Raw genomic sequence first — 72,089 nt, forward strand, 5'->3', positions numbered from 1 at the left:
TGTAAATTCTACGGTTCTGGGAAGGATACTCACTCTGTTGTGTTATCAGACCAGAACCACTGAGTCACTGCAACGTTTCCAGTCCATGTAATCCTCTGCTGTAATCCAACCCAGAACTGACTTTGCATGGGACACTGAAACACATCATAAAATAATATTAATAATACTAGTGACCCTTATAGATTTCTAAGTGGTAGTAGTTAATGTATGCCCATTCCTGATCCGGCTAGTTGAGGCTGAACAATCTTTGACCCATGGGACTCATAAGACACCGTTATAGATCACCACCCAAAAAATACAATATTTTAGATGGTCCTGCATTATCTGAATGATGGCACTGGGACTGATGGAACTGATTAGGAATGAGCCCGATGTTCGAGTTGAACATAAGTTTGAGTCGAATATCAGGTGTTCGCCTGTTCGCAGAACAGCAAACAATATGTGTTTGCGGCATATTCGAAAGCCACAGACGCCATTAAAGTCTATGGGAACATCCGAACAGGCAAAAAATTTGGAAGAAACAATAAAAATTAAATATTCCTTTAAATATCGTGCCTGGGGGGGGGTGTCTATATGTAGTGGTGACATTTTGAACAAAGTGTCATTCATGTGTAAATTCGGTAATGGGGTTCTGAGGGTTAATTATGTAGGGTTAAAGTGGTTGTAAACCCTCCCCCACAACTTTGTCCCATGTAAATCAGCATAAAAACCCCCTAATGAACACTACTTGTAGATATCTCCTTACTTGCATAGTATTGTTGTAATCCTTTTTGTTCTTTAGAATGAAGCCACTGAGCATGCCCAGATCTCCCCTGATTTACGGAACACTCTCTATGTGCTTATCTACCTGTTACCAGGACTTCCTACGGCACAACACTGATATCCCAGGAGACTTCAGACTCATTCAGAGCTTCCTCCTACACACCATGTGACCATGTGACATGACATGCAGTTTAAACCTGGCCATTACTGCAGTCTTATCAGCTGAAGCTGATAAGACTGACAAAGGGAAATATTCGACAGCGGCACAAGTAAATACTATGAAATAAAACAAGTCAGCTATGAACAGGGAAGCAGGGTTGCCATAGAAACGTTGGATTGAGAAGGAGGCTTGGTTAACAGTACAAGAAGTGCTCAAAGTAAGGGCGGAAATACACTCCACTGTGGACTCAGAAAACAATACTTAAGATGGCGCTGCCTAACCCCTGCAAACAAGTTTTTTTAAGTTTCTTTAAACCGGGCCCCACTGAGGAGTCTGGGGAGGGGTAGTTAAGATGTTGAGGTCACGTGTTACGGGTGGTTCTGATTCTGGACCAGGGTAGCCCCGCGAGGGGTCCCGGTCACGGGAGCGTTCGTTGCTCCGCAACATGCTTCGGTTGGCTAACACCAATAGACCCACCTGGTCTGGGGTAGGGATTCGTCTGTTTCCGAGTCTCGGCAACCGGCTGGTCCCAGGCGCAGTAACTGAGGGTGGATTCAAGGTGCCCGGTGCCCCGAGTTCACAGTGCAGTCAAAGCGCTGATTGCCATAATCTCTGGCTAGAGATTTGTTCAGCTTTGAAGCACCCAGCTGTGAGTGGCTACTCTCTGGGTGGTACTAGAGACTTTGTTATATCTGCAGTTCAAGGTCCCTGAGTTTCTTCACCCTTGCCCTCTGTGTTCCCATAGGAGACTGTTTTTTGGATGTTACCCTGCAAATAAAAACCTTTCAAAAATACTTTATTGGTGTCAGCGTCCAAAGTTGTTGGGTACCAACCCTGGGAACCCCTAGACGTGGAAGAACCAGCCAAGTGGAGGTAACCGGTAAGCTCAAAAAGTTAAGGCCGCCCTGCCAAGGGTTATGGCCACTACATATAGTATGCCTGTAAAGTAGAGCATGTTCCCATGTTTAGAACAATACCACAGCAAAATGACATTTCTAAAGGAAAAAATGTGATTTAAAACTGATTGTGGCTGTAATGAATTGTTGGGTCTCAGCAAAATAGATGAAAATCATTGAAAAAAATGGCATGGGTTCCCCCCAGTCCATTACATGCCCTTTGGGTCTGGTATGATTATTAAGGGGAAAAAAATTGTGTGGAGGTCCCCCCAAAATCCATACTAGGCCCTTCAGTTCTGGTATGGATTTTAAGGGGAACCCCGAGCCAAAATAAAATGGCATAGGGGTCCCCCCAAAATCCATACCAGACCCTTATCTGAGCATGCAACCTTGCAGGCTGCAGGAAAAGGGGGGGCGAGAGAGTGCCCCCCTTCCTGAACCGTACCAGCATGGGGATGATGCTTTTGGGTCGCCCCCAAAGCACCTTGTCCCCATGTTGAAAAAAAATGACAATAGACAATCGTCCATTCATCTTTCGATCACAGCGCCTGACAACCCGACACTGTGATTGAAAGAGGAATGGACGTCACGGGACTGTTTTTTTAATAAAACATTTTTTGACACTTTTATGGTGCATGTGTAGGTGTACAATGTACCAAGGTGTTTTGGGCGAACCCCAAAGCATCCCCTTAGGTTGAGGGCATGTTGTCTGGTACGGTTCAGGCTCTCTTGCCCCCCCCTTTTCCTGCGGTCTGCCAGGTTGCGTGCTTGGATAAGGGTCTGGTATGGTTTTTAGGGGGGACCCTACACCATTTTTTTTTTACATTTTGGCTCAAGGGTCACCTAAAATCCATACCAGACCTGGTTTTTGGGGGATCCCTACGCCATTTTTTCTTTTACATTTTGATGCAGAGTTCCCCTTAATAACCATACCAGACACAAGGTGCCTGGTAATGGACTGGGGGGAACCCATGCCATTTTTTCAATGAGTTTAATCTATATTGCTGAGACCCGAGAATACATTACAGCCACGAGTAGTTTTACATGACATTTTTTCCTTTAGAAATGTCATTTTGCTGTGGTATTGTTCTAAACATGGGAAAATGTGCCACTTTACAGGTATACTATAGACACCCCCTCAGGCACGATATTTAATGGAATATTTCATGTTTATTTTTTCACTTTAAGCATCATTAACCACTTCAGGATTTACCCCCTTCCTGACCAGAGCACTTTTTGCGATTCGTCACTGTGTCGATTTAACTGACAATTGCTTGGTCATGCGACGTGGCTCCCAAAGAAAATTGGAATCCTTTTTTTCCCCACAAATAGAGCTTTATTTTGGTGGTAATTGATCACCTCTGCGTTTTTTTTTTTTTGCGCTATTAACAAAAAAAAGCGACAATTTTGAAAAAAATCGTTATTTTCTACTTTTTGCTATAATAAATAAATATATATATATATAAATATAATATATATTAAAAAAAAATGTTCTCAGTTTAGGCCAATACATATTCTTCTACATATTTTTGGTTAAAAAAAACGCAATAATTGTTTATTGATTGGTTTGTGCAAAAGTTATAGTGTCTACAAAATAGGGAATAGTTTTATGGCATTTTTATTATTATTTTTTTTTTACTAGTAATGGCGGCGATCAGCAAATTTTATCGTGACTGCGACATTATGGCGGACACATCGGACATTTTTGACACATTTCTGGGACCATTGGCATTAATACAGCGATCGATGTTTGCATTGATTACTGTAAAAATGTCACTGGCAGTGAATGAGTTAACCACTAGGGGGCGGGGAGGGGTTAAGTGCATCCTAGGGGAGTGTTTCTAACTGTCTGTCCTGGTACTTTAGCAAGTTAATCCTACCCAACATTCACTTTATTATTGTTAAGATTTGCCATAGTACTCAACTATTTCATGTTAGCTTGTTAAATGTATGGCAGATACTAGTTATATCACTATGTTCCTTTGCTCTGTTTGTGTTTATTTCTATAAAAATTCAATAAAAATTATTGAAATCAAATTCACGAAATCATAATCAAATTATGATTGAGCAAATTTGATTCACGAAACACGCCAATCTCTGATGTGTCCATATCAATGTCATCTCAAAGGATTTATATTTGCAATAAAGCTACATTTTTATTCCTCTATACTTTGGAGTGCGGTCAACATTCTCTTGTTTCTTTGGCTATCTATCCAGACCATGGACAGGAAGGATTTCGCTCACCTGGGGCGGCATCGCTCTGTCTTTTTTTGTTAGATATTGACCCCTTATATTTGAAGTGGGTCAACTAGCTCTTTTCCCCCAAGAAGACCAATCCATACCGGTCTTCTTTCATTTTCATTAGTATATTTAAATACCCGTAGGAAAAGATAGAAATTCCAGCATTGCATAAAATCCTTTCTTTAAAGCTGTCCAACAACAATAAGAAATAAACTCACATTCTGCTGTGCTAAATCCACTTACTGCAGGAGCGGCTCCCCTTCCATGCAGGATGTCGTCTGTAGTGCTACCTAAGTTCAGTGTGGAAACAGTGGTCTCCCTGCAGAGGACCAAGATACTCTATAGCAGTGTTTCTCAACTCCAGTCCTCAAGGCGCTCCAATGGGTCATGTTTTCAGGCTTTCCATTATTTTGCACAGGTGATTTGATCAGTCTCATTGCCCTAGTACAGTGATGGTGAACCTTGGCACCCCAGATGTTTTGGAACTACATTTCCCATGATGCTCAACAACACTGCAGAGTGCACAAGCATCATGGGAAATGTAGTTCCAAAACATCTGGGCTGCCAAGGTTCACCATCACTGCCCTAGTAATTACCACATCTGAGGGAAATCCTGAAAACATGACCTGTTGGGGCGCCTTGAGGATTGGAGTTGAAAAACTCTGCTCTATAGCTCTGTTATGCCACGTACACACGACCAGACTTTTCGAGGGACTAGGTTCGACGGAGTTCTGACAGAGTTCTGACAGAGTTCTGACAGAGTTCTGACGGACTTTCCGAATGAACGGACTTGGACACACACAATCACACCAAAGTCCGACGGATTCGAACGTGATGACGTACGACCTGACTAGAATAAGGAAGTTCATAGCCAGTAGCCAATAGCTGCCCTCACGTCGGTTTTAGTCCGTCAGACTAGCATACACTCGAGCGGATTTCTCGGTAGGAACTGGGTCCGGCGGAGTTCCGGCGGAAAAATTTGAAACATGTTCCATTTCTAAAGTCTGTCGGATTTTTGCAAATCAAAAGTCCGCTGCAGCCCACACACGATCGAATGGTCTGCCGGAATTGTTCCGTCGGACCTTTGATGTCGAAAAGTTTGGTCGTGTGTACGCGGCATTACTCTCTAATCAACAGGGAGCATGACTGGCTAGAGAGCTTCAGATATGACTCACCTGTAGGATCTCTGCAGAGACCACTTCTTCTGCATGGAGAGCAAGGGTCCTCTCTATATCATGCTGGTGGGGAACCAGATTTTCTACTCAGATTGTAGCTACTTTTGGAGAAAAGTGAAGAAACATTGGGGATTATCCACTGAGAAAAAATTACCTTCAGTATGGAATCTTTACTCCTCACCGTGGCCAGCACAGCTTCGTTCTCCACACAGAATCGCTCGCTGTCCTCTCTCGTCTTCTTATCAGTGGAGAAGAAATAACATTTCTGATTCACCAAAGTCCATTCCGGGAGACATCTCCTGGTGTAATCTGGGGTAGAAGAAAGGCAGAATATAACAAGGAAAGAAGGACGTATGATTACAAAAGAGGATTGTGGAAGAGGAAGGGAGGACGGAAGGAAAGGACCTAGGCACATAAGCTCTGTACATTATCCTAAAAGTCCATCAAAGGAGACACAAATTGAAAATGTATATATCTATATATACCCAGCCCATATACACTAGTGCAGTGATGGCGAACCTTGGCACCCCAGATTTTTTGGAACTACATTTCCCATGATGCTCCACTACACTGCAGAGTGCCAGAGCATCATGGGAAATGTAGTTCCAAAACATCTGGGGTGCCAAGGTTCACCATCACTGCACTAGTGTATAAGATTACCCTAAGCAGAGACGGCTCTCTAATTAGGCAAATTAGGCGATCGCCTTAGGCCTCGCAACTCATAGGGGCCCCTCGATCACCTAATTTGCCTGACCCGTGAGTGTAAGCCTGCGTCATTATGTGTATACATGCATAAAAATATATAAAACCCAATATAAATGGTACATGAATTACATTGAATGATTGATGTCTTTAAAAGTAAAGGGTAAAGTAAAAATCTATAATTCCAAAACAGGTATAGAGGCACTCCTGGGTCTTTCAGCAGAGATAATTTGAAGCATCAGGATTTCAATATCAATGAAATCTCAGTCTGTTAGAGCTCAGTCCATCTTTCTCAAGACCAATATATATATAAATATACTGTATACTATTGCTCCTTTTATAATTTGTTATTCCTTATGTGCTTTTATGAATGAAACCATTTGAAGCCAGGTCTTATTTAGAGATGAGTGTCCCTCTCCATTGGTGCTGTACCTTCTCTGTCCATCTGAGCAAGCCTATTAAGGGTGAAACGCGTATAAGGGGTGTGGTTTTTTTTGTTTTTCTTTTGACTATGTAATAAGTGACTATATAATAAAGCACTAATGCCGCGTCACAAGAGCGGATATTGAAAAAACCATCCAAGATTTTTCCGACGGAATTTCTCTCCAGCTTGGCATTGCATACACACGGGTCACACAAAAGTCCGTAGGAATATCGCGTGTCGGAATTGCTACAGACGATCGGAACTTCCAATCAAAACTTTTTTCCGACCGACAAAAATTGAGAACCTGCTCCCAATCTTTTGCTGGCTGGAATTCCACCAGCAAAAGTCTGATGGAGTCTGATCGGGAAAATGAAGTTCAATGTTTCCGAGCATGCGTAGGAATATCGCGTGTTGGAATTGGTACAGACGATCGGCATTTCCAATCAAAACTTTTTTCCGACCGACAAAAATTGAGAACCTGCTCTCCATCTTTTGCTGGCTGGAATTCCACCAGCAAAAGTCTGATGGAGTCTGATGGAGAAAATGAAGTTCAATGTTTCTGAGCATGCGTAGGAATATCGCGTGTCGGAATTGGTACAGACGATCGGAATTTCCAATCAAAACTTTTTTCCGACCGAAAAAATTGAGAACCTGCTCTCAATCTTTTGCTGGCTGGAATTCCACCAGCAAAAGTCAGATGGAGCGTACACAAACGGTCGCATTTTCCGACCAAAAGCTTTCATTGGACTTTTACATGGCGGAATTTCCGATCGTGTGTACGGGGCATAAGAGGAATTTACAGTGGGATGTGACTCTCATCTCTTAACTTTTCAATTTTGGAGCAGAGACAAGCTGTAAGGAGCCAGCACCCCACGTGGTACGTGAACATCAGGGGGTTGGAGGTTTTGGGGCAGTGTCTTGGATCTGGGTATGCTCTTAGTATATTTAGAATGTTATTTTAGCAGGTTTTGGACCTGACACCAGGATGGCTCTTCTCAGGCAGGTCACCCGCTGTTTGGCATCTTTCAGCATCTGAGTCAGGTTCTTCTGAGTCTCCAGACTTCTGTTCAGATCCAGTTTCAGCTCATTACCTGGATTTCTGGTTCCATCTGAAATACAGGGAGAGGCAAGGTGGGGATTAAATACTGTACATCTCTCCCTATATCCGCTCTACATAAACACTCATAAATTAAATTACAGCTATTAGATCTGAAGAAAGATGGACTTACTCTGTATCACGTGCCATAACCAGAAAACAAGCACAACAAAATGAGTCAGGAGGAGGAAGTCGAATGTGTATGGAGAGTTCCAGAAAGGGCGACCTGGAAAGACAGAAAATATCCACACTCAGTGATTAGATGCAAACCAACCAACTACGTCTGTAGCCCATAAAAGGGTCCAACTATGGACAAATGAAATCCATTCAGAATGAATGAATCAGGATATGTGTAATGCCGCGTGCACACGACCGGGCTTTCCAGCAGACTAGGTCCGAAGGAATTAGACCGTCGGGCAATCTGATCGTGTGTGGGCTAGTCCGATCATTTTTTGAAAAAAAAAAAATCAGAAGGACCTAGAAATAGAACATGTTTCAAATCTATCCGATGAACTAAAATCGGGAAAACCGTTGGTCTGTATGCTGGTCCGAAGGACCAAATAGGACATAAGGGAAGCTATTGGCTACTGGCTACAGAACTTCCTTGTTTAGTCCCGTTTACGCCATCACGTTCAAAACGAATGGACTTAACGGACTTTGTGTGGCCAAATCCTTTCATTTGGAAAGTCTGTGGGAACTCCGCCAAAAGTCCGTCGGGAAGACTGTCGGACTTAGTCTGCCAGAAAGTCCGGTCACTGTCACATATCAGTGCCATTTGTGATCACTAAAAATGTCACAAAGGTTATATTCAGCTGAGGAGGCATACGATATTCTTGTAGCCGACGAGAGCAACGGGGAGCTCTCCTCTTCGGATTCCTCCTCATATTCAGATTCTGAGTCTGACGTGGACTACGAGCCTGTCCTAAGCAGTGGTACAATGACAGCCTCAGAGGAGGAAGATGAGAGTCCACCTGTCAGACGAAGGAGTACTGGTGAAGAGGCAGTGCCATCCAACAGCACCGCAGAGCCATCCACCAGAAACGCAGTGCCATCAACCAGCACCGCAGTACCTCGGCAAAGGCCACGTACCAGTGGGGTGTCAACTCAACCCCAAAGGGTTAGGTCCCATGACAACCTTCCCTATTCCATTCAGAACCCCTTGTGGCTTCCTCCTAATTCAGGAGAAGCTAACGTTCCCCCTTTCACTGCCCACTCAGGGGTCCAGGAGGACACAGAAAATTTTTCCCCGATAGACTTTTTCCATTTAATTTTTACTGAGGACATGCTTGCATCGATTGTGGCCCAGTGCAACCTGTATGCCCAACAATTTATAGCAAGTAATCCAACGTCCTCTTATACCCATCCCTATGAGCCCTAACAGTGGAGGAGTTTAAACATTTTTTGGGCCTCACATTCTGTATACCAGGTGAAGCTACACATTGTTTGTTGTGAAACGCGTTGACGTCACATCCGCTCGGACACCACGCTGCCGTGAAGCGGCGATCGTTCCCGATTGAGCTATGAGCCTGCGCTAAGGATACAGGTATCAGCCGGTCTACAGCCGATAGTAACCGCAACAGCGAAACCAACGTGTGCACGTTCGAAGCCCCGGTAAACTTTGGAAGTTGCTGTATCAGGTATGGACTGTACTCTGACAGGACGGGATAACTTGAACTGAGTCCCTGCTTTGCAAGTGTATACAACATCAGTTGTCAATTTTGGAGACCAATGAATCCATTGATGTGTATATTGCTTATCATAAGAGTGCCTGCGGGAGGATCGGCAAGGAGCCCAATTTTGGCGCACTGCCAGATATTTACTGAGAAAAGATACTCTGACCAGGCTCTCTTTGCTGTTTGTCTGGTAATCTGACATTCTTCTGATTACATATGTTTCCAAGGGATCTTTGCATTGCTTACATTGTTTGGAACTTCTGCCCTTGATGGATGTTTGTCCCTATATGAAGTATTGATGGCAGCTGATCCAAAGTGACTCTAATCGATTGAGGAATTATTTAATCCCGATATGATCACATATCTGAGGCCAATCCTCCAGTTACCACTTAGTTACTATTACCTACATGCAGGGCAGGACTTAGGGTGGTGGTGGCCCCTGGGCTTGAGTCACTTTCGGGCCCTATCTTCTATACATTACCGTATTTATCGGCGTATAACACGCACCCCAAGTTTAGGAGGGAATTTTAACGAAAAAAACTTTTAAAAGTGAAGTTTAAGGATAAAACATACATTTAAATGCCCATCAATGCAGCCCTGTCCATCATTGCAGCCTTGTCAGTGTCATTTGCAGCCTTGTCAATGCAGTCTTGAAGTTTAAAAATGGTGCAGCCGAGATACAGAGTCCTGTGTATCTCGGCGGCTCTCTGGTCCTCTCGGCGGCTCTTAGGTCCTCTTGGCGGCTCTTAGGTCCTCTTGGCGGCTAAGGGCCCTCTCACAGCCCAGAGCGGAGCCGAGAGTAGCCAAGTGTGCTCAGCTCAAAGTCACACCCAGTCACTGTGTTATGTCCTTCATAGGGCGGGACTGGGCGTGACTGTGAGCGGAGTGAAGCCGAGTACGCTTGGCTATGTATCTCAGCGGGGCCCCCTATTGGGCGGGGCCCATGGGCTTGAGCCCAGTCAAGCCCAATGGTAAGTCCAGCCCTGCCTACATGGCTTTTCCTTTTTATCAGGCTCAAGCCCTTTGGTGAAATATGTGTGGAACCTATATTGCTAATTAGCGTGTGCTGATACACGTTGATTTGCATCAGCCTGGATCGACACCAATTTCGTCGGCGTCCGGACGTGTATGTGTGGGTTCTTTTGTTTTATGTTTTATGTAAGCACTGTTTATGTGTTTTCTCCTCACTTTTGCCTGCTTTGATTGAACGATTTGTTTCAATCAATAGCAGTTTTTTGATGTGAGTTAGTTATATAGTGGTCTTTGACCAGGCCTTAGGGCGTGTTTTAGAGTAATAGATTTTTGTACTGTGTATACTATATTATATTGAATATTTATTAAACTCCAATAAATAGTATAGATTAACCTTGTTGGTGCACTGTCCCTCAGCGAGCCTCCTTTTCTTTGGGATTACCTCTCTATGGGGAACCCCGTTTTTCTTTTTTAGGTATTTGTATAGAGGTTAGAGGGCATCCCTCCATGATCAATTCACAGTATTTACTCACAAGCATAATTAGTAGACCATTTTTTTTGTTATTTTTATGGTGCACATTCTGTATGGGACTAACCAGAAAAAATTAATTACGTGCATATTGGTCATCCCACCCCCATCTACCACATGCCCATCTTTTCCTCAATAATGCCCAGGACCAGATATCTCATGATTATGAGGTTCCTACACTATAATGACAATACCCAGTGCCCTCCCCGAAATTACCCAAATTTTGATAAACCTTACAAAATTCGGCCGCTAATAAATTATTTTTCTGAGATCTTCCCCCAGTTGTTTACCCCAGACCAACACATATGTGTGGATGAGTCCCTGATCAAATTTTCTGGCAGGCTGGTCATAAAACAATTTATTCCCACCAAAAGGGCCCGCTATGGGGTGAAGATGTATAAATTGTGCGACCGAGCCACAGGGTATACATATTCCTTCATGGTATACGAAGGGAAGGACACCCAGCTACATCCCCCTAATTGCCCCGAATACATTGGATCGAGTGGGAAAGTCCTTTGGGAACTCATAAACCCACTCCTGGAGAAAGGCTACCATCTCTATGTGGACAACTTTTATACAAGTTTACCCCTGTTCCGCAACCTTCACAGAAAGAACACTCCAGCATGCGGCACCGTAAGGACGAACCGGAAGGGCTTTCCTCAAAGCCTCGTCACTAAAAAGGTAAGAAAAGGCGAAGCGGCGAGTTTACGGAATGAGGAAATTCTGACTGTGAAATGGAGGGACAGAAGGGATGTGTACATGCTTTTTTCGATCCACAACAATACATTCGTTGAGATCACCAGGAGGAATGGCCCTATACAAAAGCCAACATGTATCCATGAATACAACATGTTCATGGGGGGTGTCGACTTTAAGGACCAGATGCTCGAACCCTACCTTGCCACAAGAAGAACATACCAGTGGTATAAAAAAGTTTCAATTTATTTCTTTAATTTGGCCATATACAACACCTATGTAATCTATCGAAAATCCCCTGAAAGACCCAAACCCTTCCTTGGCTACCAGGAGGAAATCACCACTGCCTTTATATACCTGAATGACCCACCAGAAAACATTCAATCCGATGTGATTAGCAGACTCTCTGAACGCCACTTTCCTGATAAAATCCCTCCCATACCAACAGACCAAAAACGTCAGAAAAAATGCTGGGTGTGCACCAAACGAGGATTGAGAAGAGACCCCACTTATCATTGTGCCCAATGCCCTTCTTAACCAGGCCTCTGCATAGGTGACTGTTTCCGCCGTTACTATACTTCAGTGAATTATTAGTGAAGTATGGTAACCATAACGCTCACTTCCTGCCATTTACCTTCACACCCCTTATGCCTATACTTGCTCTGTAACTGACCCTGGCTTGTTATTCGACCACGCTTCTGACTACTGATTCTGTTTATACCTCTGCCTGATCTGGAACTGACCCTGGACTGTTATTCGACCACGCTTCTGCCTACCGATTCTGTACATACCTTTGCCTGATCTAGAACTGACTCTGGACTGTTTGACCATGCCTCTTGCCTGCCTCTTGGACTGATCTTGTACCCTCCCAGTGGACTAGTGGGATTCATAATAGGGGTCTCACATATGTGAGGGGCTCCAGATATTGTTTTTCTGGATGAAGAAAACAATTTCATTTGTTTTCTCATTCCTAGATTAGGGTCTGGAGACTCAGAGGCTTCAAAGAGATTTGGGTGGGAGAAGCCTCTACCCCTGTCCCCATTCTGTCCTGAACGAGGCCCTACTTCTGCCTGCTGCCTGTAGGACCTATGCCATCATGCCTCTGCCTGTCACATGAACTGACCACACCACATGGATGGACCATGTTCCTGCCTACTACCAGGACCAATATTTTGGCACTGCTGACAATCTCTGCCTGCACTGACCTTGGACTGTATATGGACAGTATCCCTGCCTGCTTCCTGGAAAATTGTGTTCGCTTTTGCTGACCAAGTCCCTGCCTGCTGCCTGGACCAGTGCTATCATCCTGTGGACAACTGCGCTGCTAAAACCACAGGTAATCTTTTGTTTACTCTTTGCTCAGCAGAATGTATTTTGGGGTGTAATTCTTGGTATGTGCATGCTATGTGTCCCTGGAACACCTGATGGTGTTCCTTGCATGTTGGGCCTCTGTATGTGGCCAGGCTGTGTAAAAGTCTCACACATTTGGTATTGCCATACTTGGGAGGAGTAGCAGAACGTGTTTTGAGGTGTAATTTTTTGCTATGTACATGCTATTTGTTGGAAATATCTTATAAATGGACAACTTTGCGTAAAAAAAATGCGTTTTCATTATTTTTCCACATTTTCCCAAAACTTCTGGAAAAAAATGAACTGTTCAAAAGACTCATTATGCCTAATAGATTATACGTTGGGGTGTTAGCTTTCCAAAATGGGGTCACTTTGCACTTTCCATTGTCCTGGTGCTCCAGGGCCTTCAAAAGTGTAATAGGTGGATGAGAAATGAGATGTGTAATTTATGCTCCTAGAACGCCTGAAGGTACTACTTCAATGTTCGGTCTCTCTATGTGGCCAGGCTGTGTAAAAGTCTCACACATGTGGTATTACCATACTCAGGAGGAGTAGAAGAATGTGTATTGGTGTGTAATTTTTGCTATATACATGCTATGTTTTAGAAATATCTTATAAATCGACAACTTTGTGTAAAAAAAATGCGTTTTAATTTTTTCTCCATATTTTCCAAAAACTTCTGCAAAAAAATGAACCGTTCAAAAGACTCATTATGCCTCATAGATTATACATTGGGGTGTTTGCTTTCCAAAATGGGGTCATGTTATGGGCAATTCCATTGTCCTGATGCTCCAAAGCCTTCAAAAGTGTAATAGGTGGTTGTGAAATGAGATGCGTCATTTTTGCTCGTAGAACGCCTGAAGGTACTACATCAATGTTGGTCCTCTATATGTGGCCATGCTGTGTAAAAGTCTCACACATCTGGTACTCGGGAAGAGTAGCAGAAGAGTAGCAGAACGTATTTTGGGGTGTAATTTGTTGTATGCGTTTCTATTTCAATATTGGACCTCTGTATGTGGCCAGGCTGTGTACAAGTCTCACACATGTGGTATTGTAATACTCAGGAGTAATATCAGAATGTATTTTGGGGCATCATTTGTGGTATACACATGCCATGTGAGAGAAATAACCTATTACAATGAAAATTTTGTGAAAAAAAAATAAATGATCTTCATTTTGCAAAGAATTGTTGGAAAAAATGACAAAATCAAAAACCTCACCATGCATCTTACTAAATACCTTGGAAGGTCTATTTTAAAAAAAGGGATAATTTGGGGGGTATTTGTACTTTCCTGGCTTGTTCGGGTCGCAAGAAATGAGAATACATCAGGTATGCTAAAATTTTTATGATTTGCACCACAGCTTGTAGACTCTCTAACTTTCACAAAGACCAAATAATATCCACTAATTTGGGTTATTTTTACCAAAGATATGTAGCAGTATAAATTATGGCCAAAATTTATGAAAAAAAAAATATAATTTGCAAAATTTTATCACAGAAACTAAGAAACATACGTTTTTTTTTCCCCAAATTTTCAGTCTTTTTTCATTTAGAGCGCAAACAATAAAAAACCCAGAGGTGATCAAATACCACCAAAAGAAAGCTCTATTTGTATGAAAAAAAGGACAAAAAAATCATTTGGGTACAGTGTTACATGACTGAGTAATTGTCATTCAAAGTGTGAGAGCACCGAAACCTGAAAATTGGTCTGGGCAGGAGGGGGGTTTAAGTGCCCAGTAGGCAAGGGGTTAATCACTAGTGTTTATTTTTTTATTTTTTGTGCTATACATAAAAAAAACGTAAATTTTGTGAAAAACATGCCTTTGTTTCTGTCATAAAATTTTGATAATTAGTATTTTTTCTTCATAAATTTTGGCCAAAATTTATACTGCTACATATCTTTGGTAAAAATAACCCCCATAGTATATATTATTTGGTCTTTGTGAAAGTTATAGAGTCTACAAACTATGGTGCCAATCACTGAAAATTGATCACATCTGATCAGGCCTTCAGTACATCAGGTGTATCTCATTTCTTGAGACACTAACAAGTCAGAAAAGTACAAATACCCCCCAAATTACCCCTTTTTAGAAAGTAGACATTCCAAGGTATTAAGTAAGTAGCATGGTGAGTTTTTTTAAGTTGTAATTTTTTCCCACAATTCTTTGCAAAAACGAAGATTTTTTTTTTATTATTTTGTTTTACAAAATTGTCATATTATCAGGTTATTTCTCATACACAGCATATGCATACAACAAATTACACCCCAAAATACATTCTGCTACTCTTCTGCTACTCTTCCCGAGTACCAGATGTGTGAGACTTTTACACAGCATGGCCACATATAGAGGACCAACATTGATGTAGTACCTTCAGGCGTTCTACGAGCAAAAATGACGCATCTCATTTCACAACCACCTATTACACTTTTGAAGGCTTTGGAGCATCAGGACAATGGAATTGCCCCTAACATGACCTCATTCTGGAAAACAAACACCCCAACATATAATCTATGAGGCATAATGAGTCTTTTGAACGGTTCATTTTTTTTCCAAAAGTTTTTGGAAAATATGGAGAAAAAATTAAAATGCATTTTTTTACACAAAGTTGTCGATTTATAAGATATTTCTAAAACATATCATGTATATAGCAAAAATTACACACCAAAACACATTCTACTACTCCTGAGTATGGCGATACCACATGTGTGAGACTTTTACACAGCCTGGCCACATAGAGAGACCGAACATTGAAGTACTACCTTCAGGCGTTCTAGGAGCATAAATTACACATCTCATTTCATTCCTACCCATCACACTTCTGAAGGTCCCGGAGCACCAGGACAATGGAATTACCCCCAAAATGACCCCATTTTGGAAAGCAAACACCCCAACGTATATTCTATGAGGCATGGGCTGCAAATAGGTACTCGGGTACTCTGATGGGCTGCAGACTGGTATTCGGGTACTCTGAAGGGCGGTGACGAGTACTCAGATACTCATATGGACTGTGACAAGTACTCAGGTACTCAGATGGACTGACAGATACTCAGGTACTCATATGGACTGTGACAGATACTCAGGTACTCATATGGACTGTGACAGATACTCAGGTACTCATATAGACTGTGACAGATACTCAGGTACTCTGATGGACTGTGACAGGTACTCGGGTACTCATATGGACTGTGACAGGTACTCAGGTACTCTGATGGACTGTGACAGGTACTCGGGTACTCATATGGACTGTGACAGGTACTCGGGTACTCATATGGACTGTGACAGATACTCAGGTACTCATATGGTCTGTGACAGATACTCAGGTACTCATATGGACTGTGACAGGTACTCAGGTACTCATATGGACTGTGACAGGTACTCGGGTACTTATATGGACTGTGACAGGTACTCGGGTACTCTGATGGACTGTGACAGGTACTCGGGTACTCATATGGACTGTGACAGGTCCTCAGGTACTCTGGTGGACTGTGACAGGTACTTTGATGGACTGTGAGTGATAGGTACTATGATGGGTGGTGACAGGTTCTCTTTATTGGGGGGGGGCAATCAGTGTGATTGGTGTGTACTGCAAGCGGTAATGAGATGTTACCGCAATCTCCTTCTCACACACGATCAGTGTGTGAGGAGGAGAACCCGGTAACATCCCGTTACCGTGGTTTGTTGACATTTAGTGATCGGCTATGAAAGGATCACAGCCAATCACGTGGGTAAACAGCCAGATAAGGGCTGTTTACCAGCATTGGTGAGGAGCAGTGTTCCCGGGAACACGCTGCCACCGATGTGCATGTGCAGCGAGCTCGCGAATGCGCGCATGTGCCGTGCACAGTGGGGGTGGAACCATCTGTGATCTGCCGTGATTTAATCACGTGGTAAACAGCCATACCCAATGGCTGTTCACCCCCCTCAGTGGTGAGCGGTGTCTCTGTGACTCACCGCCACCAAAGGAACAGGGATGAGCGCGCACGATCGCACGCATTCCATGTTTAAAGGGCAGGACATCATATGACGCCCTCCCGCAACGAGAGCCGTGCCGCCTGGTCGTCATTTGACAGCCGGCGGTCGGGAACCAGTTAATAGCATGGCAATGTGATGTACTCAATCTGCCAATAAAATGGCAGACGTGTACAATGCATTCATCTTACTACTGCAAAAGTGACAGAAAAAATATTCAAAAAAATCTACCATTCAAATTACTGGTAAATGGCATTTCCCTGTCCACTTGTTTTTAGTAACATTGTTTATTATTATTATTATTATTCAGGATTTATATAGCACCAACAGTTTGCACAGCGCTTTAAATTATGAGGGCAGACAGTACACTTACAATACAAATCAATACAGGAGAGATCAGAGGGCCCTGCTCGTTAGAGCTTACAATCTAGAAGTTTATAAACATTGATCAGACAGGAGATAGAGAGATACAAAGTAACATTGTTTATAAACATTGATCAGACGGGCGATGGAGAGATACAATGTAGCATTGTTTATAAACATTGATCAGACAGGAGATAGAGAGATACAAAGTAACAATGTTTATAAACATTGATCAGACAGGAGATAGAGAGATACAATGTAGCATTGCTTATAAACATTGATCAGACAGGAGATATGGAGATAAAAAATGTGAATGAGGGGAAGCTCTGCTGTTTTTTAATGTCCAATCATGTGCACATAAAAATGCTTTTTTTTTTTTATCTTCCTTGCATATGATTGAGTATTCTTTGCATTTACTAAGCTCTGGAGCAATTGCACTTGCAAAGTGCACGGTCTATTTGCCTTTAGAAAATCAATGGCATTGTTTAAAAACATTGTCTAGATAGAAGATAGAGAGATACAAAGTAACATTATTTATAAACATTGATCAGACAGGCGATAGAGAGATACAAAGTATTTTTTTTTATAAACATTGATCAGACAGGAGATAGAAAGATACAAAGTAACATTGTTCATAAACATTACCAGACGGGAGATAAAGAAATACAAAGTAACATTGTTTACAAACATCAGTCAGATAGGAAATAGAGAGATACAAAGTATTTTTTTTTATAAACATCGGTCAGACTTGAGATGGAAAGATATAAAGTAACATTGTTTATAAACATTGAATAGACAGGAGATAGAAAGATACAAAGTAACATTGTTTGTAAACATTGAATAGACAGGAGATAGAAAAATACAAAGTAACATTGTTTGTAAACAAGATCCTATGTAAACAAGGCATTTCCCTGTCCTGCCTAGCAACATGACAGGGATCTCCTGCTCCCCGTCATCGGTAGCAGTGATCACTGTCATGTTGTAGTGAGCCCACCCCCCCCCCCCACCCCACAGTTGAACACATCCAGGGAACACACTTAACCCCTTGATCGCCCCCTAGTGTTTAACCCTTTCACTGCCAGTTTCATTTACACAGTAATCAGTCCATTTTTTATAGCACCGATCGCTGTATAAGTGTCAATGGTCCCAAAATAGCGTCAAAAGTGTCCTATCTGTCCGCCATAATGTCACAGTCCCGCTAAAAATCGCCGCCATTTTTAGTAAAAAGAAAAAATAATAAAAAATGCCATAAATCTATCCCCTATTTTGTAGACGCTAAAACTTTTTGCGTAAACCAATCGATATACGCTTATTGCGATTTATTTATTTTTTTACCAAAAATATGTATAAGACTACGTATCGGCCTAAACAGAGGAAGAAATTTGTTTTTTTTATATATTTTTGGGGGGATATTTATTATAGCAAAAAATAAAAATAATAGCTTTTTTTTTTTCAAAATTGTTGCTCTTTTGTCTATAGTGCAAAAAAAAAGAAAAAAAAAAGCAGAGGTGATCAAATGCCACTAAAAGAAAGCTCTATTTGTGGGGGAAAAAAAGGATGTCAATTTTGTTTGGGCGCCACGTCGCACGACGGCGCAATTGTCAGTTAAAGTGATGCAGCGCCGAATCACAAAAAAAGTGCTCTGGTAAGGAAGTGGGGGGGGGGGGGGGGGGTTTAAATCCTTCCGGGGCTGAAGTGGTTAACCACTTGGAATGTTTTACCCCCTCGATGCCCGGGGCATTTTTTGCTATTCAGCACTGAGCTACTTTAACTGGTAATTGTACGGTCATGCTACACTGTATCCAAATTAAATGTATATCTTTTTTTTTAATACCTAGAGCTTTCTTATGGTGGTATGTGATCATCACTTATATATATATATATATATATATATATATATATATATATATATATATATATATAAATTTAAAAAAATATTTTGAAAAAGTTTTCCTGTTATAAATTTTGCAAATAAATAATGTTTCTTCATAAATTTAAATATATTCTGCTAAATTTTCTTTAAAAATAACCCAAATACCTAGAGCTTTCTTATGGTGGTATGTAATCATCACTTTTATATATATATATATATATATATATATATATATATATATATATATATATATATATATATATATATCACATTTTTATATATATATATATATATTATGAAGAATATGAAGAAACATTATTTATTTGCAAAATTTATAACAGGAAAACTTTTTTCAAAAATTTAAAGTTTTTTAAATTTATATATATATATATATATATATATATATATATATATATATATATATATAAATTTTAAAATAATTAAATTTTGAAAAAAGTTTTCCTGTTATAAATTTTGCAAATAAATAATGTTTCTTCATAAATTTAAATATATTCTGCAAAATTTTCTTTAAAAATAACCCAAATCAGTGCATATTATTTAGTCCATGTGAAAGTTAGAAAACTCTCAGCCCAGAAAGTGGGCGTTTTTGGGGTGACAGATTAGGCTCCCATGGGTTTCAATATAGTTTGGGTTCAGCATCCGAAGTCCTTTGAAGTTCGCTGAGTCCTGTTGGAACCAATTGAGCGATTGATGTTATGAACAATGACAGAACGACTACACCGGACTCCAGGTACCTCTGTGATATGAGGGGACTCATCACACTGATATGAGCCAACACAGAACGGAAGAGGACGCTCCTGATAGTGTACTATGTGCTACAATGTGGGAGTAAAACCCATAAATGTAATAAAATATGTTAATAACCTAAAGCAGATCTTATAACATGATGGGCCAGTACAGTGTACAGCAAGGACAGAGCCGCGTCCATCAGAGCTTACAATCTAGAGGCTCCGTGTAATGATCTGGAATATTTTAGAGATATAGTTACAAATTCATAAAACTATTTGGCAGAGTTCCCTGTATAAGCACAGAGTCTTCCCTGAAATATTGATCACAGTCATTATAACACAGCTGCTGATGTCCTGTCTATAATCATCCAATCAGATTGAAGATCCAAGATTATCAATATCGTCTTTCTGATGAGATAATAACGCAGAATGAGGTTTGTTGCCTGAAATGTAGAAATAATAAAACATTCTTATCATACACACATACCTGGACAGCGGTGGGACTTGGGTCGTCTCTCTCTGGTCCCTTCTGTCTCGGTTGAGGTTACATTGGAGTAGACGGTCTGCTCAGCCATGGTGTCAGTATGTCGGTGTATCAGCTTGGACTGTATATCTGTAGTCAGTGTTGTCTCTGGTATACAGAGAGGTCTCTCTTCTGTAAAGGTCTCTCTTCTGTAGCAGGTTGGCTACAAGTCAATTTTGAGACAAACCAAAGACAGATCTGTCTAGTTTTGTAAGCCGGATGAACTTTTACCACTAACCACTGTATGTAGTTGGAGGACATCAGAAGACCCATGAGATCAGCTCACTGCAAGATTTAGGGCAGGTCGGGGTGTGTTCAGCACCGGAAACTTACAGGGTCAGGTTCTGAGGTGTTCAGTCTATACTATGGGTAAGGCTAGAGTTGGTGTTAGGGTTGGGAGCTACAGTTAGGATTCAGGGGGTGAAGTGGTGGGTATGACTTATCATTAAAGGAAATGTTTCCAATATAGGTCAGAGTCTGTCTAATAAATACTGGGGTAGAGGCTTATGCCCCGTACACACGATAGGATTTTCCGATAACAAAAATCCATGGGATTTTTTTCCGACGGATGTTGGCTCAAACTTGTCTTGCATACACACGGCCACTCAAAGTTGGTCGGAAATTCCGAGCACCGAGAACACGTACGACGAGCTTGATCCCTTGAAGTTCAATAGCCAGTGGCGGCTCTTCTGCTTGATCCCGAGCATGCGTGGCACTTTGTGCGTCGGCATTGTGTACACACGATAGGAATGTTGTTGTAGGAAAGTTTGAGAAGCAGATCTCAAATTTTGCGTGACGGAACTTCCTATGGAAAATGTGTGATGGAGCCTACACACACGGTCGGAATTTCCAACAACAAGGTCCCATCACAGATTTTCCATCTGAAACTCTTATCGTGTGTACGGGGCATTAGAGTGTATCTAAAGTCAACATTTCAGGTTAGTGACTTAACCCTTGGAGGCCTCATGCTCCTGTACACGCTGGCGGTGTTTTTTTTTTTTCCTGCCTCCAGTCTCCTCTTCATCTAAACTCCTTTAAACCCCTATGTGAGCATGGGCATATAGGCTAACATGCAGGGGCATTTGGGGGCAGAAGGAAAAAAATGCCAGATGTCCCCAAGAGCACCTTTAGAAATGTCCAGTGTGCATGAGGCCTGGCTGCCAAGGATGAATTCCACATGTCATAGCAGTTAAAGGGTCAAAACAAGGTCCCAGGGGCCATTGCGCTCGGAACGTATTTGAAAATCAATCTGCAGGCTTTGACGCAGAAATGATCGGGGTGATCTGGGTACATCCACTCAATTAGTTCCTTAGTCACCAAAGTGTGCTTGCCAGGCTCTTTTTATTTATTTTTGGAGCTCAGGAAGGACCACTGAAAATTGCATTAGGGTGGGGAATGGGAGAAGATCACTGAACATTTATTCCCCCGTTTCCCTCTGCAGTCACTGAACCTGAAATGATTAGCTTTTGTTGTTAAATCTGGGTTTATAGGGGCTAGTTTAAGGATCAGCTTTGTTCATGATAGGTTTAGACACAGTATAAAAGAGGGAGAGATGAGGGCGCTCTGGTGAGGCTGGGTATGCGCTCCTTAGTAGCAGTGGAGAGATGGCAATGAAGGCAGCACTATGCAGAGAAGAAGCAGCTCTGGAGGGTCATAAAGGAAAGAGAAAGGCGCCTCTAAGTGCAGTGGTTAAAAGATTTATTACAGGCACAATGGGGTTAAAAACACTTGCAGCTGGAACGGCCCTGGTAACATCAGATGAAGGTGGTGGGCGGTAACGCGTTTCGGAGCATGCACAGCTTATTGGTCTGACGAAGGAGCCATGGATGCTCCGAAACCTGTTACCGCCCACACCTTCACTTGATGTTACAGCGGCCATTCCAGGTTGGTTCCAGAACCCGGGCCGCCTCATCGCATATTCACCTCCTCGCCAATCCACGTCATCAGGGACACTGTCAGCTGCAGGACTTCTCTCTGTCTCCCCCAGACAGGCAAGGATTACAGCAATCCGCAGGAAGACAAATCATTATATGCCTATGACCTCTTACTATCATGTAAGTGTTTTTAATCCCATTGTACCTGTAATAAATGTTTTAACCACTACACTTAGAGGAGCCTTTCTCTTTCCTTTTAGACACAGTATAGGAGAGACCTCGGGGTCCAATAGAAAGAAAAACTTTGTCACAGTCAGGGACCAGTCTCAGAGATCAGTAGCTATAGCAGTAGAGAGGCTCCCACCAACCAGCTGGATAAGTACACAAGCAGGTCATCCTAGCGGATGATACAGGCTCACCCATGGTGCGGGTGTAAGCACTAACTGGTGTTCACCGGAGCCCCTGATGGTGGAGATGGGTATTGCTGTGTGTTAGTACCAGATCGCAGTCCTCAGTATTGCCCCACCAGAAGTTAGCAAGCCGGGATCTAGTAGCGTATATAGCAGGTAGGGACAAAGCGGAAGCATAGAGAGCAAACAAGCCAGAAGTCAGTAGTAAGGATGAGCCGACCCCCCCCCCTGGTTCGGTTCGCACCAGAACCTGCGAACAGACCTAAATTTCGTGTGAACTTTAGAACCCTATTAAAGTCTATGGGACTCGAACCTTCAAAATGCTGATTTTAAAGGCTAATATGCAAGTCATTGTCCTAAAATGTGTTTGGGGACCCGGGTCCTTTCCCAGGGGACATGTATCAATGCAAAAAAAAGTTTTAAAAACTGCAGTTTTTTCAGGAGCAGTGATTTTAATAATGCTTAAAGTGAAACAATAAAAGTGTAATATTCCTTTAAATTTCGTACCTGGGGGAGTCTATAGTATGCCTGTAAAGGGGCGCATGTTTCCCGTGCTTAGAACTGCCCCTGCACAAAGTGTCATTTCTGCAGGAAAAAAGAGTCATTTAAAAGCACTTGCAGCTATAATGAATTGTTTTCTCCCCGTAATACAGAGAACAGTCATTGAAAGTCATTGTTCAAAAAAAAAGCATGGGGTTCCCCCAAATTCAATTACCAGGCCCTTCAGGTCTGGTATGGATAGAAAGGGGAACCCGCATCAAATTTAAAAAAGAAATGATGTGGGGTTCCCCCAAATATCCATACCAGACCCTTCAGGTCTGGTATGGATTTTAAGGGGAACTCTGTGCCAAATAAAAAAAAATGGCATGGAGTTCCCCCCAAAAATCTATACCAGACCCTTTATCCAAGCATGCAACCTGGCAAGGCGCAGGAAAAGAGGTGGGACGAGAGAGCCCCCCCCCCAGAACCGTACCAGGCCACATGCCATCAACATTGAGAGGATGCTTTGGGGGTCTGTGACTGCTCAAAGCACCAAGTCCCCATGTTGATGGGGACAAGAGCCTCATCCCCACAACCCTGGCCGGGGTCTTTAACAAGGGGACCCCCAGATCCTGCCCCCCCAGTTTGAAATGGTAAGGAGGTACAAAAGTACCCCTACCATTTTACAAAGAAAGTGTAAAAAAAGTTAAAAAACACACACACTGTTAGGAAAAGTCCTTTATTAAAAATATATATATTTTTTTAAATTCCAGTGGTGGTAATCCACTCTTGCTATCCTTGCATATAAGCCTTTAAAATTGGCACTTTAGATTTCTCCCATAGACTTGTACAGGGTGTTCCGCATATCATGGTATTACCTAAACCCAATAAGTACCACATGGACTGTGCCAGCTACAGGCCTATTTCTCTTTTAAACATAGACATGAAATTGATGGCCAAAATTTTAGCAAACAGACTTAGACCACATCTAGAGAGTGTCATTGGCCCTGGACAAGTCTGCTTTATGCCAGGCAAAGGAGCCAGGGACAATATCATTAAGGCTCTCCTCCTTATATCATTAAGGCTCTCCTCCTTACACATGCCACCCGGTCTCAGAATGTCGAGGGCCTTCTCCTGTCCACAGATGCTTGGGACTTTATGCTGGCAACCTGCAAACATAGGATTAAATCCCCACATGATGGCCTGGATTGGTGCACTCTACCAGAATCCCTCAGCCAAAATCAGGGTCAAAGGCACTCTCTCAGGCAAAATTTACATTTTGAATGGCACAAGGCAGGGATGCCCACTATCACCCCTACTCTTCATATTGACCTTAGAACCCTTTATTAGGACGATTAAGGATGACAACTCAATAAAAGGCATTCCCCTCCATGACAAAATGTATAAAACTGTGGCATACGTAGATGACCTCCTTTTCTTTATTACAGACACGGCACAGAACCCTACCCAATCTCCTAAAAGACTTCACTCAATACGGCTATATCTCCAATCTCAAGATAAATCTAACCAAGTCAGAAGCGATGAATATCAACCTATCCCCCAAAACACTGGCCAGAACACGAGAAAATTGTCCTTTCAAATGGGAAGAGACAGCTTTGAAATACCTGGGTATTTGGCTGACCCCAAAAATCTCACTAATCTTTGATGCAAACTTTCCACCCCTTCTCCAGGAAATAGAGAGAGAGATTTAAAACTTTGGAACACTGGTTATTTTTCCTGGTTTGATAGGGCGGCCGTCATTAAAATGGTCATCCTCCCAAGGCTTCTATACCTACTACGAGCGATACCGACATCTATCCCCCAAAAATTATTTAAAAAAATTACAATCAATCCTACTACAATTCCTCTGGTCACATAAAAAAAAAAACCTAGAATCAAGTTCTCACCCTTAATGAGACCCAAAGAAGCCAGGGGAATAGGACCCCCTGATTTTAAAATATATTACCAGGCGGCACATTTAATAAGACTAGTAGACTGGCACTGCCACAGGGATTCCAAAGACTGGGTTACCTTAGAAAAGGACCTGAACCCCTCCACAATACCTATCTCACTGTGGAACCCGGCCCTTAGACACAAACAACTATTACTTCTCCACCCCATCATGAAGACGATTTTAGAGTCTGTAAAGAAGTGTCAAAATTCTCTAAAGCCACTTTCTTACTTAGCCCCATGACCCCCCTGGTTGAAAACCCAGACTTTGCCCAGGGAGTCGGCAATCACTCACTATACCACCCTACAACCAACAAACCTCTACTTACAGGTGAGTGCTTCCACGTGGGGACCCTTAAAGAATATTGACCTCTTAAAATGGACAATGGACTCCACACTCTTCCGCTTTGGACTTATTTCCAACTCCATAGCTACCTAAACAGTACTAGGAAACAGGGTGAATACACAAGACAGATGACGGAGCTAGAACAAACCTGTACCCTTGGCAGACCTATGACTAAAACCACATCCTTGGCCTACACCTGGCTACAAAATAACAAGACACAAACAGTGGACAGATTCCAAAAGCTCTGGTCCGTATCACTTGAGACAAACATAACCAAAAAACAGTGGGGAAGGGCTTGCATACTAGCACATAAGTGCTCAATCAGCACCAAAACACAAGAAACGTTGACCAACTGGTATATCAGCCCGGCGAAAATACATGTCTGGAAACCGCAGACCCCAGACACATGTTGGAGATGTGGTATTGAAGGGGGCAGCCTGGTTCATGTCCGGTGGTCACGCCCTTCCCTGACCCCCTATTGGGATAAGGTCAGGGAACAGATAAAACAGATTACAGATACCTCGTTGGAACTCAGTGCTGCCTGCTGTTTGCTCCACATCTCAAACTTTACACTCAAGAGATACAAAAATTCCCTAACAAAGCGCCTACTAAACGCAGCTAAAATGCTGATTCATGCCCTCTATCGCAGACTGGCTAACAAGAGTAGCTGAAATATGCGAAATGGAAGACACATTAGCCCAGGCATCCGTAAAGGTGGACAGGTTCCACAAAACCTGGTCACCCTGGTTCGTGTTCCTCTACTCTGATGAATACCAGAAACTAAAATCCGGATGTCCTTCGACCTGAGCCTCACCATCCTGACTTTCCCACTCTTCCCCTCTTTCCTTCTACTCTCTACTATAATATATGCCTCTAGTTCTATCTGTACTAAGATTCTTAAGATATCTGAGCAAATAAACCAAAGTATAGTCATATTTGTCATGGTTATGCAGTGATCTTCCTGTGTTTGCTTACCTTCCCTCATGTCTTCAGACTAAGAAGCCAGCTACTTCCACCTGGTGGTTTTTATAACCTCTCCTCTAAGCATGGCTCCACCCCAGGCCCTATCAGGGAGCCCTATATAAACCTGTGCACTGCAGGCCTCAGTGCTGATCAACCATTGTGTATTCTTTGTGTGTTAGCGTCCTGTTTCCTGCCGTGTGCTCTGCTACTGGTTTCCGTTACCGACTTTGGCGTGTTCTGACTATCCCTGCTTGCCTGTGACCCTGACCTTTTGGCGTGTACCCGACTATTCTGTTCTGCTTGTGGCCCCGACCTTGGCTTTGTCCCTCACCATCCCTATCCTCCTGTTGCCTACTGTGGGTGTGAGCTGGGGGACCCTGGGGGTTGCGACATGGAGCCAGTTGCAGCCAAGTCCATCCTCACCACTGGAGGCTCTGGTGAACACCTGCTGGCTCTTAGACTCCACGCCCCGGGGAATCGTACGCTCTATCCCCAGTGGGATCTGTCCCTCGTCTGCAGCAGTCAGCCGTAGGGTCCACAACCTTGCGGTGCACTCCGGATCCTTCGGTGTGCACCTGTCACCTCGCCTCGAGGTGACCTGACAATATTATTTGATTACTCTGCTTTTAAGCCAGATAAACCTGTACGTTAGATTTACATGATAAGCTCTCATAGTAATACTGGACCACACATGCGGTTGAATATTGTTTCTTATCGAGATGTTTTGTCCATATTATAACCCTGCAAGTTATAACAAATGACAACTGAAACCTGACATTATGATTAAGATATCTTTACCTGTTACTTGCATTCTGTTTTGTAACTATATTTTTTACCTTTTCTCAATAAACTTTGAATGATAAAAAAAGGACATTCGTATAGCTGAAAGAATAATGCTAAACTCTGCAAGAAATTAAAAACAGGGCTTTTACTTGGAAATGGTTGACTAGAGTAAAATGGAAGTCTTGAGATGTTATCCTTCATCAATATAACAATGGATATGGCATCATGTAGAGAAAGCCTCCATATTATTTGTACATTGTAGATCTTGCAGTGAATGATTCTTTCCACCACTAGCAGGCGTTGGCTTTGTCCAGTAAGTAGGATTTGCTGGGTTTACTCTCACAGATCCAGGGAAGGAGATCGGTACACGGAGATAATACGAGAGTTTGTCCCATTTTCACACAGTGTGTAGTTGGCGTGTTTTGTAGAGACAGCCTAGAGAGAAGAGGGATCACCATTATTATTCTGTGTCAGTAGATGCCAAGCACTATATACTGCAATACAGCATGGAAAGACCTATATAACCCTGTGTACAGTATGTGTAAATTCTATGGTTCTGGGAAGGATACTCACTCTGTTGTGTTATCAGACCAGAACCACTGAGTCACTGTAACGTTTCCAGTCCATGTACTCCTCTGCTGTAATCCAACCCAGAACTGACTTTGCATGTGACACTGAAACACATCATAAAATAATATTAATAATAATAATGACCCTTATAGATTTCCAAGTGGTAGTAGTTAATGTATGCCCATTCATGATTGGGCTAGTTGAGGCTGAACAATCTTTGACCCATGGGACTCGTAAGACAACGTTATATATCACCACCCAAAAAATACAATATTTTAGATGGTCCTGTATTATCCGAATTATGGAACTGGGACTGATGGAACTTAAAAGCCAAGCCTGAGCCAGGATTTGGGAGACAGGAGGTCTCCGTCAGGGGTCAGAAGTGCCACAGCCAGGATTTGGGAGACAGGTGGCCTCCGTCAGGGGTCAAAAGTGCCACAGCCCGGATTTGGGAGACAGGTGGCCTCCGTCAGGGGTCAAAAGTGCCACAGCCAGGATTTGGGAGACAGGTGGCCTCCGTCAGGGGTCAGAAGTGCCACAGTCAGGAGACAGGAAACAGGAGGTATCCATAAGGGTTTAGAGATGCCACAGGCAGGATTTGGGAGACAGGAGGTCTCTGTCAGGGGTCAGAGGTGACCCTGCAAAGAGTCGAGAGACAGGAGGTTTCCGTCAGGGCTCAGAAGTGCCACAGTCAGGAAACAGGAGGTCCCTGTAAGGGGTCAGAGGGGCCACAGCCAGGATTTGGGAGACAGGAGGTCTCTGTCAGGGGTCAGAGGTGCCCCTGCCAAGAGTCAAGAAACAGGAGGTCCCTGTAAGGGGTCAGAGATGTCGCAGTCAGGAGTCAAGAGACAGGAGGTCACCATCAGGGGTCAGAGGGATCCCAGCCAGGAGTCGGGAGACAGGATGTCTCCACCAGGAGTCAGGAGTCCCAACCATGAGACAGGAGGCCTTATCCCAGATGACAGATGGGCTCCTATCAGAGTGTCAGGAGAACCATGCAGCAGGAGTGGGCCATGCAGCAGGTAGCGCTGCAACTAAAGGCTGAGTGAGCCAAGAGAACCAGGAGAACTGAACAACACAGAGGGACTGGTAAGAAAAGCAGAGGTTCTGTTGACAGGGGAACTAGATGGCTCGGCATTTTCACGGTGAATAAAGTTCGCTTTATTGATATTAGAGACTCAAGTTACAGTTCAGAAAACAGAAAAATACAAATTAAAACAGGTGGTGTACAAACACAGAACAAAGAAAAAGGAAATCAGAATACAGTACTACCCACATGGAATGCAATATATATTATACAACAACCATCCCCGACAGACCCTGCGAGGGCAGTGGCCAGCTAGAGATCATACAAGATATAATGCAGAACGATAGCCACCATGCCCCCATCAAATCCCACAGAAGGGGGGGGGGGTGTATGTAGAAATAGGGAAGACCGAGGGAAAAAGAAAAGGGAGGAGGAGAGAGGAGCCATAGCACGGGGGGGGGGGGGGGAAGGACAAAAGAAGGAAAAAGAAAAAGAAAAGGAAAAAGAGGGGGGAAAAGGAGGAGGGGGGGGGGGGCGGGGGGGGAGAAGGCCCGACCCACAGATCCGACGGTGAGAGTTCCTGTATCTATATCTCCGCCCTGTCTCCACCCGTCCAGGGCAGCCATATGCCATCGAACTTCCTAGGGCACTTCCTACTAATATATGTCATTTTGTATAACGGGAGGGCCTTATTAATGATGTCCTCCCACAGGGTCAGCGTCGGGGGGGAAGCAGAGGTCCAGCGAAGGAGAATGGCCTTCTTGGCATAATAAAGCAAAAAGGCAATCAGGAGTTTGGAATAGCGTGGCCTCTGATCCTCGTCCTGAATGCCAAGAAGAGCCAGCTCCGGAGACCGGGGCAGAGGGAAGCCCAAGCGGTCATCAATGGTGTCAAACACATCAGTCCAAAAAGCGGCCACTACCGGGCAGCTCCAGAACATGTGGAAGAACGTTCCCTCTGCTGCTCCACATCTGGGACAGGCAGGGTCCCGTTGTCGATACAGTCTGTGCAACCGCTGTGGAGTGTAATAAACCCTATGTAAAAACTTGGTCTGTATTACCTTATCTCTGGAAGAAATCACCAGGCCAAGACTATCCTGGAAACAGTCACCCCAATCCTCCCTCTCCAAGGAAGGAATGTCCCTCTGCCAGGCCTTCCACAATTTCTCCATCTTAGGAGATTCCACACTGAGTAGCAAGGTGTACAGGGACGAGAGAGGCTTGGAGAGCTGATCCAGAGACAGTAGCTCCTCCACAGGATCCATAGAAAGGGTCGTAGCCGCTGGCAGCTGCGCCCTGGCTGCATGTCTCAGTTGGTGGTAACGGAAATACATCCACCCGGGCAAATCATATTTAGTGGCAAGTTCCCCAAACGTCTTCAGGGTACTCCCCGTGATAATATCGCCCAGCGTCCGCACACCATGTCTCACCCATACCCTCGGGTCAGGGACCGTCCGAAAGTGCGGGAGGCCAGGGTTCTCCCATATTGGCTGTCGGGGGGACCAGACTCCCGGCTTAATGAACCGTTTCCTGGCCAACCCCCACACCCTGAGCGTCGTTCTAGTTGGAAGCGGAAGCCCCCGACATGCCCCAGGGCCTTTGTATACTAAATCGGCGAGATCCTCCAAAGAACCCACCCCAGCCGCTTCAACGCAGCTCGCAGCGTTCGTCCTAGAACGGGCAAACCACCAACGGACCGACACAAGGACCGCCGCCCAGTAATAGACCCTGAAGTCGGGCAAGGCCAGCCCCCCACAACGCACAGGTAGACACAAAGTGGACCGTGCGATCCTGGGGTTAGATCTCCCCCAAATAAAGGAGCCCACACAGCCATCCAGATCCGCAAAAAAGGCACCCGGGAGCAAAACAGGGGTGTTCCTAAAAAAGTAGAGGAACCTAGGGAGGAAGACCATCTTTAACAGGTTAATGCGACCCAGTAGATTCAGGGGAAGCTTCCCCCAGGAGGCACATCTAGTCTTCAGCTGAAGGAGAGCCGGTTTCAAGTTAAGGTCAAAATACTGTGTCGGATCCCTGCCCACCACTATCCCTAGGTACTTGAATTCGGTGACCCACTGGAGGGGAGTGTCCGCCGCAGCCGCCCTCGACCCCGGGTCCAGAGGAAACAGGACGGATTTGGTCCAGTTTATCCTGACCCCAGAGAAACGTCCGAAGACATTGAAAATTTCCAATGCCGCTCGTAAGGAGGAGTCCGCATCTCTCAAATAGAGCAGAGCATCATCGGCGTAGAGTGACACCTTCTCCTCAAGAGGGCCGATTTTAAGCCCTACCACCCCCGAGGAGGCCCTCAGGGCTACCGCCAGAGGTTCCAACGCCAGCGCAAATAACGACGGGGAGAGGGGACAGCCCTGCCGGGTGCCCCTCTCCAACCGAAACGCCTCCGACAGCCTACCATTAACACGCAACCGCGCCCTCGGGCCGTTATAGAGCAACTGCAGCCAACCCAGGAAATGGGGACCAAACCCATATCTACGGAGTACCTCCCACAAATATCCCCATTCCACTGAGTCAAATGCCTTTTCGGCATCCAGGGAGGCAACAACCCTGGTCCCAGCGTTGTCGTGAGGGATAGTTAAATTAAGGAAAAGGCGTCTCAGATTGATGTCAGTACCCTTACCGGGCATAAACCCCGTCTGGTCCTCATGAACAAGGCTCTCCAGAACCTGTGCCAGCCGATTCGCCAGGACCTTTGCCAACAATTTGGCATCGACATTTATCAAAGAGATCGGGCGGTAAGACGCACAATCCTCGGGGTCCTTACCCGGCTTGGGCACCAACACCACGATCGCCTCTGACATGGATTCGGGGAGCGACCCCCTCTCCAGGGACTGGGCGAATAAAGAAACCATTTTAGGGGCCACCAACTCCTGGTAAGTAGCGTAAAATTCAACAGGGATACCATCCGCCCCAGGGGACTTCCCCACCTGCATTTGAGCCATAGCCATCTGAACCTCCTCCAACGTTATGGTCCTTTCTAAATGGTCCACCGCCTCACGGGACAGAGTGGGAAGTTCCACCTCATCCAGAAAGGCCCGGAGAGCCGGGTCCTCATAATCCACCCTAGTGGAGTACAGGGCACTATAATATTGCACAAACCGGTTCAGGATCCCCTCCGGGTCCGTGATGAGGGTCCCACCCTCGCCCCTGACCCCACCAACATGCGTGCTGGTAGAGTGTCCCCGGGCCAACCACGAGAGCATCTTCCCATTTTTATCCCCATATTCAAAAATTCTTTGAGCAGTGCCCAGCATAGACTTCTTAGTCAATTCTATCCTATGGAGCTCGACCGCCCGAAGTGCCATTTGCCATTCCCGATACCTGAAGGGGGTAGGGTCCGCCACATGAGAACTCTCCTTTTCCCTCAATACCCCCTCCAACTCCTCCAGCAGCTGCACAGACCGCTTGCGACACCTGACAATTCTAGAGGCATATTCCCCCCTCAACCAGCATTTGAACGCATCCCAGACCACCCGGGGCTCCGTAGAGTCCGCATTCTCCAACCAGTAATGACAGAGGGCCTCTGGCATATCCTCCTGAACCCCCACATCTGCTATCCAATACCCCGACAGCCTCCACATTCCCCTCCGCAAAGGGAGCCCAAGAGAGACCCCAAGGAGGAGGGGAGCATGGTCAGACACCCCCCTGGGCAGAATCCGCACACCCACCACCCGACTCAACATAGCCTGCGAGACATACCCCAGATCTATGCGAGAGAAGGTACGAAACGTGGCAGAATGACAAGTATACTCCCTGCCCGAAGGGTGAAAATGGCGCCAGACATCCACCAGCCCAAAAGTATCAGCCCACCGTGTCAGACCCGGAGTCTCACGAGAGGACCGTTGGAGTCTATCTAGCTCCGGGGACGGGGCCATATTATAATCCCCTAACAACATGACGTTTTCTACTCCATACTTTATAACTATGTTCATGATGGCAAACAGAAGGTCAGTATCTGCGGGGGGAGGCAGGTAAATACCCACCAGAACATACTCCACATTCGCAATAGTAACATGCATAACGAGAAACCTGCCCCCCGGATCCTTTTTCAACTCATGGAGCTGGAACGCAAGGGATCTGTGAACAAGTACACTCACCCCCCTGGAGTAACTCGAGTAGGTGGCATGGTAATGTTGGCCAACCCACGCTCTCCTGAGACCAAGCACTCGGGAGCCCATCAAATGCGTCTCCTGAAGGATACAAACATGTGGTGAGTATCTTTGTAAAAAGGTAAACACCAACGAGCGCTTGACCGCAGAGTTCAGACCCCTCACGTTCCAGGATAGAACAGAGAATTCAGCCATAACTGAAAACCATCTTAAATAAATGCCCGGATTTAGCCATATGGCCCCCTCCCCAAAGAAAAAACCATCCCGCCCCCGAGGGTGCCCCAGTACCGGAGTACATGTAGGCAGCTAAGCCCTCCTGAGCAAGAACGGTGAACCCTGAGACCATAAGCCACCCCCCATAGTAGAATTGCACATGTGTCAACATACCGTGAAAAAAAAAAACAACCACAAAACCCAAACTCAGACTAAACCAAAACTGATCAGCAACGGCCGATCGCCCCCACCCCCCACCCCGCAAAACCCCAACAGTGGAGTCCCGCATAGATCCCCAAACTTAACTGTAAAATACCCTTAAGGCTTTGTGAGCAACTTACTCAGGTAGGCGTCCACCAGACCGTCAGGAGGACGCAGCCCCCCCTCACCTCATACACACAGAGGGGGAGACCACTATTCCTACCTGCCACCAGCGCTATAACCCCCCTTAAGAGTTGCTAGAGCATAGAAGACATAGCAATAAAGTTCACCCAGCCATCACCTACAGCATAGTCCTGAGCAGAGGAGTCCCCACAATCCTGTAGTATGTACCAAGCACGGTAGGCCCACTCCAACAGTCCCTCGGATCCCAGCCGGACTGAGGTGAAGGTGGGGGACACCACAACCGTATCCCCCCCTCAGCTCAGGGAAAATGGAGAAAAAAGAAAAAAACACAAAAACAAAAAGATCCGCAAATGAGGAAGAAAGTACAGAGCCACCTCAGCAGACACATCATCCAGGATTAAATCATTAGGATAGTCAGCCAGGTAGTGTCTCCAGCCAAGATGCGGCATCCCTGGGATTAGTGAAGAATCGGACAGTCTCACCATCTACTACCCGCAGTTTCGCCGGAAAGAGGATGCTATATTTGATCCCTTTAGCCCTCATGGAAGCCTTGACCGCATCGAAGGATCTGCGCTGTTTCTGGGTCTCCATGGTGTAATCAGGAAAAAACAGCAACCTAGAATTCTGGTACTTGACCTCCTTCATCAGCCTCGCCGCTCTGAGCACCTCATCCCGGTCCCTGAAGTTCATCAATCGCAGAATCAGGGTGCGCGGGGGGCTCCCCGCCGGGCCCCTCTCCGGAGGAACCCGGTGAGCTCTTTCCACCGTAAAGTAGGGGGATAGCTGCGCCTCCGGGAACAGGGAACGGATAAGATCTTCCACAAACACCGTGGGGTTCTGACCCTCCACCCCCTCCGCCAGGCCGACGATTCGCAGATTGTTCCGCCTACTGCGGTTCTCGGCGTCCTCCGCACGAAATTCCAGGGTCCTCACCTTAGCTTGCAAGGTCCAGATCGCCCCCGAGTGTTCCGCCAGCACATCCTCCGCCTGGCCCACTCGCTGCTCCGCCACTCCCAGCCTCGAGCGGATCTTATCCAGGTCCTGCCTGATCAGGCCGACTTCCGTCTGGACCACCTCCATCTTCCCCGTCAGCGCCGTCTGGCAGGCCGCTATAGCGGCCATCACTTCAGGAATGCCCGGGAGGGAGGATGCATCAACCTCCGCCGGCGCGGTCTGCGTCGCCATATTGGAATGGGCACGTGGTCCTCCCGCTCCACTGGAGTCCGGAGCGTCTAGCGGCAAAGCCCCTGGGGGAAATCGGTTCCTCCTACCTCCCTTGTGTCCCGCAGATGAACGGGACGGCATATGGTGGACCAGGCAAGCCGCCAGCAGTCGATAGCGCAGGTGAAAGGATGCTGTAGGATCAGTCTCTAGCAGAGCTCCGGGAAGCACGTCTGCTCACGCCGACATCTTGGCCACGCCCCCGGCTCGGCATTTTCAGTTTACTATTCATATTGATGTGAAAGAACCCATGTGGCAATTATCTCTATTGTTATTATGTCATTATTGTCAATAAAAGTGGGCCATCAAACCTTTAAACAGAACATCTGGTGTGGACTGAACTCACTGGAAAGCCTCTACCACACGAGTATAATAACCCCAATGCCACACATTGTATGATTGTTACTGTAAAATAAAAAATCTGGGTCTGATTCTGTAAAATGTAGTTCCGCTATAATGCTATGTATATTTATAAATATGGTATGTAGTATTGTTACTGACATGAGTAGAGGTTCAAGGTAGGCCAAAGTAAAACAGCATGCACACCCTCATATCTCATATCTCATATGTCTCAGATGAAAGGGATGTTGGTTCCTGAAACTATAAGAAATGATGTTCTAATGATCTCTTCACTTCTTTGCAGAGGACTGACATGCCACCTGTTGGGTCAGACCTAGAGGTCTCTAATTATCTGGGGGCACAACTAAAGAACTACAAATCGGACTCAGTAGAGGGTTACTCAGTAGCGTTGGACCTCTGCAGAGAGAACACTGCTTTCACACAGAGAGTAAAGATTACTCTCTACAGTATGCAGAGAGGGGACAGAATTTTCTACCCAGGCTGTGGCTGATTTCTAAAGAAAGGTGGAGGACATCGGTCAATGGAATCAAATTACCTTCAGTATGGAATCTTTACTCCTCACCGTGGCCAGAACAGATCCGTTCTCCACACAGAATCGCTCGCTGTCCTCTCTCGTCTTCTTATCAGTGGAGAAGAAATAACATTTCTGATTCACGAAAGTCCATTCCGGGGGACATCTCCTGATGAAATCTGAGTTAGAAGAAAGTCAGAATATAACATAGAAAGAAGGAGATGATTATTAAAAGAGAGGACTTCGTCACAGCATAACTAAATGTAGCATGTGACCTCCTATTAGAGAAATCTCTTTTGGACAACGTGATTTATTTATTTCAAAATTAATCCTGTAAGTAATTCCCACTGTTATCAATTTTAGATATACACATTCACAGTGCCTTGCAAAAGTATTCACCCCTCTTGGCTTTTTACCTATTCTGTTACATTACGGCCTTTAGTTCAATGATTTTTTAATCTGAATTATATGTGATGGATCAGAACACAATAGTCTAAGTTTGTGAAGTAAAATTAGAAAAATATATACATAAAACTATTTGTCAGAAAAAAAAAAAAAAACGGATAATTGGCATCTGCGTATGTATTCACCCCCTTTGTTACGAAGCCCATAAAAATCTCTGGTGCCACCAATTACCTTCAGAAGTCACATAATTAGTGAAATTACGTCCACCTGAGTGCAATCTAAGTGTCACATGACCTGTCATTACATAGACACACCTTTTTGAAAGGCCCCAGAGGCTGCAACACCTAAGCAAGAGGCACCACTAACCAAACACTGCCATGAAGACCAAGGAAATCTCCAAACAAGTAAGGGACAATGTTGTTGAGAAGTACAAGTCAGGGTTGGGTTATAAAAAAAAATCCAAATCTTTGATGATCCCTAGGAGCACCATCAAATCTATCATAACCAAATGGAAAGAACATGGCGCAACAGCAAACCTGCCAAGAGACGGCCGCACACCAAAACTCATGGAGCGGGCAAGGAGGGCATTAATCAGAGAGGCATCGCAGAGACCTAAGGTAACCCTGGAGGAGCTGCAGAGTTCCACAGCAGAGACTGGAGTATCTGTACATAGGACCACAATAAGCCATACGCTCCATAGAGTTGGGCTTTATGGCAGAGTGGCCAGAAGAAAGACATCACTTTCAGCAAAAAACAAAATGGCACGTTTTGAGTTTGCGAAAAAGGCACGTGGGAGACTCCCAAAATGTATGGAGGAAGGTGCTCTGGTCTGATGTATAGAGGAAGGTGATCTGCTCTGATGTATGGAGGAAGGTGATCTGGTCTGATGTATAGAGGAAGGTGATCTGCTCTGATGTATGGAGGAAGGTGCTCTGGTCTGATGAGACTGAAATTTAACTTTTTGGCCATCAAAGAAAATGATATGTCTGGCGCAAACCCAACACATCACATCACCCAAAGAACACCATCCCCATTGTGAAACATGGTGGTGGCAGCAGCATGCTGTAGGGATGTTTTTCAGCAGTCAGGACTGGGAAACTGGTCAGAGTTGAGGGAAAGATGTATGGTGCTAAATACAGAGATATTCTTGAGCAAAACCTGTAGCACTCTGTGTGTGATTTGAGGCTAGGACGGAGGTTCACCTTCCAGCAGGACAATGACCTCAAACAAGCAACACTTGAGTGGTTTAAGGGGGAACATGGAAATGTGTTGGAATGGCCTAGTCAAAGCCCAGACCTCAATCCAATAGAAAATCTGTGGTCAGATTTAAAGATTGCTGTTTACAAGCGCAAACCATCCAACTTGAAGGAGCCGGGGCAATTTTGCAAGGAGGAATGGGCAAAAATCCCAGTGGTAAGATGTTGCTCATAGAGACTTATCCAAAGCGACTTGGAGCTGTGATAGCCGCAAAAGATGGCTCTACAAAGTATTGACTTTAGGGGGGTGAATAGTTATGCACATTGACTTTTTCTGTTATTTGTTGTTTGCTTCACAATAAAAAAAAATCTTCAAAGTTGTGGGCATGTTCTGTAAATTAAATGATGCAAATCGTCAACCAATCCATGTTAATTCCGGGATGTGAGGCAACAAAACACGAAAAATTCCAAGGGGGGTGAATACTTTTACAAGGCACTTTATATGTATGTGTGTGTGTGTGTATATATATATATATATATATATATATATATATATATATATATATATATATATATATACAATTAAATATAATATAACATAACTATGAATCACTGGATAACGCAAATTTCATCCGAGGTTTGATCAAATCAGATCGAACCAAACATGGCTAAGCCCTTGTACACACGGTCAGAGATTCCGACGGAATGTGTCCGATCGGACCGGTTTGTCGGATATTCCGATTGTGTGTGGTCTCCATCGGACTGTTTCCGTTGGCGTATCCGACGGACCAAGTTTGGTAAAATTTTCAGACAAAATGCTCCGATCGTGTGTAGAGAATTCCGATCGGACAAAGTGCCAGCCATGCTCAGATCAAATTCCTACACCAAAGCTATTGGCTACTAGCGTGAACTTAGTCCCGTCGTAACCAAATAACGTCATCACGTTACGTACGATCGGACTTTCCGACAACTTTGTCCGACCGTGTGTATGCAACAGTTTCGGACAAAATCCGTCAGACAAAATCCAACGGATTTGGTTGTCGGAATGTCCGACCGTGTGTACAAGGGCTAATGCCTATATGAAAAAAGCAAATTAGAAAATAATTGTAATGCCCCGTACACACGGTCAGACTATCCGGCAGACTTAGTCTGGCGGGCAAACCGCCGGAAAGTCCGTCGGACTTTCCAAACGAGCGGACCTGTCCACACACAATCGGACTATGGCAGGAGTCCGCCGTACTTTTGAAAATGAATGGACTTGCCCACACACGAAGGAAAGCCTGTTCATTTTGAACGCCGCTCCAGGTAGCCGGGACTAGCACAGGAGGTCAATGTCGCCGCCTCCATGGACGATATTGAAACGTCGCTGGCCCCGTCACCTGGTATGGACTTAAAAGGGAAGCCCTACGCTGAAAAAATGGCGTGGGGTCCCCCCAAGGTCCATATAAGACCCTTATCCGAGCATGCAACCGGGCTGGTCAGGAAAGGGGGTGGGAACAAGTGAGCGCCCCCCTCCTGAGCCCTACCAGGCCACGTGCCCTCAACATGGGGGGGTGCTTTGGGTAAGGGGGGCCCTGCGGCCCTCCCACCCCAAAGCACCTTGTCCCCATGTTGATGAGGACAAGGGCCTCTTCCCGACAACCCTGGCCATTGGTTGTCGGGGTCTGCGGGCGGGGGGCTTATCGTAATCCGGGAGCCCCCTTTAATAAAGGTGCCCCCAGATACCGGCCCCCCACCTTATGTGAATGAGTATGGGGTACAATATACCCCTACCCATTCACCTGGTGAAAAAAAAATTAATAAAACACAACACAAGGTTTAAAAATAATTTATTGCACAGCTTCGGGGGGCCTTCTTCTGACTTTGGGGGTCTTGTCCTCCTCTTTGGTTCTTCTTGCCGGGCCTCCACTTCTTCCTTTAGCTCTTTTACTAGCGGTGGCCTGGTCTTCTGTTGCCGCTGCCTCTTCTTCTGACTTCGGGGATCTTGTCCCCCTCTTCGGTTCTTCTTGCCGGGCCTCCGCTCCTTCTTCAAGCTCTTTTACTGGCAGTGGCCCGCTCTTCTGTCGCCGTCTTCTGTCGCCACCTTCTCGCCTTCTCTTCTTCTGTTCTTGTTCCTTGAGATGTTGACTCAACGCTGTCTCTGGCCGTAATGACAGGGACGTGTTGCGCGGTGATTTATATTGGGACAATGGGCGTGGTCACCGGGTGATGTCCCCGCTCATTCTTATGTCACAGTCCCAGCGGATGCTGGGACTGTGACATCATAATGGGTGGGGACATCACCCGGTGACCCCGCCCATTGCCCCTATATGAGTCACCATGCAACACGTCCCTGTCATTGCGGCCAGAGAAAGCGTTGAGTCAACATCTCAACATCTCAAGGAACAAGAAGAAGAAGAACAAGAAGAAGAAAAGGCAGCGGCGGTGACAGAAGACCTGGCCACCGCTAGTAAAAGAGCTGGAAGAAGGAGCGGAGGCCCTGCAAGAAGAACCGAAGAGGGGGGAAAGACCCCCGAAGGGGGGGACAAGACCCCCAAAGTCGGAAGAAGACCCCGGGCGGCCCACGAAGAAGAAAGCCGGGCTCCTCCGCTAGTAAAAGAGCTAGCAGAAGATAGCAGAGGAGTCCGGTGGGAAGATCCCTCAAGATGGAAGAAGACCCCTGGAGCTGTGCAATAAATTATTTTAAACCCTTGTGTGGTGTTTTCTTTTAAATTTTTTTCACCAGGTGAATGGGTAAGGGTACATTGTACCCCATACTCATTCACATAGGGTGGGGGGCCGGTATCTGGGGGGCCCCCTTATTAAAGGGGGCTCCCGGATTCCGATAAGCCCCCCGCCCGCAGACCCCAACAACAACTGGCCAGGGTTGTCAGGAAGAGGCCCTTGTCCTCATCAACATGGGGACAAGGTGCTTTGGGGTGGGCCCCCCTTACCCAAAGTGCTCGCTTGTCCCCACCCCCTTTCTTGACTGGCCAGGCTGCGTGTTTGGATAAGGGTCTGATATTGGCTTTGGGGGGGACCCCCACGCCATTTTTTTCGGCATAGGGATTCCCCTTTAAGTCCTTACCAGGTGATGGGCCCAGCGAGGTGTCAATCTCGCCCATGGAGGCGGCAACATTGACCTCCTGCGCTAGTCCCGTCTACCTGAAGTGTTCAAAATGAACTGACTTTTCTCCGTGCGGAAAAGTCCATTCATTTCAAAAGTCCTGTGGACTAGCACACACACGACCGGATTGTCCGCCGGACTCGCAGTCCGGCGGACAATTTTTGAGTCAAAACTACTTTCTAAGTCCGCCGGACTTTTGGGGAAAAAAAGTCAGCCGGAGCCCACACACTAAGTCCGCCGGATAGTCTAATCGTGTGTACGCGGCATAATAGTATTTATACATAATGGAACAACCATGTATTTTTTTTTTTTTATCCATTATCAACTTATCGTTGCACTTTTATAATTTATTATGCCTTGTGTGCTTTTAATTTAGCCATCTCAAACTATATTTCTTAAAGTTTATTTTATAGGTTTTTTTTTTTTTTTTTTCTTGGTGTAATTATTATTTAAGAAGATGGACCTGACACCAGGATGGCTCTTCTCAGACAGGTCACCCTCTGTCTGGTGTCTTCCAGCATCTGGGTCAGGTTCTGTTGGGTCTCCAGACTTCTGTTCAGCTCCAATCTCAGCTCATCATCTGAATTTCTGGTTCCAACTGAAACACAAGGAGCGGCCAGAAGATTAGCTCCATATATCTCTATATCCTTCATTCAAACACCAAAAATGTTAAAATACAGCTATGTGGCCTGGGGGAGAATTCCTGGATTGCTTCATGTAGGTGAGCATTTTCTAGGTACAAATAAACTACTTTAGTATCTAAGTGGTGAAAACTGATTGATTCCGATCATCATTAAAGCTGCCTAAGTTTAGCAATGGTTTACTACAGAGATTGGTGTCACCGAATTCTTAATCATTTTGCAATGATCTAGGTAGGGTGTTGAAGGGACACGGTCATCCTGCCCATACAGGACTAGGTGGCAGTGTCTCTGGGCAGGGCATCGCCCATATACTCCCATACGCCCATATACTTACCTAAGCTTCACTTCCTTGCAGCTCTTTCATTTCTGCAGATGGCGCTTGGATGTGCCGGCGACAAAGCAGGACAATGACATCACTCACTGCCATGTGACAGTGCATGGACCAAGATACAGGCTACTAGGCCTGGGTACCATGACAGGACCCATGTTCCTCTATACCTAGGAAGTTATTGTTGCCATATACAGAGGAGCAAGGGAATGTGAAGAAGTGAGTTGAGTACAGTGTCTTGAAAAAATATTCATACCCCTTGACATTTTCCACATTTTGTCATGTTACAACCAAAAAGTTATTTTTTTTTGGGGGGGGGGGGGGATTTTATGTGATGGACCAACACAAAGTGGCACATAATTGTGAAGTGGAAGGAAAATGATAAATGTTTTTCAAAATTCTTTACAAATACATATCTGAAAAGTTGTATCATTTGTATTTAGCCCCCTTTACTCTGCTACCCCTATCTAAAATCTAGGGGAACCAGCCTTCACTTAATTAGTAAATAGAGTCCAACTGTGTGTAATTTAATCTCAGTATACATACAGCTGTTCTTTGAAGCCCTCAGAGGTTTGTTAGAGAACCTTAGTGAACAAACAACATCATGAAGACCAAGGAACACACCAGACAGGTCAGGAATAAAGTTGTGGAGAAGTATAAAGCAGGGTTAGGTTATAAAAAAAATCTCCCAAGCTTTGAACATCTCACGGAGCTCTGTTCAATCCATCATCGGAAAATGGAAAGAGTATGGCAGAACTGCAAACCTACCAAGACATGGCCGTCCACCTAAACTGACCGGGCCGGGCAAGGAGAGCATTCATCAGAGAAGCAGCCAAGAGGACCATGGTGACTCTGGAGGAGCTGCAGAGATCCACAGCTCAGGTGGGAGAATCTGTCCACAGGACAACTATTATGCTGCGTGCACGCGAGTGGATTTTCCATCGGAAAAATCTTGGATGGTTTTTCCAACGGAATTCCGCTCAAGCTTGGCTTGCAAACAAACGGTCAAACAAAAGTTCGCTGAACTTTTGACCGTCAAGAACGTGGTGACGTTCAATACTACGACGAGCCGAGAAAATTAAGTTCAATGCTTCCGAGCATGCGTCAAATTGTTTCCCGAGCATGCGTAGGGATTTTGCGTGTCAGAATTGCTACAGACGATTGGAATTTCCAATCAAAACTTTTTCCGACTGAAAAATAGAGAACCTGCTCTCAATCTTTTTCTGGCGGGAAATCGGCCAGCAAAAGTTTGATGGAGCATACACACAGTCACATTTTCCGACAAAAAGCTCTCATCTGTCTTTTGCTGGCCAAATTTCCAATTGTGTGTGCGCGTGTCATTAGTCGTGCATTCCACAAATCTGCCCTTTATGGAAGAGTGAAAAGAAGAAAGACATTGTTGAAAGAAAGCCAAAAGAAGTCCTGTTTGCAGTTTGCAAAGCCATGTGGGGAACACAGAAAACATATGGAAGAAGGTGATCTGGTCAGATGAGACCAAAATTGAATTTTTTGGCCTAAAAGCAAAACGGTATGTGTGGTGAAAAACGAACACTTCGCATCAACATGAACACACCATCCCCACCGTGAAACATGGTGGTGGCAGCATCATGTGGTGGGGATGCTTTTCTTCAGCAGGGACAGGGAAGCTGGTCAGAGTTGATGGGAAGATGGATGGAGCCAAATACAGAGCAATCTTAGCCCTTGTACACACGGTCGGACATTCTGACAACCAAATCCCTTGGATTTTTTCCGACAGATTTTGTCCGACGGATTTTGACCGAAACTGTTGCATACACACGGTCGGACAAAGTTGTCGGGAAATTCGATTGTACATAACGTGATGACGTTATTTTGTTACGACGGGACTACGTTCAGGCTAGTAGCCAATAGCTTTGGTCTAGGAATTTGATCTGAGCATGCGTGGCACTTTGTCCGTCGGAGTAGGCTACACATGAATGGAGTATGTCCGATCGGAGCATTTTGTCTGAAAATTTTACGTCGGATTTTGTCCATCGGATTTTGTCCATCGGATTTTGTCCGAAACTGTTGCATACACACGGTCGGACAAAGTTGTCGGAAAATCCGATCGTTCAGAATGTGATGACGTTATTTCGTTACGATGGGACTACGTTCAGGCTAGTAGCCAATAGCTTTGATGTAGGAATTTGATCTGAGCATGCGTGGCACTTTGTCCGATCGGAATTCTCTACACATGATCGGAGTATGTCCGATCGGAGCATTTTGTCCGAAAATTTTACAGACAAGTTGGAAAAGTTGGTCCGTCGGATATTCCGACAGAAACAGTCCGATGGAGACCACACACAATCGGAATATCCGACAAAATGGTCCGATAGGACACATTCCGTCGAAATCTCCGACCGTGTGTACAAGGGCTAAGAAGAAAACCTGTTAGAGTCTGCAAAAGACTTGAGACCGGGGCGGAGGTTCACCTTCCAGCAGGACAACGACCCGAAACATCCAGCCAGAGCTACAATGGAATGGTTTACATCAAAGCAAATTCATGTGTTAGAATGGCCCAGTCACAGTCCAGACCTACCGTATTTATTTGTATCATTTATCATATTCCTTCCACTTCCCAATTATGTGTCACTTTGTGTTGGTCTATCAGAATCTCAATAAAATATTTAAATTTTTGTTTGTAACATGACAAAATGTGGAACATTTCAAGGGATATGAACACTTTTTCAAGGCACTGCATATGGGGTTCGGAGGATGCTCTTTCCAGAGACCTTTTCAATGATATTTAAAATATAATGATATCAATATATCCTCAATATATATGTAAATAAACCTTAAAATTCAGTAGAATAGTAATGTATTACAGAACGATGAAACGTGAACATGGGCAGCACCACATGATGGTCACTAACCTTCAGGTCTAGCATCCAGCTGGTAGCTAATGGATCTAGAAAGAAATACATTCCCTGTAAATATGGAACCCATAGAGCAGAGGACATATTAATTCTCATGTAACTGCCAGTAAAGAAGAGTTATGTGTGAACCAGTGGTGGCCCGTTGTGGGCGCATGGGCGGCACCCCCTCATCCCTATCACCGCCCTCCCTATCCATGTGCCCAGCCCCTTTCAGGGATACATGGACTCCTAGGGCGGGGTGGGAGGGGATTTTTTTTTAAGCACCTGATTAGACCCAGAGGCTCTAATAGGCTTCAAAATAGGGTGGGGTCAGGGCACAGAGAATGTGCCCTGATCCCACCCAATGGTGTGACCATAGCAAATACATTTTCACTATTTTAACACTACAGTGCTTCCCCGCCAAACAGGAGGCAGGCCAGTGAGACCTGTTTCCCGATTGGCCAAAGCGCCGGGTGGTCCTATTGGATGCTCAGCAATTAGGAAGGGGAGACATGCAGAGGAGACACGTGCTGGAGGAATGGACACCTCCCCTGCAGCTACTGCCTGCACTCTTGAGGAGACACAGGAGGAGAGGACACCACAGCCTGGTAAGTGAAGGGACGGACCTCCGGGGGTTGCCTTCAGAGTACCATGAGCCCTGTGGGGGGTTGGTTGCCTTCAGAGTACTGTGAGCCCCATGGTGGGGGGTGGGGGTAGTTGCCTTCAGAGTGGGGTTGCTGTCAGTGCCGCAAGCCCCCCGGCTGCCCCTGCCCAACCAAGTCCTGTGTGCTGTTACCAGGTGAGCTCTGTACAGGGACAGGGAGCATGTCCATCCGGACAGGAGAGATTGATTGTAAGCTACCGGGATGGGGTGACATGAGCATGGTGATAGGTGACGGGAGCTTGGTGACAGATGACAGGAGCATGGTGACAGGTGACAGGAGCATGGTTACAGTTGACAGGAGCAATCTGATTGGCACACCACTCATCTCATCCACAGTGTTCATGATCTGTGAGGCTGTACTATATACCATGATCTGTGAGGCTGTACTATATACCATGATCTGTGAGGCTGTACTATATACCATAATCTGTGAGACTGCGCTATATACCAAGATGTGGAAGGCTGCACTATATACCATGATCTGTGAGGCAGCGCTATACACCAAGATCTGGGAGGCTGCGCTATATCCCATGATCTGTGAGGCTGAGCTATATACCCTGATCTGTGATGCTGAGCTATATACTCTTTCCTGTGATGCTGAGCTATATACTCTGTCCTGTGATGCTGAGCTATATACTCTGTCCTGTGATGCTGGGGCCGTATACTCTGTCGTGTGATGCTGAGCTGTATACTCTTGACACTATAGGTGGAAGCAAGTGGAATACAGGGGACGCAGTGGGTGGATTCTATAAGGGGTAGGGCTTATGAGAAGTGGGATGGCTCAAAAAGGAAGGGCGGGGTCTGGTACCCCCCCCATCCTAAAACTTCACCAGCTGCCACTGCTGTGAACAGCACTGTATGTGTAAAGATGGTCTCACCCTTCGTTCCCAGCCATATCAAGACAATAAGTAGAACAATACAAGTCAGGAGGAGGAAGCCAAAGGAGTATGGAGAGTTCCAGAAATGGTGACCTGGAAACACAAAGAACAAGCAAACCGATTATTATGGATTTATACCAACCAGATACCTCTGATGCCAATGGGTGCGGGAAGTGTCTGATTTTGCTACCCAGTTATAAGGATAGGTATGGGAGGTGTCTGAATTTGCCATCTAGTTATAAGACCCTCAACATTGTTCTGGTGTAACAGATGATCCAAACACATAAAACCTGACATAGCCCATCTACGTGGCTGTTGTGTGTCCCATACATAAACTGAAAGCCCAGCAGAGGAGCCAAATTATTTAATCTCAAGGATACAAATGGACGCCAATCCACAAGGTGTCATTAATTGTTCAAAATACCCTCACATAAAACCAGCCAATGCATTTTGGGGACAATAAAAAACTCCTCCTTGATCAATGCTTAAAAGAACTGAATAAGTACTTGAATGGACTTGATGAAACTACAATAAAATGGATCCATGTCTGATCTAGTGCAAAACCTCATTTTGAATTAGCTGCTGTTGATTACATTGTCCCAGTTGTTATAGTTGCAATCCAAAAGGAGCTTTTGCACCAGATCAGACATTGTAGCGGTTGTAGCGTCCCTTGTGTCTATTCAAGTATTTTATTTTTATTTTTCAAAGCCCTAATGAAAGTGATGTTTTGTTGCTCCCGAAACTCGTTGACTGTTTTTTATATGAAGGTATAAGGAACAACTAAAGGCACTCTGAACTCTCTCACGTGGTGGTTTGGTGCCCATTTTTATGTCTATCCTTGGAATTACTTCTGGATACCTATTGATGAAGGCCTGTGTGTTTGAGAGCATCTTCCCCAGAGTCAGCGTTTGTTTAAAGATTCCCTTACATTTTCACCATTGCAAAAATATTGAAATCCCAGCGCCTGTTAAAAATGTTCTTTCTAGCAATGATTTTATCTACTAGATGTGGCTTCTCAATCCTTGAGGTGGAGTGGAAATTCCAACCACACAATACCTGAAGTTGGCCATGCATGTTTGTGTTGTGATATTTCTTCTTGGTTCAGTACAGTCTGCTAGATATGAAGCGCTGGAGAACATGGGGGTGGTGTCATTGTAGGTTTGAATTTTTGGATTTCAGTGTATCTCAAAGTCACGGGTCAACACCTGAAAAAAACAGGACTGGTATCTGAACTCACAACCTCTGCCACGTCTGTCAGTGGCTCTTCCTACTGAGTCACCTGAGATGCTGGACGGCTCTCTGTCTGATCCTTTGGACTTTCTTGCCTTGTCTCTTATTTTGGATGAACCTCAAACTCTTTGCTCCTTCCATGAACTTCCTGATTTAATCCATATCTCTGCACCTTCTGTTTGCCAGATTATTGTTCTCTGTCCAGCCGATGTCTTTCTCCTTTATGTACCTGCAGCTGCACTTATCCCCACTACCACTCGTTACTGACCTTTGGATTTTTCCTCGACTATACTTCTGCTTGATCCCAATCTGCAACCACTTGTTACTGACCTTTGTCTTTTTTACTGACTACACTTCTGCTTGATCCCTACCTGCTATATCTGTTACTGGGCCACCAGGAGGCATGTTACCTCCTGGTGGGGTGATCCTGAGGATCACAACATGGTACTAATACACAGCAAATCCCATCTCCACCATCAGGAGCTGTGGTGAGTACCAGTTAGTGCTTAGGAACCGCACCTTGGGTGAGCCTGCATCATCCACCAGGCTGACCTGCTTGTGTATTTATCCAGCTAGTGGGTGGGGGCCTCTCTACTGCTATAGCTACTGGTCTTCAAGCATGACCCCTGACTCCTGACCATGATTGAAACTTATATCCAGCAAGGTGACTGTGGATACAACATGCAGGAAGATGAAGCCTTTGAAAAGAGGCTGAAGTCTTGGAATCTTTGAGGTGGGATTGGAAGCTTGGTTGATTCGTCTGAAGTTTGTCATATATGTGGTTGTCGTGCAACTTTTTCTTAAATACCGGTAACTACATCGTCTCTGCATTCTGTTCCAACTGATTGCATCATCCAGATGCAGCCTTTTTGGTTGAGTAGGTCTGCCCTGTAATATGTGTAAGACTAACCATAGCAGAGCAGATTTCTGATATGGAGCAGGGATCTGGTGGTCCTTACCAAGATTAGTCAATGCTTTTACATGTCTTATTACAGTCTTCGTCCATGGTACCTTCCGGAACACACACAGTGCTAGGATGATTGTCTTTTCTATAGGTATCATTTACTGAATGCACAGATGGTCCTTTATAATGAAAACAGCAATTTTTTTTGAGCGGAGGTTATAAAGGTAACAGCTGTAACCTGTAAATTGCCACTAAATGACAGTTCCTGGCTGCTTCATTCTGTTTATAAAGAAAGCAGCTGGGGGGATTCCACTCAACATTAGAGATGAGCCCCGTGTTCAGTTCGAGCAGAGTTCGGCAAACTTCCAAGTTCAGATGCTTAACTAAAACCCCAATGAAATCAATAGGATGCCAAATCAAATGGCAAAAAAAAATGCCCATTTTCTGGGCTAATAGGCAGGGGCGTTGCTAGGTGCCAGAAGTCCAACAACTGGATGGGGTGGGTGGTGCAGCTATTTTTTTGGGCCTGCGTGGTGGGGTTGTGTGACTTACCAGTGCCCATCAATGCTGACCAGTAAACACACCTGCCTGACACTGACCATTACACTGACCTGCCTGACCTACATACACTGACCTGCCTGACCTCCATACACTGCCAATGACCACTGACCTGCCTGACTTACATACACTGACCACTGACCTACATACACTGACCTGCCTGACCTCCATACACTGCCAATGACCACTGACCTGCCTGACTTACATACACTGACCACTGACCTACATACACTGACCACGGACCTGCCTGACCTACATACACTGACAGTGACCTTTGACCTGCTTGACCTACATACACTGACCACTGACCTACATACACTGACCATGGACCTGCCAGACCTACATACACTGACAGTGACCACTGACCTGCCTGACCTACATACACTGACCACTGACCTACATACACTGACCATGGACCTGCCTGACCTACATACACTGACAGTGACCACTGACCTGCCTGACCTACATACACTGACCACTGACCTACATACACTGACCATGGACCTGCCTGACCTACATACACTGACAGTGACCATTGACCTGCCAGACCTATATACACTGACAGTGACCACTGACCTGCCTGACCTACATACACTGACAGTGACATACATACACACTCTGTGTCTGACCTACCTCAGCTCAGCTGTGGTGTGCGGTCATAGCAGGCAGTCAGTCAGTCACTCTTCACTGACAGAGAGGAGAGGAGCCGAGCCGAGGAGGAAAGGAGAGCCGAGCCAATTCGCCCACCCAAGTGGGGATGTAGCGTTCCCGCCTTCTGGAGCCTGCAGGCTAAGATGGACGTCACGTCACACGTCCCGCGGTCCTGGCATTGGGGCTGCAGGCTCCAGAAGGTGGGACCAGCGGCACTCGGCCACATTCGGACACTTTTGGCCACACTCGGCCGCTATAGCACTTGCCCACTTTCGACCGCTTTTGGCCGATATGGCACTCGGCTAATTTCGGCCTCACTCGGCCACTTTAGGCCGCACTCGCAAACAGATCGGTCCTGGCGGCTGGCGCCTGGGGCTAACAATGGAATGCAGCATTCCATAGACTCTGGGCTTTTTGGGGTCACATTCGAGGGTTCAGCCCCCCCTAGCCACCCCCTCCCGACGCCCCTGCTAATATGCAAGGGGATGTCAACTGCCTCGGGAGAATATGCAGCAGTACAAAAATCTATTTAATTTGGCAAAGAGGAGCCATTTTTTTTTTAAAGCATGGATATTTACAAAGGAAAATGTTTTTAAATTGACTGCAAATCCCTTCTGGCGTCTGTTAAGAAAAAAACAAAAAAAACTGCATACAGACCTCTTCAAGCGTCGCCCAAAGATATTTGGGGAACATTTGGAGGAGGTCTGTGCAACATTTTTTTTTTTTTTTTTTTTAAGAATCTTGCAATGAAATCTAATTTGCACTTATATCATATCCTAATCTAGAACCTGGGAGGCTTCTCCCGTTCTGCATCTGCTCCCCCCACTTATCCCTACGTCTGACCCCTTAGGGGGTGGGTGCTCCACAGTGATACACATTGACTACATACTCACACAGAACCCTAGACTCGCTTACACCCTCACCCCCCCTCACCCCCTTATTCTCTTTTTACATCCTTACTCACATGAAGCATCAACTGGGGCATTGTTTCTCTATTCAAGCTTCAACTCAACACTGGGCCCGGTACCTATCTACCTTAAGGGCCGGTTCACACAGCAGGCGAGGCGAGGCATCTCCGACTTGCCTCGCCGCGACCTGCTGCGACCTCAGCGGCGACTTGCAGATGACTTCTGTATAGAAGTCAATGCAAGTCGCCCCGAGGTCGCCCAAAAGTAGTACAGGAACCTTTTTCTGAGTCGGAGCGACTCGAGTCGCTCCTCTCAGAACGGTTCCATTGTACAGAACGGGGGCGACTTGCGGGAGCGAGGCGAGGCGAGTCGTGTCGCCTCGCATCGCCCGCTGTGTGAACCGGCCCTTACAGCGATCGATGATTGCTCCCTGGTTTATGTCAGGCATAATCGTTGACATTTGTACACATTTCCCACCCTTGGAAACTTGTACTTCTTTTTACTCATCCTTGATGAGGTTGTTCATATGCTTGTAAACGATTTACAACGGTTCTCATATGTTTTTGTATCTCCTTGACTTTCTGCACCCAATAAAATTTATTGACAAGAAATCTAATTTGCTGTCAGTTTAAATGGTATTTGTATTTCTGTAGCACATTAGCAAGGTGACCCTTTTTGTTGATGGGAGGCTTCCAGATTCGGATAACCCTCCCCCACCCACCCCCACCTTCAGACTCTCACAACCTCTGGGCCAGTGTTGTGGGGAGGAAGCCCTTATCGATATAAACATGGGAACAAGGTGATTTGGTACCCTTCCATTTTCTCAGGGAATGTGTCCTAGGTGTGGGTGCATGCTCAACCCCCCCCCCCAAAAAAAAAAATTCCTTCTTGGTCAGCTAGGCTGCATGCTCAGATAAAGGTCTGGTATTAATTAGTTGGGACTCCATGCTTCTTGTCTTGATTTTTTTGCGTGGTGTTCCCCCTTAAAAAGCATACCAGTACCGAAGAACCTGATCTACAATTTTGGGGGACCTCGCGCCTTTTTTCTTGTGTTGTGTCCCCCAGTACAATTCATAGCAGGCCTATAGAGACTGGTATGAATTGAGGGCTACCCTAAGCCATTTTTTTGTAAGGGCCCCTCATTAAAATCTATATTATACCCCCATGTACGATAAAAGTCTGGTATAGATGAATGGAATTCCCAGCCGCTTTGTTTACAAACAGCATCAATCACCTGGGAGCTGGCATTTTGCTGACAATTTTTTTTTTATTATTATTTATTTATTTTTATTTATTCTTTTGCTAACAATTTAAACACACTTTTTATGTATTTGTTTTTTTTGTTTGTTTTGTTTTTCAGTTCTTCTGTAGTAGGCTGTATATATCACAGTCTCGGCACCCCCCTCAGGAATGTTATTTAATGGAATTTTGCATTTTTACAAATTCACATTAAAAGTAATCCTAAAATCATTGTTCTCAGCCATACTGAATATGTTTAACTCATTTTTTTTTTTGCTTTGGTACATGTCCCCCAGGGCAGTGCCCAGCCTTCCCAATGTCATTTCTTTGACAATCCCTTGCCCATTAGCCTAGAAAATGGCCAATACCGTTTTTTTCTTTTTACATTTGTCTCTTATTGACTGCAATGGGGTTCGGATTTGGCACCCAAAATTTATTAACATTTGCCAAACCCTAAACCATTTTAGGTCCAGTTACAAATCAGTGAACCAGACCGCTGCCGGTACCATGTGATCTAAGTAGTAAAAAATCTGCACTAAAAGTGCTCTAGGGAGCATGCAGCAGATCTATATACCAAAACACACCAATATCCGTGCAGTGCCTGTGAAATAAATAATATTCAGCAGGTGAAGAGCTACCCACTTAATCACTATGTGAGTATAAACAAAAGTATCCAAAATTAAATTTTAAAAATTTAAAAAAATATATTTAGAAATGTGTATTTTTTTTTATGCACTGTCATTATTTTACATTTTACTTTTTTCATTTTACAATCGATTGTGATGAAAAATAACAACTTCAAAAAATGTTCCATGCCTTGTACTGAATACCTCAGACTGTCTACTTTCCAAAAAGAGATAGACCATCAGTACATCAGGATTGATCCATGTTCATATATATAGACCTATATCTATATACATATATCTATATATAAATATATCTATAAATATATATATATATATATATATATATATATATATATATAGATATAGATATAGATATAGATAGATATATATTTATTATATAATATATATATTTCTAAGCAGCCCCAATTAACTTCTTCTTCCCCTACTTTCTTGCCTAGTATTTTCCTGACGAATTATTGACATGTGAAAACAATATAAAGCACAAAATGCGTGCAAAATCAGTATATATATATATATATATATATATATACTGCATTTAATTTTTTTCCCCTATAGGTGCCGTCTACAGATTTTAAATATACAGTACAGTAATCAGTACAGTAATCAGAGGCTACATCTTATACTAAAATTACTGACATGCTGACCACTAGGTTACTGCCATCTTTGAATGTGTTGTTTTTTTATAAATAATACTAATACATTATTAATTATTATTATTATTATTATTATTGTTATTGTTATTATTATTATTATTATTATTATTATTATTATTATTATTGCTCTTTATGAATTTAAAGAATAGTCTAGATTTATTTAAAAAAAATAGAATCTGATTATCAGACAGAGGTCACATCTTATACTCTTATACTCAACTTACTGACATGCTGGTAACTGGGCTACTGCCATCAGTGAATGTATTTTATTATTATTATTATTATTATTACTATTAATACTAATAATAATAATAATAATATTATTATTATTATTATTATTATTATTATTATTATTATTATTTTATTATTAATAATAATATCCAAGACTATTCTTTTTGATTAAACAAATTTCTAAAAATAATATTATTAGATATGAGTTTAATCAAAAAGAATAGTCTTGCATATTATTATTGTTATTATTATTATTATTATCATCATTATTATTATTATTATTATAATAAAATATGCATTTAATTGAAAAGAGTAGTCTAGATCTATTTAATTTAAAAATGCTAATCTTCAAAAAAAAAAAAAATCAAATTCTGACACTAAGGTTTTTTTACTGAAACCCCCCCCCCCCCCCCCAAAAACGAAACTGTATAAATAATTTATGTTGAATACACAGTTTATTCAATATATGCAAATACTTTTGCAATACAAAAAAAATAAAAAATCATGATCTTAAAAACATACCTGCAGGTCTTGAGGTCTTAGCTTCTGCCCTCTGGGGTGGTGTTGGGTCACCAAGATTCAGTTTGGCATAGACGACCTCCTCAGCCATCGCTACCCGTGTCTGTATTATACGAGATGGAGTCGAATAATGTCCTTTTAATGTGTTGTGGCTTCGTGTCAGACGTGAGACCGGATGGAAAATTAAAAATGTTCAACCCTTTGTGGGTGGGGTGGACAAACAAAAAAAAAAAAGTCAAAAGCTGTGTCTACCTCCAAGACACCAAATTGTGAGGCAGGCAACTGTTCGCTGTTTGTAAGTAATTTGAGTTGACAACGAGAATAAACTATATATTAAGGGTGTAGTTCCGATTTTAATTATAAACACACATATATAATTATTTATACACTATATTTCATATAAAAGGAAAAACAAGTCCATATGGTCATTATACACAAGTGTAAAAAAAAATTATTTTAGCCCAAAGAGGTAGACATATCTATGTACGTATGTCTGCTCTGCAGACCCATCCCAATGTTCTCCTACATCCTCCTTCTTCCATCCCACATCTACTTCTGTTGCCTTTCCTCTCCCCCTTCCATCTCTAGTCAGGAGCTTGGTTTCAGTCCAAGCTTGGGTTCAGCCAAACCCAGAAGTAAGCTGCCATTCCTGGGCCAATCAGCTGCAGTCAGAACATTCCCCACCCCATAGCAGCACATACACAAAGGGGTGAGGATTCTTATGACACCATTGGCCTAACATAGCCGCCATCACTGCCCCTTCTTGTAAGTTGAGCTAGGGGGTTGGGGAAGGAATTCCCCATTTGTAGTTCAATGGCCTGCCACTGAGAGCTTCTTTCCAAGTATAGCTAAAGATTGGCTAAGACCGAACTTAGAGCTGAACCTAAGTTCTAAGTTTCGTTTTTTTTTTTCATTTTATATTTATAATGTTATAGCGTTATGCTGTTGGGTTATTAATTAAACGGTATAGGTTGGGAGGGAGGTGAGGAAATTCTCCCCCTTTTTTTTTTCTTCTTTCTTCTTTTCCCCTCCCCCCTTCCCCGCCCCAACTCTTGGCCTCCTGTCAGGGCTGGCTTAGCCCTTCCTCCTCTGGGCTGGCTGCTCAGCTGTCGGCTAATTGCCAGCTCTCTTCTCTCTCCACAGTTACCAGCTGTTCCCGATGATGCTCGTCTGGCCTGCCTATATAAAGTCTTCCAGCTCATTTCTCCTTTGCCTTCACGTTTGGTCACATCGCTAGGAACCATCGCCTGCTGTTTGTTTCAAGACTGGCTTGCTGACATCCCTCCTGCCTTCCATCCTGCTTGCAGTTGCTCTCCTTGGATCCCTGACTTCCGGCCTGGCTGATTACCCGATCTGGTTTATGAACTTTGGACTGGCTGACTATCCGATCTGGCTACTGGACTCTGGCTATGCTTGACTACACTTTTTCCTATTTATCTTTTTATTTTTATTAATAAACAAGTGTGATTAGATTGTACTTCTGCCTCTGTCTGTTTCATGGTTCCGGACACCTCCTTATGTTTTTTCTTTTCTCTTCTTTTTGTTTTTTTGTTTGTTTTTGCCTATATGTGCTTTATTAAGGGGAGATGTTATAATAAATAAAGACGGACACGTCTTCTCAGAGGGAGGTTACCTTTAAACCCCCAAGTTAGTGACCTTACTAATAAGGGTAGACTTAAAGAAGTCAATTAGGTAGAGAGAGGTTGATACGGTTGGGTGTTTTGAGTTCGAGTGTGAGTGAGAGTAAAAGTGAGAACTGCGGGATGTTAGTATTTGAAAAATCTTTTTATTTATTTATTTATTTATTTTTTTAGAAAGTTCTCCCCTACTCTTCTCACATCTGCTCCTGTTGCCTTCTCTCCACCCCAGTTTTGGGACAAGGTCATTTAACATCCAAGGCAAAAATGCCAAATCCCTCTTCTCTCTATGAGATGTGACATACTTCAGCAGCCTGGGGTTCAGGTCCTGTCCTTTTTTGCACTTCCTCTGAAGGTCACCGAGGGTGACTGATTCTTCTGCTTAACTCTTAGCCCGGCCATGCTCACTCTGCTCTCAGACAGTGAAATTAACTAACACGGCCTTTTTGCTCTCCTCTCCTGTTATTTAGAGATAAAAGAAAAGGTCTGGTGTCCCCAGTGACACACTTCCATCCCTGTAACATATAACAAACAACAAAGGATTCGCCCTGGGACTTTAAAGGAAGTGGGTACTGTTTCCGCCAGTAAACATAACAGTAGTAAATATAGTATATGGTTTATTCAAATACAATTGTTTACATGGATAAATAACACCAACGGTTGTTAATTAAAAAAAAAAATATAAACAAGGAGTATTGGTACATAAATGTAGAAGTAGTACATGGTACACGGGCATCATACTACCCGACTAGTTTCATGAGATACAGCTCGCTCTTCAGGGGTGGATGTGTGTAACAATGTACCACTGAGCTTGGCCATGGCTCCAGGTGTGCGGCCTCGAGACGGCGGCAGCAGATGCCTCCCCAGGGAGCTGAGGGGGCAGAATCAAATGGGACCCCACCCAGGGCCAAACGGAGAGCAGGCATGGCAAAGGTGTAGTGATGTATCCCTAGGGTCCTCGTTGGTCGATAAAAAGTATAGGCTGAGTAAGGTGAATATCCTAAGTATAAAAGTAATGAGACACAGCAAGCAAGCAACCTCCCCTCCTGTTATTTATTCATCCTTGGTCTGGTCCTACATGCTGCTTTTTTTTTGTCCCAGTTCTCCTTACTGCTTATCCATTGTCCCACTGATAGTCATGTCTTCTCTATAACAAATAGATAATAACGAATTCCTTCCACAGGCGGTGGTCTCAGCAAGGGGGGGAATTGATAGTTTCAAGAAACTATTAGATAAGCACCTGAACGACCGCAACATACAGGGATATACAATGTAATACTGACATATAATCACACACATAGGTTGGACTTGATCGACTTGGGTCTTTTTTCAACCTCACCTACTATGTAACTAAGTAAGTTTCAGTCCCAACCCTGCGCTGCTCTCTTGCTTCTGGATAGGCCAGCCAGATGAGCCCAGGATAGTCCCCATCTCTGGCCTAGCAGCCCGGGAAAAACAGCACACGTCCACCCAGACAGCCATCCAGGTGGCACAGATCACCTGTCTCCACCCAAATATATAGGCTCTCCTTGCAGGCCAAGGGATTCAAGAATATCCCTGTCTATTGGCTGAAACACCCCACATACCCATAATCTGACCTTGCATTGCCCTTCTCATATCTAATACCAAATACCTGGCCACCTAGTGGTAGAAAAGAAAAGTACAACAAGGCCAAACTTTGGGAAAAATCAATAGATCTCTATAAATCAACCAGGATAACTACTCCTGGCAAGTCAATTTGTGAGGAGCAACCCTACCTAAACTCCAGGGTGCTACACAATAAATTGAGGTTTTTTCTTATGGGCTTCACTATGTGCCTCTTCATTTTCCTTTTATGGGAATTATCGCTCCTGTCACTGGAGTTGATTGGTGGTTTAATGGAAACTACAGAGGATCCTTATACCTTGTGAGCTCCCAATTTGGATTGTGGTGACCGTTTTAATGATGCTACCTGCCTAAGCGTTTGAATGAGTTATATATACATATATATATACATACATATATACCATATGCTTGTTATTCACCTGTTTCTGGTAAGAAGGTATATTTGTCAGCACGGTGGTGTGTGTTTATAATTGCACTGAAGTTGGTGAGAGGTTCTTCATTTCTACGTTCACCTGTACCCACCGTCTCCTCGTCTGTCTTTTTACCTTCCGCGCTGCAATTGGACTTTATTATATTTTGATACACTGCAATTTATTCATAGTTCAATACTCTTGATATATTCTTGCACGGATATTATCCCTTGGTGAGTGTTACAGTCAGAGGACTGGGAGGCATGCCTTAAGGGACTGGGTGCCAGCAGTCTGGTATGGATGCAAAGCAAGTCTGGGAGGACTGTGGTGGAGTAGCCAGGAGGGCTAGTGAAAGGGAAAGCTGCAGACTGGCAGTGCCTGAAGAGGTGGTGCTGGGAGCAGTAGCCATGGAAATAGGACAGCTAAGAACTAATGCCGCGTACACACGACCAGACTTTTTTTAGACGGACTTGGTCCGGCGGACAATCCGACGGACTTTGCAGCTGAGGTCCGCCGGACTTTCAAACGAAACGGACTTGGCCACACACGATCACTCCAAAAGTCCGATGGATTCGAACGTGATGAAGTAGAATAAGGATGTTCATAGCCAGTAGCCAATAGCTGCTCTAGCGTCGGTTTTAGTCCGTTGGACTAGCACACAGACGACCGGATTGTCCTCTAAAAGCCGAGTCCGGTGGACAAATTTGAAGCCAGTCTTATTTCTAGGTTCACCAGACTTTTGGGAAGAAAAAGTCTGCTGGAGCCCACACACGATTGAATTTTCCAACAGACTCTGGTCCGCCGGAAAGTCTGATCGCGTGTACGCAGCATTAGACCACTTTTCTGCCACACTACTGAAGGGGCCCGCGATCCCTGCCTGCAAAGGGCATTTATTCTGGATCTGACTGCGTTGGATCATCTTTTCAGTGATAGCTGGTCCTGGGAGATGTAGTTCTACAAGCAAGTTTGTGCTGGAGGTAGAAGAAGAGAAGTGTATATACTGTGTATATATAGTTATCTCCCTGGAGAATTCTATCTGTGCTGATCAAGTGGGCATCCCACAATAACCCTATGCCCTATCCAAGTTCAACTCCCCTAATAAAATACAAAACAATACAAGCTGCAAGGACTGATTCCTGACTCCAGCATGTGTGGAAAATTCATGTGCCTGGCTGTGCAGGGTGGGAGATACCAACATTCATACAGACCAGAAGCAGAGACTATTAGGTAATTGCTTCTGTGTTCTGGCTGTTTAACTGTAGCTGTTCATATCTTCTTGATCTGTATTCTAGTGATTGACACGTGTCCTATTATTATTATTTCACATGCACAGTGCCAGATAGCTAGGTCTGTGCCACTGTATGTGTGTAGTGGTCACCTTCCAGTATATTAGTAGGTGAACCCGTTTAGTAGAACAGAGTTTATATGCAGCTCCTGTCATTTAACCGCTTGCTGACCAGCCGCCATCATTATACTGCGGCAGGTTGGCACGAACCCAGGAACGGTTGCAGCTCTACGTCGGCTCGCGGGATTGGGATAGCAGGCGTGGCCGCTGCACAGCGGGGGTGCTGATGCTTGTAGCTGACGGTTGCGATGACCGCTGGCCACGAGCGACTGTGAGCAGGAGACACAGAACAGGGAAGAGTGTGTGTAAACACACACTTTCCTGTTCTGTTCTGAGAGCAGTGACAGATCGTGTGTTTAGACATGTGCGATTTTGTTTTGTACGAATCAAAAATTTGCACGAATTTCCGGAAATTCGTACATTCGTGAGGATGCGAAATACAACATTTTATGCATACGAATTTTGTATGAAATTTTGTTTACGAATTTCGGATAATTTTATCATAACGAACTTTCGTTATTGATACGAAAAGTTTACGAACCTAACGAAAATTCATATTTTTCGTACGGATCCAAACTGAATTTTGGACACGAATTAACAGAACGGAACAAAACAAAACAAATTTATCGACGGCGCCCATGTCTAGTTCCTATTAGCTAGGAACCATGATCCGTCACTTCCTCTAGGTCAGTCCCCTCCGCCTTCAGTTGGAATCACCTCCCAGGGAACACAGTTAACCCCTTGATTGCCCCCTAGTGTTAACCCTGAATTGGAAACTACTAGGGAGGAACTACACCACAGAGTTGATAAGCTTAATCTGAGTTCCAGTACTATACCACAGTCCCTGCTGGTAAGAAGTTCCGTTCCAGGCTGGTTGGACCACAGTTGAGGGATACCTCTGTGGCTGATGATCCTGTCTTCAAGTCTCTGACACAAACACAGGAGCCACATCATCCTCAGGGGCCCCCTGTAACTGGAATAACAGTGCTACTGCAACATTTATTTGGAGGTATCTCTATTAATATACCCGGACATATATGCACAATTCCACCAGGACTCTTACCAGACCCTTTGCTGATAATATTTGGTTGTACATTGGATGTATGTACTGTTATTATTGTCTTTCCATAGCTTTTAGTATTTCCACACTGGTGTACGTCGTCTATATACCTAATGGGGTAGGGAAGGGAAGGGTTGAGAGGGTGGATAAGAGCAGTGTGGATCATTATATCACGGCTGTGATGTGATGATCCATACTTGTTGATGATCTCTTGGTTGGATTACCCTCTCTATTGCCTAAATGTATCCTAGTTGCTGTAAGTGCATTATTTTAGCTTTAACCTCTTGCTTACCGGGCACTTGAACCCCCCTTCCTGCCCAGGCCTTTTTTCAGCTTTCAGTGCTGTCACACTTTGAATGACAATTGCGCGGTCATGCAACACTGTACTCAAATTACATTTTTATCATTTTTTTCACACAAATGGAGATTTCTTTTGGAGGTATTTAATCACCACTGGGGTTTTTATTTAAAAAAAAAAAAAATACAGACATTTTTGGAAAAGAAAAAAAAAACATGTTTTATAGTTTGTTATAAAATTTTGCAAGTGGGTAATTTTTCTCCTTCATTGATATTCGCTGATGAGGCTGCACTGATGGGCACTGATGGGCTGCACTGATGGGCACTGATGGGCACAGATAAGGCGACACTGATAGGCACAGAAAAGGCAACACTGATAGGCACTGATAAGATGGCACTGATGGGCCATGATGGGTGGCACTGATGGGTGTCACTGATGGGCATTGATAGGTGGCACTGGTGGGCACTGGTAGGTGGTATTGATAGGCAGCACTGGTGATGATGCACTGATTGGTGATTTATAGGTGGCACTGTGGGCATTGATAGGTGACACTGTGGGCACTGATGGGTGGTACTGTGGGCACTGGTAGGTGGCACTGGTGGGCACTGGTAGGTGGTATTGATAGGCAGCACTGGTGATGACGCACTGATTGGTGATTTATAGGAGGCACTGTGGGCATTGATAGGTGACACTGTGGGCACTGATGGGTGGTACTGTGGGCACTGGTAGGTGGTGCTGGTGGGCACTGGTAGGTGATGCTGGTGGGCACTGGTAGGTGATGCTGGTGGGCACTGGTAGGTGCTGCTGGTGGGCACTGGTAGGTGGTGCTGGTGGGCACTGGTAGGTGATGCTGGTTGGCACAGAAGCCTCTGCAGAGGCTCGCCATGATCAGGACCGATGTCCCTCTCACAGCCTTAGAGTGTGCTGACAGTAGTTCTACGCCACATTGCCAACTTTATTATCAAACCCAGTCTTCGACCCAGCGAAGATTCTTGTTCTCTTATTTACTGACAGGTTTTAGCACAATCTCCTCTTTGAGGGGGACTATTTCTCATACCCCCACAAAACAAAAGAGCTACACTATTTTAAAACAATTGGAAACCCAACATACGAAAAACAGCAAAAGAGGAGAGAAAGCTTTTGATAGTCCTTTTTTTTGAAGATCTTCACAGGTGAGTTCCAAGTATTTTGGAATAGAATGGTAATAGGTAGGGTAATAGGTAATAGGAGATAAAACAACAGAATCGCTGCAACATGTAGATTTTAGGTCGGACTGACAACTCATGGGGCCCCCGGGCAATAGGAGATTATGGGGCCACACAGTATACACAAACACACACACACAGTATACAATCACACAGTATACACATACATGTACACACAGTATAAACAGACATGTTTCTATTGGCTGAGAAGGTACTGGAGAGGTGGGGCAGCTATAATCTCTGAATTTTTAGACCAAAAGCATGTCGGTAAGGGACATTTCAGAGACAGATGTAAAAAAAACACAAATTTGTACATACTGTCCCTGGTTTTACTGAGGCTGGCAACCCTGATGGGGCCCTCTAGTGGCCCGGGGCCCTCGGGTAGTGCCCGAGTGGCCGAATGGTCATACCAACCCTGAACGTAGATGTGAAGGCCTAGTAATGTGTTATTTGTCAGAACAATCATTATTTTCTGCCATTTGACTACTATTTTCAGTTTTAATTATCACCACAAGTGAAAAAAAAAAAAAAAAAAAAAAAAAAACACGGCTGGCCTTGGTGGGGATAGGGTTAGAGGAATGGCCTTCTCAATTTCACTCCATTATCACTCACATCCTTGCTCGGAATTGGAAATCCGCTACATCCCCGACCATCCCTCAGCTTATCATAACTTTAAACCAGCATTTCCACCTGGAATATATGTTTGCCAGGGCTCATCTCAACATGGCAAAATTCTTTAGAAACTGGCAAGCCCTGGATTTCTGTCACTAGAAGCTCCCCACTCCTTTAACATAACATTTACTCCACTCTACGCTATATAATGAGAAGAATGGGTCTTACCCATGATGCCTGAACACCAGCAAGGCCAAATGAGATATCCCCTTTAAACAGCCTATCTTACCTAGCTTTTCTGTATCCTCTATTAAAATCTACTAACCGCACACTAGTCTTTGCCCTTGTACACACGGTCGGACATTCCGATGGACAATGTCCGATAGGACCGTTTTGTCGGATAATCAGAACAGTGTGTGGGCTCCATCGGACTGTTTACGTCGGAGTATCCGACAGACCAAGTTTTCCAGCTGGACTATAAAATTTTCCGACAACATGTTCCGATCAGACTTTGTCCGATCGTGTGTAGAGAATTCCGATCGGACAAAGTGCCACGCATTCTCAGATCAAATTCCTAGACCAAAGCTATTGGCTACTAGCCTGAACGTAGTCCCGTCCTAACGAAATAACGTTGTCACGTTACGTACGATCGGATTTTCTGACAACTTTGTCCAACTGTGTGTATGCAACAGTTTCGGACAAAATCCATCCAACAAAATCTGACGGATTTGGCTGTCGGAATGTCCGACCCGTGTGTACAACAGTACAAGGGCTTTACGTACTTACTGTCCAGACCTGTTGCACTTGTATAACATATGATGCACTCACTTAATTTACTGGCTACAGTGTTTATATTATTATTGAAACACATTGACTCTGTATCCTCCTTGAAAAAATGTTCCTGTATCTGTACCCTTATTTGTGTACTCTACGCATTACTCTACTAAAAATCATGTGTTAAAAAAAAAAAAAAAAAAAAAAACGATCAGTATGACAAACCACAGAGCCCTTTGCCTATAGTTGGGAATCATCATGAACAGAATCCAGCAAGCAGAAAATCAGAAAACAATGAATGTTCTATCTCCAAGCTGATAGAACTAAAGATCAGTTGGGAGAGTGTTAAGAACCAAAATCAAAAGATGAAAAGGTTATAGTCGCCTTCCACCTTTTATGCACTCACCAGATGACTGATAAATATCAGCACAAGTGTAAGTGACCCACAAAAGTACTCCAAAAAATCTGGACAATCAAAGGTGTAAACATAGTGACAGAATGGAAATCATCCGCTGTGCAAGAAATAAGGAAAATGTTGCTTATCCTCCACCTTTTATGCACTCACCAGATAGCTAATAAATAAATACCAGTATATAGTATCTGAAATCCACTGGGCAATCCATGGAAATCCACTGTCCGGGCCGGTCTCAGCCCTTCCTTCTCTGAGCTGGCCGATCAGCTGTTGGCTAATTTCCAGCTCCTATCTCTCTACGGTTACTCACCTGTTGATGATCCTGCTCGTCAGTCCTGCCTACTTCAGCTGCCCAGTCCAGAGGAGCTCTGCCTTCGCCTTGCTCAATATCACAGAAACGGAGACGCTCTCCTACGATCCTGTTCAAGACTTGCTTTGCTCACATCCCTTCTGGCTCCAGATCCTGCTTGCTGTTCCACTACATTGATCTCTGACTTCTGGCTTGCCTGACTATCCGATCCGGTTACTGGGTTTTGTCTACGTTTGTTCTTTTTTACTTTTATTATTAAACAAGTGTGATTTAATTGTACTTCTGTCTCGGCCTGATTTCATGGTTTCTGACATCCACACAGTCTCCACCATGGGACCCTTCAATCCAAGAGGAAACTGTGTCATCAGCACAAAGGCTCAAACATGTTTTATGCAAACGCTGATACTATATGCTGATATTTATTAGTTATATAAACTTTGCCTAGAAATCATGTGTAGGGATGAGCCGAACATCCCCCAGAACTTGCGAACAGGCAAAAAACTTGTGCGAAATGCGAAAGTCTATGGGACACGAACATGAAAAATCAAAAGTGCTAATTTTAAAGGCTTATATGCATGGTATTGCCATAAAAAGTGTTTGGGAACCCGGGTTCTGTCCCAGGGGACATGTATCAATGCAAAAAATGTTTTTTAAAACTGCAGTTTTTTTCGGGAGCAGTGATTTTAATAATGCTTAAAGTGAAACAATAAAAATGAAATACTCCCTTAATTATCGTTCCTGGGGGGTGTCTATAGTATGCCTGTAAAGTAGCGCATCTTTCCCGTGTTTAGAACAATACCACAGCAAAATTATATTTCTAAAGGAAAAAATGTAATTTAAATCTGCTTGCGGCTGTAATGAATTGTCGGATCCCGGTAATATACATAAAAAATCATTGAAAAAAAACAGTGTGCCCCCCCCCCCCCCCACACACACACACTCCGTACAGGGCCCTCCAGGTCTGGTATGGATTTTAAGGGGAACCCCACTCCAAAATGTAAAAAAATGGTGCGGGGGTCCCCCCAAAATCCATACCAGACCCTTATCCGAGCACGCAACCTGGCAGGCCACAGGAAAAATGGGGGCGAGAGTTTGCCCCCCAAACCATACCAGGCCACATTAACAAGGAGACCTCTAGATCCCGCCCCCCCCATGTGAACGGGTATCGGGTACATTGTACCCCTACACATTCACACAAAAAAGTGTAAAAATTTAAAAAATGACAGGCGACAGTTTGGAACAAGTCTTTTATTAACCATTTATGGACTGCCCGCCATCATTATAAGTCGGCACTTTGAAGTGGAATACTATTGTCATGGTAGCAGCCAGCTGCCATAACCCCGGTATCCACTTCTTCAGCGGGCGGTCCGCTTTCAGATAAAAGTGGTCTCAGCGGCGGATTCACTATGAGATCACTTTTATCAGTGGCGGGAGAGGGGCACCCCCCTCCCGGTGCTCTCCAGTACCCTCCGCCACTTACTGGAGCCAGTGGCGGAGGCGATCGTGTCCTCTTCCCTGCTTGGCATGGATCTGAGTGAGGTAAAGATGGCCCCCACTCGGCTCCATACAATTGCAGGGCGGAAGCAACATCAAAATGTCACTTCTGCCCATAGCTCCTAACCACCTCCCACCTGGCCACTGCACATATACGGTTTCAGGAACGTCCTTCAGAAGGAGGGAGATCGCACGTGTGTGTGCCCACCCAGCGCCGCAATCCCGATGCACTTGTGTCACCTGGACACGGCGCATCTCTGATTGGCAGGAGGGCTCCCTGATTGGCCCTCCTGATCACATGATGGCTGTGTCGAATCACAGCCATCATGTGACTTAAATATAGAGCCGGTTTCTAGGCGATCGGCTCTCTTCTCCTCACACGGAAGTTGTCAGCGAGGAGAAGAGAGCAGATCATTGAGCCAGTCGGTTGACAGTGAATATGAGCTGTTTTTACAGCTTTTAACACACTGATCACCGGCCCAGTGTCCCCATACGTGTCCCCACAGTGTCCCTACACAGAGTTCCCACACATGTCCCTGCACAATGTTCCCACACAATGGACCCAAAATAGTGTCCCCAAAACACTGTCCCCACACAGTAAAAACACCTTTCCCCAACATATGTAACAATAAAATCATATGTCCGTGATCATCTGCGCACATCTGTCCGTGATCATCTGCGCACATCTGTCCGTGATCATCCGCGCACATCTGTCCATGATCAGCTGCTCACATCTGTCCATGATCATCTACATACATCTGCCTGTGATCACACAAACCAATTATTATACACTTAACGGGATTTTTTTTACAAAAGACATTATTATTATTATTATCATTATTATTATTATTCGGGGTTTATATAGCGCCAGCAATTTACGCAGCGCTTTACAATATAAAAAGGAGACAATATAGTTACAATACAATACAAGAGGATTAAGAGGGCCCTGCTCAGAAGAGCTTACAATCTAATAGACATGTAACAGAATACATTTTGACTTAAATTTATGACAAAAATTAGATTTTATTGGATTCTTTTAAAACAGAAAGTAGAAAAAAAAAATTTTTTTTTTTTCAAAATTTCCCCTCTTTTTTTCGCTTATATCTCAAGAAATAGAACGCTCTATTTGTGTGAACAAAATTATGAAAATTTCACATGGTTACAGTGTAGCATGACCGCGCAATTCTCATTGAAAGTGCAAGAGTGCTGAAAGCTGAAAATTGGCCTGGGAAAGAAAGGGGCTAAAGTGCCCGGTATTGAAGTGGTTAAAGGGACTTTTTTTTTTTTAATTACTTTTTATTTATTGATTTTTATTGCATTTTAGTGTAAATATGAGATGTGAGGTCTTTTTGACCCCCCCAGATCTCATATTTAAGAGGACCTGTCATGCTTTTTTTTCTATTACAAGGGATGTTTACTGTATATTTCTTGTAATAGGAATAAAGGTGACACCTTTATTTTTTTTTAAAGAACAATGTAAAAATAAAAAAAATAAAAAAATAAAACGTAAAATAAATAAGAAAAAAAAATATATTTTTTAACGAGCCCCGTCCCGCTGAGCTCACGTGCAGAAGCTATCGCATACGTGAGTAGCGCCCGCATATGAAAACAGTGTTAAAACCACATATGTGAGGTATCGATGCGATCGGTAGAGCGGTAGAGCGAGAGCAATAATTCTAGCCATAGAACTCCTCTGTAACTCAAAACATGCAACCTGTAGAATTTTTTTAAATGTCGCCTATGGAAATTTTTCAAGGGTAAAAGTTTGTTGCCATTCCACGAGCGGGCGCAATTTTGAATCATGACATGTTGGGTATCAATTTACTCTGCATAACATTATCTTTCTAAAAAAAAAAGAGCACTTGTAAGACCGCTGCACAAATACGATGTGACAGAAAGTATTGCAATGACCGCCATTTTATTCTCTAGGGTGTTAGAAAAAAAATATATAAAATGTTTGGGGGTTCTAAGTAATTTTCTAGCAAAAACATAAATATTTTAACGTGTAAACAACAAGTTTGAAAAAGTGAAAAAAAAAAGTGATTAAAAGAAAAAAAAAAAAGAGTCCTGCGATGTCGATCCATCTTCAATCACAGCGCTGACGACACAAAAAAAAAAAAAAAACTGAAAAACTGCGACTGCAGGCTTTTTGCAATGATAACTGTTATATGGCTGAGGGTGGGGCTAACCAGTGATGTAAACGCATGACTCTGCCCCATTCTGACGTTATGTGACGTCTACTGTCTCCTGTCATTTTTACAATTTTTACACTTTTTTGGTGAATATGTAGGGATACAATGTACCCAATACCCATTCACATGGGGGGTGGGATCTGGGGGTCCCCTTGTTAAATATTCTGATAAACCCCCCACCTGTAGACCCTGACAATCACGGCCACTGGGTTGGCACATCAATCAATTTTGACACATTTTTTGGCACATCAATAAAGTACAAGGATGTGCTTTAGAGATAATCCTTGCACTCTGCTTGTAGGCAGGCACAGTCTACTTTCACCATGGTCGGTGCTGCTCTCCGGAAGCAGCACTTTTGTTGTAGAGGTAGTTGGGAGGAACAGGGTTCCTCTATGGCTTCCTGGGTTGCTGGGGAAGCTATTATAGTGGAAGAGCAAATTTAAGGCCCTGGCTCCCCAGGTTTGGCACGCATTTTGCGAGTGGGCAGTGTAGGGAAGGGTACCCTGCCTGCTAGGGACAGTGTTAGCAGTGGGGAAGGGTTCCTGTCAGGTCACCTGAGAGTGGGAGTCGGAAGTGCACTGCTAAGATAGTGGACCCTAGGACTGACTGCTGCGGATTGTACCCAGGGAGGTTCAGGAAGCAGGTCTACTGGATCACTAACACAGATCCCAGTTGGAGCTAGAGCATAGATTCCCCAGGGTGCGGAGTGTAAGAGCCAGCAGGTGTTCGCCAGAGCCTCTAGTGGTGAGGATTGACTGATCTGCAGTCTGGCTCCAGGTCGCGGCCCCTAGGGTCTCACAGCTCACACTCACAGTAGACTACAGGAGAAGGAAGCAGCAGGCTGGAACAACAAGAATAGTAAAGGGATAAGGCAGAGGTCAGGGCAACTAGCAGACAGGAACAACAGAGTACACATCAAAGATTCAGGGTCACAGGCAAACAGGGATAGTCGGGGACACGCCAAAAGGTCAGGGTCACGAGCAGACAGGAATAGTCGAGAAAACGCCAAGGTCAGTAACAGAGACAAACGTAGAGCACACGGCAAGCAGGAAACAGGAAGCCAAACACACAATGGATACACAATGGTTGATCAGCACAGCTGGCTTGCAGTGCACAGGTTAATATATGATAGGGCCTGGGGTGGAGCTATGCTTAGAGGAGAGGTTATAAAAACAGCCAGGTGAGAGTGGCTGGCCTCTTAGTCTGAACACATGAGGAGAGGTAAGCTGACAGAGAAAGATTACTGCATAACATGACAGTTCCTGACAAGTAAAGCGCAGGGTCTTCGACTCCTCTGGACATCTTCCTGATTGGGCACAAGACAGCCAGACAGCATTCTGCCCTCTTTACATGCGCGCACCTTAGACTTGCTAAATTCACATTCCTGAAAACTGTGAGTGCACCCAGTTGTCAACTGTTTCAGCTTATTTCAATACAAGTTCTGTGCGAATTATTGCACCGGGGGAATCCGGGATTTAGGGATGAGCCGAACACCCCCCGGTTCGGTTCGCACCAGAACTTTCGAACGGACCCCAAATTCGAACGAACGTTAGAACCCCATTAGAGTCTATGGGACTCGAACGTTCGAAATGAAAAGTGCTAATTTTAACGGCTAATATGCAAGGTACTGTCCTAAAAAGGGTTTGGGGACCTGGCTCCTGCCCCAGGGGACATGGGTCAATGGGTCAAAAAAAAGTTTTAAAAACGGCCGTTTTGGCGGGAGCACTGATTTTAATGACGATTAAAGTGAAAAAAAAAGTGAAATATTCCTTTAAATATGGTGCCTGGGGGGTGTCTGTAGTATGCCTGTGAAGTGCCACGTGTTTCCCGTGTTTAGAACAGTCCCTGCACAAAATGACATTAAATGGAAATAACATCATTGAAAACTGCTTGCGGTTTTAATGTTATATCTGGTTCCTGCAATATGGTTGAAAATCATTGAGAAAAATGGCATGGGTAGCCCTCCCTGCCCATTACCAGCCTATTTGGGTCTTGTATGCATATTAAGGGGAACCCTGTACCCATATTAAAAAAAGGAAATGCGTGTGGCCCCCAGGCCCTATATACTCAGAACAGCAGTATACAGGCGGTGCAAACAAGACAGGGACTGTGTAGGTTTGTTGTGTTAAGTTGAATCTGTTTGTAATTTTCAACTGGTACATTTTTTTTTTTTTTTAAATCATTTTTATTAAGTTTTTTGATTTCCATGTGATACAAAGAAACAATAAAAGGAAAAAAGATAAATAAACCAATATAAATGACAGTGATCTGTGGTTGTTATTACATATCGAAAACAAGTACTAATCGAAGTAAATCAAAGAAATCAATCTAGAGAGATCAATCAAAAGAAAAGGAAAAACAAAGAAAGAAAAATAAAAGGAATTATCAGACCAATGTAATTCAAGGAGATCACCAACTATTATAAGACATTATAGAAATTCGCTTACAAGTAACAGCACATTTTCTGTCTACTGGCTTTTCTCATGAATCCATAAGTATGATCTCGAACAGTCCCATTTAAGGATCGACCTGGAGTTCTATTCGGTCAGCATCCCTTAGATTACTCGGACCTCTGTGTGGCTCCCTCCGCACCCCAAATTGGGATCACGCTGTGACAGAGGGGCCACCCAGAGTAAAGTTAAATGACATTAGGTGGGTCGTGGAGTGATGGACGTTCGATTTGGGATCTGTTCAAGGTATCTTGCTGCTACTTAAAGTAGTGATTATTTCTTATACCACTCTGTCCAACATTTCCACTGTAAATCAAATTTTTTGCCACAAGATTTCCTGAGAGCTAGTAATCGTTCATAATGATAGTTTACATTTATTTGAACTAGGACTTCTGATGGATTTGGGGATAGTGCACTTTTCCAATGTCGGGCTATAACCAACTTGGCCGTGATAAGGAAGTGTGTCACTACTATGCGGAACTCCGGTGGGTAATTATCAATACCTATATGGAGGATTGCTAGAGCCGGGTTAGGGGGCTGTAGTACCCCTGTAATTTCCGCAAGTATATTAAATAATTTCCTCCAATAACTAGAGACGTTTTTGCAGTGCCAAAATATATGTAGTATGGTGCCTACGTTGTCGCAGTCTCTCCAACATAGAGACGAGTGAGTTGAAAACATTCTGGCTAATTGGTGGGGGGTTCTATACCATTTATGTAAGATCTTCTGTGTGAGTTCCCAATGGCTAACACAACGTGAGGCCTTATAGTTATATCTGAGGGCAGCGCTCCATTGGCTAATGTCGTAGTTCTGGTGTAGGTCGTTCTCCCAAGTAAGCATAGAGGGAGATTTCGTTAGAAGTTGTTTGTGTTGTAAAGTGTTATATAGAAGGGATATACCTCTATCTCTGGAGTTATGAGAAACATAATATTGCCATATAAGTGTTTGAATTTCAATGGTTGGTGGAGGGGATCTCGATAGGAACGATGATACCTGGTTGTATAGAAATTTGCCGGTTTGGGGCAGTTTGAAGTCGATTCTTAAGGATTCAAATGATTTTAGTGTTCCCTGGTTGTATAGCTCATCTACCCATACTAATCCGGAGTTTTCCCACGTGGCGATGTTACTGTACGGTAGTAGTATAGTTAAAGTTTGAATCGGGAGTCTAACATTAGTGGAAGGCTTCCCCATCAGTTGTTGTTGACAGAGATGTCTCCAGGCTGTTATGGTCGCTACGATAGGAGGAGAGAAATGTGTCAAGGGTCTGAGTTTCCAAGCGTCTGCTAGGAGAAGGAGACTGATAGGGTGGGTGTTTGTAATAGACGCCTCAATGTCTACCCATAGCTGTTCAGGGTTGGGGAGGAACCAAAGTTTCGCCTGTGCTAATATAGCCGCCCAATAGTAATCTTTAATGTCAGGGAGGCCCATGCCTCCTGCTTTCCTATGCTTTATAAGTTTGTGGATTGGGCATCTGGCTCTCTTGCCTTGCCAGATGTACTGTTTAAGGAGTTTTGTTAATTCATGGAAATGTGAGGCTTTATATGGTATTGGGAGAGTTCTAAATATGTAGAGAATTTTTGGCAGAATTAACATTTTATATGATGCTATTCTACCTGCCCATGACAATTCATTGCGTGAAATTTTGGAAAGGGTTAATTTAACGTCTTGTAAAAGAGATTTCATATTGACATCTGCTAACTGGGGTAGATTTGCTGTTAATAGGATGCCAAGGTAGGGGATCTGCGTAGAAGTCCATATATAGGGGTACATTTTTTTCAGATGAGAGCTCGTGTGAGGGTTTAGACCTAGGTCTAGTATAAGGGATTTGGTAAAATTTACCTTGTAAAAGGATATCTGTCCAAAAGCTTCTAAGATAGCATGTGTAAACGGGAGGGATACTACTGGATTCGATAAAAACAAGATGATATCATCTGCGAATAAGTTCACTATGTGTTCCCTTCGTTTGGTTTTTAGTCCTGAAATTTGAGGGTGGGTTCGGATGGCCTCCGCCAGGGGTTCTATCATCAGATTAAAAATTAGCGGTGATAAAGGGCACCCCTGACGGGTACCATTCGATATGTTGAAGGATTTGGACAAGAGCCCCATGGTAAAGACTTGGGCAGAGGGGTTGGAGTAGAGCGCTAAAATGGCTGACAAGGCTTCGTTTTGAAAGCCAAATTTACGTAGAGTCGCTTCCATATATTCCCATTGGACCCTATCGAACGCCTTCTCTGCATCTATTGAAAGAAGCAGAGAAGGCGTTCCCCGAGCTCTAGCTTGGTGGATGATATTCAATAGACGTCGTGTAGCGTCTGAGGCTTGCCTCCCCTTCATGAATCCGGTTTGGTCCGGACCCACCAAGGTAGGCATAATATCGTAAATTCTGTTTGCTATCACTTTCGCGTATAATTTAACGTCTCCGTTGAGAAGAGAAATAGGGTGGAAGTTGGCAGGGGTATCTGAGGGTTTCCCTGGTTTGGGTAATGTAATGACATAGGCCTTTAGCATTTCAATAGGGAAAGATCCGATCTTCCTAGCTATATTGAATATGGATATTAAGTGTGGAGATAGTATGGTACTGAAATGTTTATAGTAGGCATTGGAGAGGCCATCTGGGCCTGGGGATTTTCCCAGAGGTAGTGATCGAATTGCTTTCTCTACTTCCGTTGGGGTGAATGGGGTTTCCAACTCCTGGAGTTGTGTTTGTGATAATGAGGGTAGTCGGATTTTAGCTAAGAAGGAATCTATACTCTCTTTTGTAGGTGTATTCGTGTTTGGGTCCAGGTGTAAGTTATAAAGGGAAGCATAGTAATCTGCAAATGCATCCGCAATTGCCTGAGGATGTTCTATCTTTGCCGAGGTCGTGGGGTGGAGCAAGTATGGGATCGAGGTTTTGAGGCGTTTATCCTTTAACCGGTTGGCCAGAAGTTTCCCCGCTCTATTGTAATTCCCATAGTAGTTTATTTTGAGTCTTTTCATGGCTTGTTCGTGTTGAGCACAGTACCATTCCCTTATTTTGTATCTCACATGAAATAGTTTATCGGCTAGGTCTGGGGAGGGGTTAGATTGATTTGTTTGCTCTAAAGAGCGTAGTTCATTTAATAGATCGTTTAGTGTAGCAGATCGAGATTTAAGAATTTTGGAATTGAGTTTTATCAGGACTCCTCTTATAAAAGCCTTATGGGCATTCCAGTTGGTGAAGGGACTAGTACACTCAGGGTCATTAAATCTAAAGTACTCTTCCAAATGTTGGGAAATTTCTAATTGGAGTTTTGGGTCTTGCAATATCGACTCATTATTACTCCAAATACGAGACGAATTT

The 72,089-nt window shown here is 44.2% G+C and overlaps 1 protein-coding gene across 2 annotated transcripts; it reads right to left on the reverse strand.

Annotated features, from left to right (window-relative positions):
• Nucleotides 1–27,089: 27,089 nt before the first annotated feature.
• On the reverse strand, nucleotides 27,090–53,136 carry LOC143956870 (snaclec bitiscetin subunit alpha-like). 2 transcript variants are annotated; one of them, XM_077467032.1, is made up of 6 exons: nucleotides 52,967–53,136; nucleotides 45,424–45,516; nucleotides 40,503–40,637; nucleotides 35,357–35,511; nucleotides 27,536–27,636; nucleotides 27,090–27,397 (listed from the first exon to the last, which is right to left on the reverse strand). In XM_077467032.1, the coding sequence occupies exons 1-6, from the start codon at nucleotides 53,052–53,054 to the stop codon at nucleotides 27,253–27,255; spliced, it is 717 nt and encodes a 238-aa protein (XP_077323158.1). In that variant the 5' UTR covers nucleotides 53,055–53,136; the 3' UTR covers nucleotides 27,090–27,252. The 2 variants fall into 2 exon arrangements, with proteins under 2 accessions (XP_077323158.1, XP_077323159.1); XM_077467033.1 differs by lacking the exon at nucleotides 45,424–45,516.
• Nucleotides 53,137–72,089: the final 18,953 nt, after the last annotated feature.

This window comes from Lithobates pipiens, unplaced genomic scaffold, assembly GCF_037356315.1.
Source record: "Lithobates pipiens isolate NorthernLeopardFrog02 unplaced genomic scaffold, aLitPip1_a1.2 Scaffold_44, whole genome shotgun sequence".
In the NCBI taxonomy this organism is placed as follows: domain Eukaryota; kingdom Metazoa; phylum Chordata; class Amphibia; order Anura; family Ranidae; genus Lithobates; species Lithobates pipiens.

Bases quoted from the DNA above. Each gene is read 5' to 3' on its own strand.
- LOC143956870 (XM_077467032.1), bottom strand. From the start codon at position 53,054: ATGGCTGAGGAGGTCGTCTATGCCAAACTGAATCTTGGTGACCCAACA. The intron at 35,512-40,502 runs GTCCATCTTCTT...CTTCTAACTCAG, and splicing joins AAGAGCCATCCTGGTGTCAG to ATTTCATCAGGAGATGTCCC. The intron at 27,398-27,535 runs GTGAGTATCCTT...TCTTCTCTCTAG, and splicing joins TGGTCTGATAACACAACAGA to GCTGTCTCTACAAAACACGC.